At 41.0% G+C, this 72,089-nt stretch overlaps 1 protein-coding gene and 1 non-coding gene across 2 annotated transcripts; both read left to right on the top strand.

Annotated features, from left to right (window-relative positions):
- Positions 1-6,803: 6,803 nt before the first annotated feature.
- Positions 6,804-6,908, top strand: LOC127800863 (small nucleolar RNA R71). The gene has a single exon (XR_008022885.1). It is a non-coding gene; the product is annotated as a small nucleolar RNA R71 (small nucleolar RNA).
- A 19,171-nt stretch (positions 6,909-26,079) lies between these two features.
- LOC127800077 (aspartic proteinase nepenthesin-1-like) lies at positions 26,080-27,795 on the top strand. The gene has a single exon (XM_052334493.1). It carries the CDS (start codon positions 26,269-26,271, stop codon positions 27,652-27,654), a length of 1,386 nt encoding a protein of 461 aa, XP_052190453.1. The 5' UTR covers positions 26,080-26,268; the 3' UTR covers positions 27,655-27,795.
- Positions 27,796-72,089: the final 44,294 nt, after the last annotated feature.

Genomic DNA, 72,089 nt, shown 5'->3' on the forward strand with positions numbered 1-72,089 from the left:
TCTTGTAGCTCATCCGGGACTCAAATTCCACATGGATTCAAGACACACAACCGGTTACAAATGCTCTAGCCTATCATTACAGCAAGGAAAACAAAATGGAACAAAAGATGTAGAAAACAGAAAATGCTACAACAACAAAAACGGGCAGAATCCTCTCTATTTTCTCCTCTCTTTCTATCTCATGATCTCTGGAAATTCATGTTAAGAGGCCTTAAATACATGGCTAAGAAAGGAAAGGCTAGGGAGGCTAGGGTTGGGCCTAGCCCAACAGAAAACAAGTGAGCCCAAAAAATGAGTAGCCCAAGTCTGCTCCTTGAAAGTAGGCCCAAGCTCCTTTAGTTGAGCCACTTCTCTAGCCCATCCAATATTCCCTAAAGCCTGGATCCATAGAGTAGAGGTAAGATAGAAAATAGTGCAAGGACAATTTGAAGCATAATAAAATAGAAACAATGAAATATCAGCAAAAATTGCTTCAAATGGCCTAATAAGAATGAGGTGAAATGCCAAAATATGGTATAAATATGCATGCTATCAATTCCCCCATACTTAGACTTTTGCACTCCTGGGCAAAACACTAGACTCTATGACTCAAGAATAGAAATGTGGAAAAACACAAATTAGATGCAAGGTAGGTAAGTCTTCAAGAATTCATCATTCAAAGATCATCTTTCCTCTACTTCCAAGAAAACAAGCGACATGGCAATTCATCCAATAAGACAAATCAAAAGTAGAAGCCTCTCACAGGACAAGTGTATGCTCAAAAATCTCTCAAGAGGTGGTGGTGACTGTTTCGCTCAAATTCACCCAATCACAATTCCACTACCATAAGCCTGTTTATCTTCTCAATCTCCACTATCCATGTCAAATGAATGCTACAAATCAAAAGGACTTATTCAGGGTTGTAATGTGGGGAAGAAAGAAATGGAAAGACAACAATGAAGGAAAACATGCCTTAGGTCGAGAAAACATTTCATGCAACTCTAAGATCAAGAGATAGAATTTCCAAGCTTTATGAAGAACATTGCATCTTTATTCGATTGAGTGCGTTTTACGCTCCTGTCTCAACTTTGCTTTCTTATTTTTCTCATCAATTTTCAAGTTTTTTTTTTTTTTTTTTTCGAAAGAGGTGAGTGTGTTTTACGCTCCTTCTCACCCTTCTATCCTTTTCTTGCTTTTCTTTTTCTTTTTCATGGATGCAAATGGCCTTTGGCCTTATGACTTGCTCGATGAATTCAATCTCTCTCACTAGAATGCACTTACTATTCCTCTTCCTAAGGTTGGAAGGTCCAAAAAGCATGTATGAGAATGAAGGGTAAAACTGATGGCTCTAAGTGGCAAGCGAAAAGGATTGATTGAATTTTTTTGTTTGTTTGTTTTTTTTTTTTTTTTCGTATAACAAAATGGCTAAATGGGGACAAGAAAGAATGCCTTAATCATGTTTGAGTCATGCATGAACAAATATAGCCTCAACCAAGAATCAAAACAAGTTCTAGAGTGGAGATCATGATAGGTGAATGCACACACAAGAAAGACAATAGGCTCAAAATCCTCACGGCTGTAGACTACCCAATCAATCTATCAAATCAAACTCATTGCCAAGTCACTCGAAATTAAGGAAGATAAGATCGAAGTTCTAATCATGATGGGTTCTTTTAGACTTAATTGCTTAACTTGCATTTCCACGCAAAACAAACTCAACTAAACCCAAGGAAAAAGAAATATGAAAAGATAAAGAAAATGTTGCTAAAATAAGAATGCTGCCTCCCCCCACACTTAGACTTTACATTGCCCTCAATGTAAACATGCAATTCCAATCAAGAATAAGACAAGTAAATGTAAAATACTAGGGAGAGAGAAACAGCCTGATGTATCAAATGTAGGTGGCGTTGAGGAGATGCAGCTCCTCCATAATATGCTCCTGAAAGCTCTCGTAGAATGGCTTAAGCCGCTGCCCGTTCACTGTGAATTGCTTTGCATTGGACTCGTCCTTGATTGCAACTGCACCAAAGGGAAAAACATGAATAACTATGAAAGGACCAGTCCAACGAGAACGTAACTTACCGGGCATCAACTTGAGACGGGAATTGTATAGCAGAACTTTCTGGCCAACTTCGAATGTCTTCTTCACAATAAGCTTGTCATGCACAGCCTTGGTCTTCTCCTTGTAGATGCGTGAGTTCTCATATGCGTCCATCCTAATCTCCTCAAGCTCTTGAAGTTGGAGCTTTCTTTGGGACCCCGATTGATTGATGTCCATATTGCATTGCTTCACCGCCCAATATGCCTTATGCTCCACCTCCACCGGCAAGTGACACGCTTTTCCAAAAACCAACCTATAAGGGGACATGCCGATGGGGGTTTTGTAGGCCGTGCGGTAGGCCCAAAGTGCATCTTCTAATCTCGTGCTCCAGTCTTTCCTGTTGGGCTGGACAGTCTTCTCCAAAATCTGCTTGATTTCCCTATTTGAGACTTCAGCTTGCCCATTAGTCTGTGGATGATAAGGAGTCGCCACTTTGTGTATTACCCCATACTTACGAAGTAGGGTGTCCATCTTTCTATTGCAAAAGTGGGATCCTTGGTCGCTGATGATGGCCCTAGGCATGCCAAACCTGCAAAAGATGTGAGAACGAACAAAATCTGCAACCACAGAAGCATCATCAGTCCTGGTGGCTTTAGCTTCCACCCACTTAGAAACATAATCCACAGCTAACAGAATGTACAAATAACCAAATGACACAGGAAATGGACCCATGAAGTCAATGCCCCAAACATCAAAGATTTCACAAAATAATAAGGGTTGTTGAGGCATTTCATTCCTACGTGATATAGTGCCTGTGTGTTGGCAACGTGTGCAATTCTTACAGAACTCATATGAATCCTTAAAGAGTGAAGGCCAATATAATCCAGAATCTAGGACTTTCCTAGCTGTACGTTGGGGACCAAAGTGACCACCACATGCAAGTGTGTGACAAAAATTTAAGACAGATGCAAACTCATGGTTAGGCACACATCTCCTAATGACCTGGTCACTACACATGCGCCACAGATAGGGATCATCCCACACATAATACCGAGCCTGACTCTTAAATTTATTTAGCTGTTCCTTCTTAAAATATGTAGGTAATTCAGAAGCAACTAAATAATTTACCAAATCAGCATACCAGGGCTCAACACCGTGAATGTGGTATAATAACTCATCTGGGAAATCATCCCTGATAGGCTGGGAGTCCATGACTGTGGAATCTGAAGAAGGAGGGACCCTACTCAAATGATCAGCTACAAGGTTCTCGGCCCCACTCTTATCTTTTATCTCCACATTGAACTCCTGAAGTAGGAGCATCCACCGTATCAACCGGGGCTTAGCATCGGGCTTCTTCAATAAGTATTTTAGGGCTGCATGGTCAGAAAACACGACAACATTAGAACCCAGAAGATAGGAGCGAAATTTATCTAAAGCAAACACAATAGCTAAAAGCTCCTTCTCAGTCGTGGTGTAGTTTGCTTGAGCAACATCCAAGGTGCGCGAGGCATAGGCAATGACATGTGACTTCTTCTCCACACGTTGTGAAAGGACGGCGCCCACTGCAAAGTTGGAGGCGTCGCACATCAGCTCGAAGGGCAACTCCCAGTCGGGTGGCTGTATGATGGGTGGAGAAATCAATCGACTCTTCAGTTCCTCGAATGCTCGCTTGCACTGCTCATCAAAGTGGAAGGTCACTTCTTTCTGGAGAAGGTGGGAAAGTGGAAGTGCAATCTTGCTGAAATCCTTGATGAACCTCCTGTAAAATCCTGCATGGCCAAGGAAAGAACGCACCTCCTTCACAGAGGTGGGGTAAGGCAATGAAGCAATAACATCAACCTTAGACCGATCCACTTCTATACCCTTCTTAGATAGAACATGCCCTAAAACAATTCCTTGTTCTACCATGAAATGACATTTTTCGAAATTTAAAACAAGGTTCTTTTCAATGCATCTCTCTAGGACTCTACCCAAGCTAACCAAGCAATCATCAAAAGAAGTGCCATAAACTGAAAAATCATCCATGAACACTTCCATGCAATGCTCTATAAAATCTGAAAATATACTTACCATGCATCGCTGAAAGGTACCTGGAGCATTACATAGACCGAAAGGCATTCTTCTATAAGCGAATGTGCCAAAGGGGCAGGTGAAGGTGGTCTTCTCTTGATCCTCTGGGGCTATGCAAATCTGAAAGTACCCGGAAAAACCGTCAAGGAAACAATAGTGTGACTTACCAGCCAACCTCTCCAACATCTGATCAATGAATGGGAGGGGGAAATGATCTTTTCTGGTTGCTTGGTTCAGCTTTCTATAATCAATGCAGACTCTCCAACTGTTCTGCACTCTCATGGGGATGAGCTCATTGTGCTCATTTGGGACCACCGTGATGCTCGTCTTTTTTGGAACAACCTGCACGGGACTCACCCACTTGCTGTCAGACATAGGGTAAATAATGCCGGCTGCAAGTAATTTACTTACCTCCTGTTTGACCACATCAAGGATGGTTGGGTTAAGTCTTCTTTGAGGCTGCCTTGCTGGTTTTGCTCCTTCCTCCAATAAGATACGATGCATGCAAACAGATGGGCTGATTCCAGTTATGTCCGCTAAAGTCCACCCAATTGCTTTCTTATTAATTTTCAGCACATCCAGCAACTTTCTCTCTTGGTCAGGCTGCAAGTTGTTTGCAATGATGACTGGCAGCTTCTCATCTTTCTCCAAGAATGCATACTTGAGGTGCTGAGGCAAAGGCTTGCACTGAATGGTGGGTGGCTGCTGCAAAGAGGGGGGTGACCTATTTGACTGGAACTCTAACTCCAAGGCACTATCAACCTGCTCAACAAGGTTAGCAGCACTATCTTCCACTTGGGAAATGTTAGCATCAAAATCAGACTCATGTCTATGCAAAAATTCAGCAATCTCTAAGCATGCAGCACATTGACTCTCTCCATCACTACAATTAGTGCAAATAATCGTATCTGGGAACTCATGCACAGTGGGGATTTTATCAATTAAATCAGAAGACTCAGAACATGCTTCATTCACTAACAGGTCAACTCTATTTACTTGAAAAGTGGAATGATCCTCGGCAGGGAATTTCATGGCATCAAGTATCTTGAAGTTAATTGTGTTACCAGCAAATTCCATGGAAAGTGTACCCTCATGCACATTGATAATAGTTCTAGCAGTTTTTAAGAATGGTCTCCCTAGGATCAAGGGTGCATGCTCAAGTGTGCTGTTATCTTCCATATTCAAAACATAAAAATCTGCTGGAAAGATTAAATCCTTAACCTTAACCAGCACATCTTCTAGGACTCCAGTGGGGTGTGCAGTACTTCTATTGGCTAGTTGGACAACCACTCCTGTTGGCTTCAAAGGACCACACTGCAATGAAGCATAAATAGAGTTAGGCATGACATTAATGGATGCACCTAAATCTAGTAAAGCATTGCTAAATTGCATGTCTCCTATAGTACAAGGAATGGAAAACATCCCTGGATCTTTACACTTTGCTGGCATGGCAGGTTGGATAAGGGCAGAGACATTTCTCCCAAGGTTGATCTTCTCATTCCCCATAAGCTTCCTCTTGTGAGTACACAAATCCTTGAGAAATTTTGCATACTTGGGGATCTGTCTAATGGCTTCAAGGAGGGGGATGTTGACTTCAACTTTCTGGAATGTTTCCAGAATCTCTTTATCCACTTCGGCCTCTGCTCTTTTCTTGTTTTGTGTTGCTCGATGTGGGAATGGTAGGGGTTGGATGTTGGAAGACTCTCCTTATTCTTGATAGCTAGAGTTTGGTTGCTTGGCTTCTTGGACTGAGGAGGGTTGCTGCTCTTTGCTACCCTCTACATTCTGCTTCTCTACATGCTGCTCCATGTTTGATGATGGTGGAGGGGTTGGGATGATCACTTCTTTCCCACTTCGAAGCATGATGGCACTAACATTACCCCTTGGATTGGCAACTGGTTGTGAAGGAAGCTGCCCCGAACCTTGACTCCTTAACTCATTGATGTTTGTGGCTAGCTGGCCTATTTGGGTCTCCAAATTTTGAATTGTGGTTTCTGTTTTCTGTTGGAATTGGAGTGTGTTGGCTGCTAGTTGCTTAACAAGATCATCTAAGGTAGGTTCTGACTTGGGTAATGGTGGTGCTTGTTGCATGGCTTGATTCTGCCTTGGTGGTGGAGCATGGTTGCTTGAAGGATGGAACCTCTGCTGAAATGGTTGATTCTGGTGGTATGGTTGCTGCTGGTGCACATGTTGACTGGAAGGGCTGCCATATCTGAGGTTTGGATGGTCTCTCCAACCTGGATTGTAGGTGGCTGAGTATGGATCATACTTGTGTTGTGGCTGCTGCTGGAAAGGTGGATTGTTCTGCTGGAAAGGTCTACCAGGGAAGATGCCAGCAACAGATTCATTATTTTCTTGCAACTGTGGGCATTGATCTGTTGTATGGGATGGCAAGGAGCAAATGCCACAAAGCTGCTGCTGGGGTTGCTTTCTCTCTAATGCCAACTGCCTGACCATGGAAGCCAATTCCTCAAGCTTGTTTTCCATCCTTTGCTGGTCCATAGTGGCAGCCACATTGACTTCATTGATGGCTTTTGTAGGAGTGTTAATTCTGGTGCCAAATTGCTGGGCATTTTGTGCCATCTTTGATATCAGCTCTTGTGCAGCTGCTGGGGTCTTCTCTGCCAAAGCTCCTCCACTTGCAGCATCTACCAAGTACCTGTCCATGGGGATTAGACCTTCATAGAGATACTGAATTAGGAGTTGGTCACTTATCTGATGGTGAGGACAGCTGGAACACAACTTCTTGAACCTCTCCCAATACTCATGTAGATTTTCACCACTCATCTGCCTTATACCACAAATTTCCTTCCTTATTGATGCTGTTCTGGAGGCTGGAAAGAATTTTCCAGGAAGATCCTTTTCAATCCATCCCAGCTGGTAATGGCAGCTGGTGGCAGGTAGTAGAGCCAATCCTTGGCTGATCCATCAAGTGAGAATGGGAAGGCTCTCAGCTTGATCTGTTCTTCATCTACTCCTTGTGGCCGCATGGTTGAGCAAACAACATGAAATTCTTTTAGATGCTTGTGCGGATCCTCTCCTGCAAGACCATGAAACTTGGGCAACAGATGGATCAGTCCAGATTTGAGTTCAAAGTTAGCATCCAACTGTGGGTATTGAATACATAGGGGCTGATAATGCACATCAGGTGCAGCCAGCTCTCTAATGGTTCTACCATCCAAATGACCATGATTTGCATTATTTCCATTACCATTATTTTCATTATTTCCATGATTTCCATTATTTCCATTACCATTATCTGCCATATTGATGAATTCTGGAATAGGTTCGGATGAAGTATTAGAAGCACTATTAGGGTCAATCCTATCCCGAGACTTAAGCTCTCTAGCTTGCCTTCTAAGAGTGTTCTCTAATTCAAGATCCAAGTCAAGTAATGTTTTCTTAGATGACCTGGTCATGCACTAGAGATCAGCACAAAAACAACACACAAAATGGCTTATGCATACCAAGAACACACAAACAAAAACAAAAACACACAAACAAAAACACAAAAACAGGTCAAACAAGAAGCCCTTAGATGATTTTTTTATGCAATTTTTCACAAAATTTCAACACAAAAACACTGAGGGACCTAAAAACACTAAAAACCACACCAAATTAGCCACTGAGAAACACAAAATGGCCCAAAAAGTGGTCTAAACGTTGGAATTTGGCCAAAACAGGCTCTTTTCACAGCAAATCTGTGACTATTGATCCCCACACCCCCATTTCTTTGGACACCAAAAATCAGCTCAATCGGAGCAAGTGAAAAGCTATGAACAGTAACCGGGAAACTGATTTTTTTCCCTCAAAACCTACTCCTATTTTTCCTTAGAAACCACTCTATATGCAAGAAAACATCAAGGAAAGCATATGGACTTGAAAGAATATCAAGTAGGGATGAGAAAGGAAGAGGATAGCACCGGTATCTCGAGCTCAATCCTTAAATAATGCTATCTGTCATGAAGGTTGTCAAAACCGCTGCTGAATGGAAGGCTACTGCTGGTTGCTTTCTTTTGGTTGCAGCTGCTGGGTTATCTATCTGCCAAACGAAAAAAGGGTTAGTGGGAACGTTAAAAGGAATGCTAGAAGAGAAAATAAAAGAAAAATGTGAGAAAGAAAAATGGAATATCCTCTTGGTCAGGTGATCTGCTGTCAGAGGCAGAAAAGTAGGATTCAGAGCATTCTAAAAATGGTTATGCTCTCCTGATCTGCTGTAGGCTTGTCTACTTGCTGTGTGAGCTTGCTTTTCAGAGCCTATCAGAGCACATGAAGATCAGAGAAGGACACAAGGTGTGCTACTAAAAATCAAAGAAGGACTGCAGGTATTTTTTGCTTTTTCAGTTGCTGCAGGGCTGCAGGGTTGCTTTTCCAGAAGATCAGGTCGTGCAGCCCTCTCCAACAGCCACTTCTTGGTTCAAAAATGATTCCAGAAATGAGAAAACATAAAAGGAAAATACACACAAACAAAAAAAAAGAAGATCGAAAAGGCAAATGAGGCTTCTCTGTTGCTGCTTGCTATCAGTTTATCCCAAGAACAGAATAGCTTTTCACCAAGAACACAAAACTGATAACCTTATCAACAACTGATACCCTTTTCACCAAGAACACAAAACTGATAAAACACTCAAACGAGAAAACAAAACAAACAGAAAATAGGGTCGATCCTCTATGTTTTTAGAAGAAAAACTTGGCTCCCCGGCAACGGCGCCAAAATTCTGACCGGCTATCGAACCACTCCAGAATTAGAGATCTATGTTTGCATCTCTTCTCTAGTTTGCAGCAAAGTGCACCCTAGGTCATCTCTCACAAGGAGCCTCACTTTCTTCTACCAACAAAGGAGAACCAACATAACCAACAGTTTGTTTAGGGGGGGGGTTTGACAGAAAATTAATTGGCAAAACAGAAAGATAAAGATGGATGAAAAATCAGTAAAAGATATGCAACCGGCTGTGTATTTGTCTCCTATGTGAAATCTTCCTCGTCCAACCTATATACCTTGGCTTGCTAGATGTTTTGATGTCCGGATAACAAACTCAAAGCATCCCCAACAACCGTCCAAGGATTAGACTGATTGGAACAACAAAATGAATACAGAAATCTCTTGTAAACAAAATGCAGCCATTCACTCTCTATTCAACCTATCCGGACCTATGCAAGAACAACCGTTCAAGCACATAATATTCATCTCCTAGATGTTATACCAACCGGCTATAACATTCTGCTCTCTTAAGCATTTAACAGAAAATGAAACCATGCAAATTCACACAAACCTGCCATGAACTCCATGCATTCACAAATCTGCCCAAACTAAACCAAATAGAAATGAATAAGAAACAAACAACAAACCAGATTCTTGTAGCTCATCCGGGACTCAAATTCCACATGGATTCAAGACACACAACCGGTTACAAATGCTCTAGCCTATCATTACAGCAAGGAAAACAAAATGGAACAAAAGATGTAGAAAACAGAAAATGCTACAACAACAAAAACGGGCAGAATCCTCTCTATTTTCTCCTCTCTTTCTATCTCATGATCTCTGGAAATTCATGTTAAGAGGCCTTAAATACATGGCTAAGAAAGGAAAGGCTAGGGAGGCTAGGGTTGGGCCTAGCCCAACAGAAAACAAGTGAGCCCAAAAAATGAGTAGCCCAAGTCTGCTCCTTGAAAGTAGGCCCAAGCTCCTTTAGTTGAGTCACTTCTCTAGCCCATCCAATATTCCCTAAAGCCTGGATCCATAGAGTAGAGGTAAGATAGAAAATAGTGCAAGGACAATTTGAAGCATAATAAAATAGAAACAATGAAATATCAGCAAAAATTGCTTCAAATGGCCTAATAAGAATGAGGTGAAATGCCAAAATATGGTATAAATATGCATGCTATCAATAAGACCTTGTAGAAAGGAAGGCCTTTTTCTGCCAAACGAGAAAGGAATCTGCCAAGGGCTGTCATCCTACCCGTAAGGCTCTGTACCTCTTTCACATTTCTCGGGGCCGGCATATCCATGATAGCTTTGACCTTCGCAGGGTTTACCTCGATCCCTCGGTGGTGTACTATGTAGCCTAGGAACTTTCCTGCAGAAACGCCGAAAGCACATTTGACAGGATTAAGTTTCATATGGAACTTATGAAGGGTTTTGAAGCATTCCTCCAGATCCTCCGGATGACATTCGGCTACCATACTTTTTACCAGCATGTCGTCGACGTAAGCCTCCATATTTCTCCCGAGTTGTTGGTGAAAAAGCTTATTTACTAGGCGCTGGTAAGTGGCTCCTGCGTTCTTTAATCCGAAAGGCATTACGGTGTAGCAGTAGGTTGCCTTGTTGGTGATGAATGCCGTTTTCTCCTGGTCCTCCGGGTGCAATGGAATCTGGTGATATCCTTGAAAAGCATCTAGGAAACTCATGAGCGAACATCCAGCAGTTCCATCAATTAGGGCGTCAATCCTCAGGAGTGGGTAGCTATCCTTTGGGCAGGCTTTGTTAAGATCGGTGAAATCGATGCAAAGTCTCCACTTGCTCTGCCCTTTGGGCACCAGCACGACATTCGCTAACCAATCTGGATAATCCACCTCCCGAATGTGGCACGCAGCTGCTAACTTTGCGATCTCCTCCTCGATTGCCCGTGCCCTATCAGGGGCGAAGCTTCGTTTTTTCTGCCTGACAGGCTGAAAACCTGATCGGACCCCCAGCCTGTGTGTCATTACTTCTGGATTTACTCCTGGCATATCCCGGGCTGTCCACGCGAAGATATCTGCATACTGTCTAAGGAGTGATATTATTCGACTCCTTAGCGGATCTTTTAACTCCATACTCACTCTTACACATCGACTTGGGCAATTTTCTTCCAGAGGTATTTCTTCCAATTCATCCACCGGCTCCGCTGTTTTGGGATCTTCAGGTCCTTCTAGTAGAAAACTGACCTCCTTCGGGGGGTCAGCATCCTTCTGCAACCCTGCTTCTTTACTCTTCGCCATGCCTATAGAGGCCATGTAACATTCACGGGCCAAGCGCAAATCTCCCCGCACTTCGCCCGTCCCCCCATCCGTGGGAAACTTCATCATCATATGATATGTGCTTGGGATGGCTCGAAGGGCATTGAGACCCGATCTTCCCAAAATCATGTTGTAAGCCGAAGGCACGTCTACTACCAGGATATCTAGCATAACACGAGAAGTTCGGGAACCTCTCCCTACCGTCAACGGGAGTTGAATAATCCCTTCTGAATATACGGCTTCACCATCAAATCCCACCAAAGGGACCATCGCTGCCCTTAACTGTGTCATTTCATACCCCATGCCTAAGAAGGCTTGCCGATACAAGATTTCTGAAGAGCTTCCTGGATCCACAAGGATCCGCCGAAGTTCCCACTTCCCGAGTTCAGCTGTTATCACCAGTGGGTCATTTCGAGTCGGGTACCCCGGGAGGTCGCTATCTGAAAAAGAGATTGGATCCACGTTCCTCGATCTTTTCAGCCGGGTCGCATTACTTTTTTCGTCCTTCATGACTGGGACCTCCCCAGCCGCGAGTGTGTGGAATATCGGAGGCTGAGGATGATCATCTTCTCTTCGATGTGATCTCTCCCGCTGGGCCCGATTTTGATCCTCCGTGCGGTCTCTCTTGGGGGGGCTTCTTGATCGCGACCGTCGATCCTTTCTCCCCTGAGAATCACCTGTTTTTGCCACGTAGCTCCTCAGGAAACCCCGATTGATAAGTTCCTGAATCTCCTCCTTTAATTGGTGACACTCCTCCGTGTCATGACCATGATCTCGGTGGAATCGGCAATATTTACTTCTGTTCCTTTTGTCAGATGGTGCCTTCATCGGTCGAGGCTTTTTCAAATAATCTTTTCCCTCAATAGTAGCCAGGATTTCTACCCTCGGGGCGTTCAGAGGAGTGAAACCCGCCGAATCCCACCGAGGGCGATGTTTTTCCCTTCGGTCGTCACTTCTCCTTTCCTCGGGATGCTTCTTTTTATCTTTCTTCTCCACATGCTCCGCCCTCTTAGCCTGCATGACCTCTTCGGCATTTATGTACTTCGTGGCCCGGCCCAATATGTCCGTGAACGCGCTCGGAGGCGTTTTGGCTAATGATTGGGCGAAAGGGCCGGGCCTCAGGGCGTTCTGGAATGCCACCATAGCAACATTGTGGTCAAAGTTCTCGATGCTCAGGGCTTCCATATTAAATCGTGAAACGAAATCCTTTAAGGGCTCTCCTTGGTTTTGCTTCATACTCACCAAGGCCATGGTGGACCTTCGGTGTCTTCGGAGAGGTGCAAAGTGCGCCAGAAAGCTGCTCCGGAGTTGCGCAAAACTTACGATGGAATGATGAGCCAGGTTTGAGTACCACGCCTGTGCGTGCCCCTCCAGAGTGGCCAAGAAAACTCTACACCACATCGCGTCTGAGGCGTCCTGTACCATCATATGCGAGGTAAAGAGATCCAGGTGATCCATCGGGTCGGTGGTCCCTGCGTAGGGCTTAATGGCCGGGATACGGAGACATTCTGGTGGTATGGCCGCCATGATCTCTGGGCCAAGGGGCTGATTTATCCTTGGTCCCTGAGCCTCTCCGGTCCTTGGCTTTAGGGCGGCCATCTCCTCCTCCAACTGCCGCAATCTTCTTTCCTGCCGCTGCTGCACAAACGACAAGTCAAGAGACTCGGCCGCCTCGCCGTCATCTGGCCCTGGCCTCTGCGGATTCTCGTCCCGTCGATAGGATTCCTCTTCTCTTGGGGGCTCGCGCCTTTCTTTCGCCCGAGAGTGCTGGGCTTGCTGATGCTGGCCATCTAGAAAACCCATGAGTAACTCCGTCAATCGTTGTACTTGACCCTCCAGAAGTGCTATCCGATCAGGAGGAGGCGGAGGGCCTTCCGGACTCCGAGCCCTCCCCGGCGGGCTTCGGGGAGGGTTCTGCTGACTCGGTTCTGGAACGGGGTTGCTCCCCACGGCCCTAGACGGCTGTCTTCTGGTCGCCATTCACGGTTGAGAAGATTGTCCGCTGCACTGGAAAGACAGAAGAGAAGAATGTCGGCCCCACGGTGGGCGCCAATTGATGAAGGATTTTCGGAAGTGGTAGCCGCACGTTCCCTTCTTGCCTCTCTGAATGTACCTGCAATGGAGACGGGGCTTGCTCCCCCGGTCGATCTCCGATGATCAAGTTAGTTTTTTGATCTAGGGTTCCTTGTCCCTTTTAAACTATGTTAATTGATGATAATAAGAAGAATCCCCCACCTTCTTCTCTTACCTTTTTTCGGGATAGGGATCATGAGGGATCTTCGGGATCTTCCTTCCGCCTTCTTCGGGACTTTCCCGATAAGGGTTTCGCGATAGCCTCCGTCTCCGAGGAGTTCGGGATAACTGTTGCCTCCGTGATCTTCGGTGGGTTAGCCTGTTCCTGAGGTCTCGGGGGTTTCTCTATTGAGTGCTTATCTGATTGACGTGGCGATGCTTGTCTGCTGTGTATCTTTTGACCGCCGTTAGATATTCGTCTTGGCGTAATTATGGGACCGAGGGCGTTCTCCTCATCATTTATACATAATAATATATTTTCCATAAATATACGTTGACGTGGGAAAGACTAGTAAAGTTGTGGCAAACATCAGTTATCTTAGTAGGGAACACTTTTAACATTTAACTATTTTTGCTAACTCAAAGACAAATGGCCGTCCAAAATTGAAACATGCTTAAAAGTTGTTTTTATTTTATTTTTAATAATTTGCCCTCTGTTCAAAGCATGAATCTTAATGGCCGGTTCACATTGTCTTGGGTGAGAATCATGTACAAAAATTTCTGTTGTATAATATTAGCAATATGACCGCGCGCAAAGTACAGGTTTAAATGTATAAATTGTTTTTATACAGAAATTAGATTAAATTTATTGTCAATATAATTTAAATTATTAAATATTGTCATTAAATTATTAGAAATTAGTTTAAATGTATAAATTATTAGCAAAGTACAGGTTTAAATTTATTTAAAATATAATTTAAATAATTTATTGTCAATAAATTAATTTTTTAAAACTATAAATGAATTTTAAATTAATAATAGGTATTGAGTGTAATATTCTATACTTTTGGAAATCTCTTAAAGAAAGAAATAATTATGTGGTCTGAAGTGTCATTAAATAATAATAGTAAATACTTTTTCATTTAAATAAATTTATTTATATTCACATAACTTTAAATTCTTTTGAGTCTATTTTAACACAGAAAATTCATATAAATAATAAAAATGAGAAAATAGAAAAGGAGTTCATTTTAACAATGTTAATGTAATTTATTGGAGCTAATAATGTGAATTAATTTGAGTTTAAACTCATTCCAAAAGTATTAAAATCTGTATACACATTATATAAAATTTTCAAATTCAACTTTGTTTATTCATTTAAAGTCCTTTAAATAATTTTTAAATTTGTAAAACTTTACAAATTCCTTTAAATTTATTCAAGCCATTACAAATTTCTTTATATCATTTAATAGTTTTAATGTACATTAAGAAAAATATCTTTCAATAACAGAAATAAAAAATAAAGTAGCATAAATTTAAATAATTTTCATGTAATGTAATGTCACTACAAGAAAAAGGGATATTGTCGGCGAACTTTTCCTGGCGGTTTTAACAACTGTCGGGAAAATAGCATAATCCCCGGCGATTTTCAAAATCGCCGGGGAAGTTGAACCATCCCCGGTGAGTTTTAAATCGCTGGTAATGTTGGCCCATCCCCAGCAGTTTTTAAAACCGCCGGGGATATATAATTTATATACCCCGCCTGCCCCCGCCCCTGCCCAAATTAATCTTCCCCTCATCCTCTTCTTTTCCAAAATCCCCCCCGCAAACCCTAACCCTCTCTCGCTCGCTCTCGCTGCTGCCTTCCTCGCCATCGCTCACTCTCAGTCGCTCTCCTCATCTCGCCATCGCTCACGCTCAGTCACTCTCGGCCTCGCTCGCTCGCTCTCAGTCGCTCTCGCCCTCGCTTGCTCGCTCTCAGTCGCAGTCGGCGTCGTTGCCTGTATACTGCCTCTCTTAGTCTGTGTCTCTCTCGCCCTCGCCCTCTTTGAATCATCAGGTAAGTCTCTATCTCTCTCGCCCTCTTTGAATCAAAATTTTAAATTTTCAATTCAATTAAATTTTATTTTATGCATACAAAGTCAATTACATCATCAAATTACCTTATAATCAAACAAATAATTAATTAAACTGTTGATGGGCCGTTGAACCAGTGGAAATCTATCTTAATTTATGAGAAGTTTTTAAGGGAAATTTGTAAGAATCAGATGTAACATTTGCAACTCACAAGTGAATGTAAATAAAAAATACATAAGAGAAGTTTTGAAAAGACATAATATATGTTAAAGTGTTTAGTTTATTAAGTAGTTTGTTTTATTCTATTTGTGATCCCTATTGTTAAGGGATATGCTGTCATTTGACCTGTTCTTTAGTTGTTTGCCACATCTTTAGGATTGTTAGACATAGGTTGCAATTGTGGGTAAAAACGTGGGTTGCAGTTTAATTGTTTTACTTCTTTTGTATGGCTACTTATAAGCCATAATATTTTATTCAATAGATTGTTCTCTCAGATTCCTTGCTTTTGCACAAAATATACTTAACATTTGGTATCAAAGCCATCACTAGTTCTTCGAGAGATACTGTCAGTCTCAAGTACAATCAATGAGAACACAATTAACTGTCTATTGATTCAAAGAAGAGAATACCCTCACAATAAGTGTGTTAAACAACTCTAGGAAAGTTGGATATACAAATGAATCTCCACAAGATTGTGTTGGGAAAATAACTAAGGCTTGAACTTGAGGTCTTTATGTTGGAAGCTATTCTAACGAGCAAGGATTGTGACTTATTTTATAGCCTTGAAACTCAATATAGCTATTGCATGTCTACGCTTTCTGTTTGAAGGAATTGATTCTTTTAACTTGAGCATTGTCAAAATGTATTCTAGTAGATCTAAACTTTAGGTTTTAAGGCTTGGTTTTATTATTGTTGTTGTTGTACTTGGAGATGTACTTGATATCTACTGCATTCTGCAAAGGAAAATCTGTTTCATGTGTAAATAGCCAAATTAATTAGTTGAGGTGGCTTTCTTGTTTCTAACTCGAGAATGCATCTGTTCCAGGTTCCATGCCCTTACATTTTTTATCCAACAGAGAAGTACATATCTCTGATAATTCCTGCTTTCAATGAAGAGCATAGGCTTCCTGGGGCTCTTGATGAAACTTTGAAGTAAGTATACATTATAATTTTACCATACCCAGATGTCAACTTTAGCAGTATTATTATTGTTGATAGCACCAGCACCTGTGTGCATAGTTTGGTATTGACCAGTAATGTTAAGGTGGCCTTTCTTTCTTTCTTTCGCTTTTTCATTTGGCTTCATAAGAGACTTGACACGTCCTTATATTCCAGAAGAAGAAAAAGGGAAAAAAAAAAGATCTAATGTGTCTTCAGCAACTCTTGTTGTTGCTGCCATATTTATCCCCACCCTTGTTAGTAAATATGCGAATTATTCATGTATTATATGTGAATTATTCTATTTTTTTATTAAAAATATTATACTTACGTATTTTTGAAATATTCGGAATAATTCGCGTATTTTAAATCTAAAACGTGTATTAGCCTAATTTTTTAAAAATTCGGTAGAAAAATTCGTTGTATGCTCCCAATCCCAAATCATGTGCAGAACAAATTATGATGTTTGATAAGAAATATTTTTTAATTATTACTATAGCTAATGATGCTCATGAGTCATGATGACCCATTATCCTTCCCACTTTCCACTCAACTCTCCTTTTGTGTTTATTAAATTATCTTATAGAAACTAGTCATCTACTCTCCTCTCTCTATCATCTATCTAATAAACTACTCCCACATTTTTCTTCAACGAATTTGTTCTTCACTTCAGTCCTCAACATCTCATCAGGTGATTCAGGTTCAATAACTTCAACTCTTCTTTATCTCTCTATAAGTTGCTTCATTTTATTCCTTGTTTGGTGATTTTTCATCTTTATCTTCATTTTTATATGCATGGAAGATTATTTAGGGCATATTTTATTACATTATTTAAATTAATTTTTAGTTTCAAAATCAAACAATGTAAGATTGATAGATTTGAAGAACTGATTTTTGAAATTGTTTCAAAAATAAAAATTTAAAAATAATGAGTTTTAACAAATAATAGAAAATTTAGGGAAAAAAAAAAACAAGCAACAGAAAAGACTTTAGGTATATAATCTGCACCAGACTTCACATGGCATGGCAGCTCACAGATTGTGCCATCAGTAGCCATCTCTTATGGGATTTCTTAAAAAAGTTTCTTTACTCTCTCTCTCTAATTTTTTTGAGCTTTTTATCAAATTAATTATAATCTTTTTAACTTTGATAAACATGCTAGCAGTATTAAACCAGATTCCAGAACACACTGAGAATAAATATGAGCTTCACAATTAACAGGAAGAAAACATGAGTACGTACAAGTAACAGATAGATCGTTTGGGGGATACATAGAATCTTTTTAACTTTGCAACATTACCTTTTCTTTGAAAGTTGACATTTCCATAACTTGAATAAAACAAAATAATCAGAGACTTTTGCTTCAAATTGTTACGTATAAATAGAATCACTCATATTCAACCCAAGCCTTTCATTCATCATGATCATTATGAAAATCCATCCATGATCATATATTCACCCATAATTAACCATGATCAATACTCATATCTACTTAGTTTATTTATTTTGTTTGGTTGAATCTGTTGTTTTTTTTAATTATATAAATTTTAATAAATTTATTTCTACTTATACATGTTAAACTTTGTTAATTAATTGTTATGCATATTAGTAAATAAAATTAAACTATATGTAGAAAATGCGACAAAGAGACAAATTTTGGGAGTATGCTGATATCTGGATCGACGATTCAAATGTAAATTTTGTCAAAAAGAGTATCCTGGTTGTATATCTAGAGTAAAATCGCATTTATCTGGTCAAACAGGGTGTGATGTTATGGTTTGTCCAAGTGTGCCAGATGAGGTACAAGCTTTAGCTGTTATTGCTATTGGAGGTGATAGTAAAAAGGCAAAATTATCTACTGAAAATGTCGGAACTAGTCAAGAAACTTTGTCAAGTTTACAACAAACTTCAATACCTACCATATATAACAAAAAGGATAAGGATATGGTGGATATGAAAATAGCTCAACATTTTTTTTTGAATAATATTCCTTTCAATGTTATTCAAACACCTACTTTTATTGAGATGGTTAAGGCAGTTTCTGACTTTGGTATTGGATATTCATTACCAAGTTATTCTACTCTAAGAACTAAATTAGTGATGAATAACAAAACAATGGTTGAAGATTATGTAGCTAAAGTGAAGGAATCATGGAGTTTATCAGGATGCACATTAATGTCTGATATATGGACAAACATGAAAGGTCGTTCATTTATCAATGTGGTTGCTTATTCTCCGAAAGGGCCTATTTTTTTAAAGTCTTTTGAAAGGTCAAGTCATAGAAAGAGTGGTTCTTTTCTTAGAGATCTACTTGTATCTGTCATTGAGGAGATTGGACCTAAGAATGTAGTTCAAATTATCACAGACAATGCTTCAAATTATGGACTTGCTGGTGATATGATAATGGGAAGTTATCCTCACATATACAAAACAAAGTGTCCAGCCCATGGAGTTCAATTCCTTTTCAAAGATATTTATAATCAAGTTCAATGGATAAGTAAGGTATTTGATGAGGCAAAGGGGATTGTGGATTATATGTACAGACATACTATTGTTTTAAGTTTAATGAGGGAACGTACACACAAGGATTTGAAAAGATATTCCAAAACTAGGTTTGCTTCTCATTTTCTAATGTTTCAATATGTTTTAGAAGTTGAAGATAGCTTGAGAAACTTAATTGCATCAGCTACTTGGAGAAACTTGTCATATAGCAAAGGATCAATGGCACAAAATGTGAAGGACATAATTCAAGGTACTAAATTCTGGAAAGAAGGAAAAGAGGTTATATCTGCCTTAGAGTCTCTTGTTAAAATATTGCGATTAGTTGATGGTGATGGATCAATTGCTGGCTACATTTATGATGCAATAGAGAGAGCAAGAACTGCCATCACGAAGCAATGTGAAACTAATCCTATCAAATACATGTAGCTACAAGACTTATTTGAGACAAGACGAGAGGAGAATATACTTCATGAGATACATGCAGTTGCAGCTTACCTTAACCCATCTTTAATGTATGACATTAAAATAAGATATGATCAATCTGAAGTAAGAGATGGTTTATTATTTGAGGGAGAAAAATTGGTTGACATTATAGAGAGAAATGAGTTTGCTGACCAATTATTGATTTATGATGGGAGACATCCAAATATGTTTAATTTTCTTTCAATGGCACAAATGAGATCTGCTCATCCTCGTAAGTAATGTTACTTTTATTTAACTTATTTTAATATCTATTTTTATTAAGTTATTTATCTTATAGAAAGTTAACTTGTTGATCATTATGTGTAGGAGTGTGGTGGGAAGCAAACAGAGGCTTAGTTCCTATTCTAAAAAGGGTTGCTATTCATATATTGAGTCAACCATGTAGTGCTTCTGCATGTGAACGTAATTGGAGTGCATTTGATGCTGCACAAACAAAAAAGAGAAATAGATTATCACCAGATATGTTAAAGGACCTTGTCTATATAAGGGTGAATTCATTAATGTTAAAGAATTCTACTAATTTTGAGATGCATGACAGGAAAGTAATTGATCTTGAAAATATTGCGGAGCTTGATGAAAATGTTAATGAAAGACTTGAGGAGGCTCAGATGAAGGTCTTGAGGAGAATGCAACAGATAATATTGATGTTGGTGATACTTCGTGGCTTGATAGAAGACTTGGCATTGGATCATCTATGTCTCAATCATTTAATTATGATTTTTTTTTAATTCAATTAAGGAACTGACTTGAGTATTTGGATTTTGGATTGTATAAAAATTTTCATTTTGTGATATTGGGTAGCTTAGAATTTTAAACTGTGTAAATTTCATTTCTATTCTTAAAAAATTAAATAAATAAAATTTAAAAGGCCGACCCAGATCCACAGATCCTCTCTGTCAGCCTTCCTTTTTCAAAACCCTCTTTGTTTTCTCTAGTATCAGCCCGCCGTCGTCGCCGTTCTCTCAATCTCCTCTCACACGATTTTCTCCAACCCCCCTCTCTCTCACTCTCATCTCACACGATTTTCTCCAACCCCTCTCTCTCAATCTCCTTCATCTATGTCGGCATCTCCTTCATCTTCGCTGCCTCTCCATCATCTTATCTCTTTGCCGGCCCATCGATCAAATCCACGTTGGCATCTCCTCCATCTCCGCCACCTCTTTGCCGATCTACATCCCTAATACTCCCTCAGTCGATTTCAAGGTAAGCCCCAATTTTTTTACATCTTTATTATTATTATTATTATTATTTTATTTTTATGTATTTATTTATTTATTTTTCTATCACGAATCTCACCACTCTCCCGCATCTTCTGCCTCATCCAGTCCTTGAAAAAAAAAAACTCCAAAGCAACTAGAAAAACCATGCCAGGATCGGGTTTACCATGTGGTGCCTGCAAGTTCTTGAGGAAAAAATGTATCCAAGGGTGAATTTTTGCCCTTTACTTCTGCCCTGATCAAGGATCTGATCATTTTGTAGCCATTCATAAGGTGTTTGGTGCCAGTAACGCTTCAAAGCTACTGGCTCAACTTCCAGAAAATGACCGTTATTGGGATGTATTTACACTCTGGTATGAAGCCCAAGCCAGGCTTCACGACCCCATATATGGTTGTGTTTCACACATGTTTGCCCTTGAACAACAGGTTATCTGTCTGCAAATTCAGATCGCGTTATTTCAGGAATTTTTGTTTACAACCCCGTGTCCGATCTCGCAAGGTGTTCTAAATTGGGTTCTCCCAGAACCCAGTTTTGGACATATTCCATATGGTGAAAATGGATAATTCTTCGTGGATGATCCAAACCCTATCGACGCTAGCAGTAGCCAGTGACCATATGGAGAACTTGAATCTGTTGATGAGCTTGGAGGTGTTGTGTTTGGCCGAAATCATCAATGAGCATATGGAGAATTAGATTACTACGTTGTGGATTTCATGTGTGTATTTTGTGATTGTCTTTTTCAATGTTGTATAACCCGGGATATTTGATTATTATGACTTTACGTATTTCCAATTTATGCTTTCTTTTAATTCAATTTGCAAAATCTTAACAATTCTTATTTTATAATATTGGTAAAAATATAGAATTATATTTTTATGTTTAATGAGTTATTTTTTTATTTATTAGAAATATGTTTGTGTGTATATATATATATATATATAATATGCCGAATTTTTATTATCGAATTTATTCAGTTAAAATGTATTATTCGTGAATTAAGTTTTTACCGAATATTTTCTGAATGACGAATATTTGATCGAATTTTAGACTGTATTTAAAATACATCAAACCGAATAATACTCGTATTTTTACCGTTCCGAATTTTTCTCGTTTCCCAAATTGCTAACAAGGATCCCCACTCACCACCAATACGTATTGTTTCTTAGATTCATCTGATTTTGTATGTAAGCAGAACATAGATGTATTGTTGTTTAAATCCATTGTACACGTTGAAGATATTGTATAGATTATAAGGTGTTGATCTTTTTCTCTCTTGAATGGAGAAAAGCATTATAACAATGACACTTTTCCAAAGAGGGTCATTGTCTAAGTTAAATGACAATAGATATATCAGGTTGTTATTCAGCTTAGTTAAGTGATTTAGGACAGAGAAGTAGAATAGGAATTGGTATTATTATTATTATTATTATATTTATATTTCTTTTGTTTCCTAATTTGTGAATCCTTTAGTTATTAGGTTATGTTAGAAACCTAATTGGATTGGGATTATGCTTAGAGTAGAATTATATCTAGTTGCCTGTACCTTGTTTAGGACATATTAGAAAGTAGCCTTGATTGTTGATACTGATGTGAGAATTGAAATGAGTTTATTGAAGTTTTTTGTTTGTTTCTGCGTTCTTGTTATTGAAATCAATCTCCTGATAATACATTATTTTCCCGACGATTTTAAAACCGCCGGTAAAGGAAGAATTTCGCCGACGATTTTGAAACCACCGGCAAAATACATTATTTTCCCGACGGTTTCAAAACTGCCGGCAAAGGAAGAATTTTGCCAGCGATTTTCAAACCGCCGGTAAAATACATTATTTTCCGCGCAATTTTAAAACTGCCGGCAAAGGAAGAATTTTACCGGCAGTTTTTGGAAATCGCCGGGAATAATTACTTTTACCGGCGGTTTTCAACCGCCGAAAACTTCCCCGACGGAGGTATTTCCGACGGTTAAAATTACCGCCGGTAAAACTTTTACTGGCGATTTTTTCACCACCGAGAAAAGTTGAAACTCTTGTAGTGTGTTAAAACAAAGATGAATACTAATTTATCTTCTTTTTTTTTTTTTTTTGAGTTTCATAAGTTTACTACATTAACTTATCATTTGATAATGCGGTGGTCGATCACCCTCTTCCCCCCTACTAGAACACCTGCAATGGAGGTGGGGACTCGTTCCCCTGGTTCACCTTCGACGATCAACTCAGATTACTAGATCAAAAATTTCAAAATTATTCTCGATGCTTCAGAATCAAAAAGTCTGATCCCCTTACCTCCTTTCGCTCCTTTTCTTTTATCCTTGTGCTGAGATAAAGATTCTGGAGAGATCCTTGGGATTTCTATCTCGCTCTTCTCGAAATCTTCTTGATAAGGATTCCACAATTGTAACCGCCCCCGAAGAGTTCGGGATTGCTCTTGTCTCCATGATCCTCGGTGGGATGGTTGATCTTGAAGAACTTGGAGAATCCTTGCCAAGCAACAGGCCAACTGGCATGGTGATACATATCTGCCACGTGTCCCCCCTAGACCCAAGCAAAATAATGTTGGTGAAGTACCTCTTTAGCGGACACGTGGCACTACCGTCAATGGTTGCATGCCCGGGGCATTGGAGTAATTATGGACCCGAGGGTATTCCTCTCATCATTTTCCCCCTCACTCCTTGAGCGCTTTGGTTCGAATGGCTCTATGAGTGCTGAAATCTCCAAAGCTCAGCTCATCTTCCTCCCGAGGGTCGATGTCTACAGGGCTCGAAGAGCTGAGGTGCCTTTTTCTCTCGCGCGTGCCTGGAGGGCACAGGTATCGATTTGCTCTGATATCAATACCCCTTCCCAAGGCGTTGTCCAAACCTTTTCGTCTTTCGAGTCACACCAAATTTGGGTAGTTAATGCTCATCATTACTTGCCCTTTGGCTTTCTACCTCTATGGTTTAAATAGGGATTTCTTACTTTTCCGTTCGTTCCTTCTTCTGACTCCCCTCAGCTTTAGTCTATTGTTGCACTATCGAGCATTCCCTTTCTCTTCGTATCTTCTTCATTTTTCCTCTCCCATCCTTTTGTGATGGTGATTACCGGGTTGGGGAAACTTAACTCAACCGGGGTGGAGCTTGCTAAGTGGGAGAACCACTCGTCCGCCTCCATTCCCTGCCAATGGATGAACGAGTCGGAGTGTCAACAGTTCCGGGAGAGAGACAGCATCCCTATAGAATGGGAGGTGGAGTTCAACAGCCATTTACGAGCATGCCACCCCGTCACCGATCGCCTCTGCATTTATAAGTGCGCCTTCAATAGGGGCTTTCGCCTACCTCCCTGAGGGAGGGTGATGTCCTTACTCGAACATCTTACCATTGTTCTAGCCCAGCTGTCTCCCTTTGGATGGCGGTATTTGATGGGCTTCATCATTATCTGCCATTTCGGTAATATAGAGCCCTCAGGAGTTCTTTTCGACTACTTTTTCACTACCAACCGCGACCCGGGGGGCTGGATCTCTATCTCACCTAGAATTATAAAGGAGGGTTGTCTCATTACCACTAAAGAGCGCCTTCAACTTGAAACTTGAAATTAAAGCCTTGAAACTCATGCAATCCAGAGGATCAAAAGACTTAGACGACTTGAAAGAGCGCTTCGTCTTCGTCCGTCCTAGATCGTTCGGCTCCCCTCAAGAGATTTGGTCCGTGTGCAATGGGTGGACCTTAGACACTAAGCATAAACGTTCGAACCTTGAGGACATTAAAGAACCAGCCGGCCGGCTCATGAAGATCAGCCGGAACTGGGAAGAGGGATGGCTTTCTAACCCAACCCTTACCGAGGCGGGCCTAGACGGTGAAACCTGTAAGCATTAACCACCCCCCTCTTCTCCTCGTTTTCTCCCTTTCATCTGATATTTAATTTCCTTCATCTCCCTCTCACAGTTGAAAATCTTTGGGAGATAACTTATTCTCCTGTCGCGAAGGGGATGGTCTTAGACTTCCCGGGGAGCAAGGGTCCCTCCGGCCCCTCCGAAGGTAAGAAAACATCTGAGAAAGCTCCCAAACCTTCTCCAGGCTAAGGGCTCTCCGCCCCACCTGAGTAGGCTCTGAAAGGTACTAAGGGTAAAAAGTCCTCAGCCTCTTTGCGATCAAGAAAAGCGGCAGAAGGAGACCCCCAGAGCTTCCAAGAGGCTCCGAATAGCAGCGCTAAGGCGAGCTTGGAGGGCCCTTCCCCGGGATCCCAAACCTCTAAGAGCAAGAACCTCTTTTCTTCGCAACCACTGGCCACAAAAGTTTCTTCCCCTACGCTAGACCCCTCCGAAGGCGATACGGAGACCATCTCCCAAGCGCTTGAAGTAGCTCGCATGGAGGCACTGGGAGACCTACCTCTAGCAGGTACGGAGCCCATTATAACGCCTCCCAGTATTTCCATCCCTTCTGTCTTTAAGCGGATATTAACGTCTCTGGCACCAGAGAAGCGTCCAGGAATGGTTGGGGAGGCTTCTTTGGAGAAGGCTTCCGCAATGTCTGCGAAGGAAATATTAGCAAGACGGACAAAGCGCCGAAGGGTGGATGCTTCCCCTTTTGCCTTTACGATCCCCGCAACTCCGGCCCCCGAGGCAATTGAGGTCCCTGCTAAGACCTTGGCCCTTTCCAGCATTCCACCAACCGCGAGCAAGCCCAACTACGTACTACGCCGAGATTCTAAGGGTATGATCATACTGTCTTTTCACTTTGAATTCTTTTTATGCCAATAGGCCTCGATCCTCACTCTGCTTTTGTTCCTCAAAACCTTAAGGGCTTCCAAGATTCAGTCTCCCAACAAGAATCTAACTTCCTCGCCCGTATCGCTTCTCTGGAGTCCGAAGTCGAGAAGCTTCGAGGTCTTGAATCTCTTTCTTCGAAACTGGCAAATCTTGAGCATAGCGTGCATATTCTCACCAAGTCGGTCGAGCTGGCGCAAGATGTAACACCTCGCCTCGCCAGGCATGTCACTATAAAGGTATTTTCGGGGATTTTTTTTTTTTTTTTCAAGTTCATCACGCGCGGTGATTTCAAGAACAATCTTCACATACAGATAACGAATCCCGAGAACCCTAGAGATTACCCTTACCAAAGCAATAATAACCAAATAGCCTTCATTGATTTGTCATTAGATAGTTTAAATTTTTATGTATTTGTTTAGTGTACATAATTTGTGTGTAGAATCTAGGGGCGACCCACGCTTAAATTTTGTGGGTTTGCCCTAATGCATTAGTTTGTTTATACTATGTGCAATCAATGAATTTATCTATTTTATCCCGATAAGATATTTGGTTATGTGTTGTCGTGATAAAAAAAAAAAAAAAAAAGAAAGAAGAAAAATAAAAAACAAAAACAAAAAATAATGAGTAAGATTACTACAGTGCTATACCCTTCTGGATTATGATTGTTTAAAAGGTCATTTCACCTTGAAAGTTTCCACGATGTAGGTTAGTTGGACGAACTAACAATTAAAACCAGGCATGCACGAACAGTCTATATATAACAGTTAAGGTTTGGATTTGGGGAGCCACCTAAATGAAGAAAAAGATGTATCTGCAGAGAGGAACTCCCTAGCTATCTGAGTACTGGAACAGTCCCTTATGGTTTCTCAATTCATATTCTATCTTCTTGTATCATCAGCAGAAGAGTTAGTACACCAACCTATCCAATTGAAATGCTCGTCAACTGATAAAGCCTGCCTCGATAAATCATCTAGTCTAGTCATATATATATAAAGATGATCGACCATTTTAGGTGTCCTTCTTACTGTGCATCCATGGCTTCTTTGCCATCTTCGGCATTACCAATGCTATTTGCAGCACTAGCTGTGATTCTCCAATTAGCTTCGCCATCATCTTCAATCTCAATACGAGCTCTTGCTCGCCAGAATGTGCCAACCGGGTTCAGAGTCGCTCTTGAACACATTGACTCAGGAGGAAATTTCACCAAATTCGAACGTATAAGCCGGGCCATGAAGCGTGGAAAGCACAGGCTTCAGAAGCTCAATTCCATGGCATTGGCTGCCACAGATTCACAAGTCAAGTCGGCTGTTCATCCTGGAAGTGGAGAGTTTCTAATGAAGCTATCAATAGGCACTCCGCCAGAGCCCTTCTACGCTATAATGGACACTGGTAGCGATCTGATATGGACTCAGTGCAAGCCCTGCCAGCAGTGCTTCGATCAGCCCTCGCCAATCTTTGATCCCAAGAAGTCTTCTTCTTTCTCGAAGCTCTCATGCTCTAGCCCTCTTTGTGAGGCTTTACCACATTCGAGCTGTGGTGATGGATGTGAATATCTCTACACATATGGAGATTATTCCTCAACTCAAGGCGTTTTAGTCTCCGAAACCTTCACATTCGACAAGGTTTCAGTGCCCAAAATAGGGTTTGGTTGTGGAGAAGACAATGAGGGAGATGGGTTCAGCCAAGGATCGGGCCTCGTGGGACTTGGGCGCGGGCCATTGTCGTTGGTTTCGCAGCTCAGGGAGCCTAAGTTCTCGTACTGTCTAACTTCCATTGGTGATGAATCCAAAGCAAGTGTAAGTACTCTTTTGATGGGATCTCTAGCAAGTGTAAACACCACAAGTTACCCTGCAATCAAAACCACCCCTTTAATTAAAAATCGATCACAGCCCTCTTTCTATTACCTGTCTCTTGAGGGAATCACAGTTGGTGAAACCCTATTACCCATCAAGAGATCCACTTTTGCACTTAAAGAAGATGGAAGTGGTGGCATGATCATTGACTCGGGCACCACCATTTCATACTTGGAAGAGAAGGCTTTTGAGATGGTCAAGAAAGAGTTCATTTCACAAATAAAGCTCTCGGTGCACAGATCAAGGGCGTCTGATCTAGACCTTTGTTTCAGCTTGCCGTCATCTAACGATGCGACGACGGAAGTGGAGGTGCCTAAGTTGGTGTTCCATTTTGAAGGGGCGGATTTGGAGTTGCCAGGGGAAAACTACATGATTGCAGATTCAAGTGTGGGGTTAATGTGTTTGGCCATAGGAAGTTCAAGTGGGATGTCCATCTTTGGCAATGTTCAACAGCAGAACATGTTGGTGGTTCATGACCTTGCCAGGGAAACCATATCATTCATGCCCACAAAATGTGATCAACTGTGACATATATATTTTGATTTTCCATGCTCTGATTTGTCTATCCTCCCAAATCTCAAATACGTTTGCATGTCTTTATTAATTAATCAAATGAGATGTTAAGGAACTCACACACAATTTATCATATGAATCAAGGACCTGCACACAAGAATATAATGACTTTTCATGGAAAATCCCTCGGTGTTATATGGGAAACGCTGCGGGATAGCAATCCAAAGTAAAAATGCCGCCATTAATTATAGTATTAACAAGTCTATAATACAATTCATCAGACATTGAAAATATCAATATATGATTTACCAAAAAGAAAAGGAAAATATCAATGTGTGACATAATATTTTTGGCTAGCAGAATCAAGAATATTACATATGGAAAGAATACAATAAATTAGTCCAACTATATATGACTTTCTCTTCCTAGAAGACAAACACTAAGGTCGAGGCCAACCAAAGAGCGAACAATAACAAAAGGGCTGGCAAGAAAAGCTAGGAGACCAACAACGCCAAAGGGTAATACACTATAAGGCCTCCAAACAACTATGGAAAAGCCTAACACAGAAGGGTGCAAGTAACACACCCGAGAGCCTCTGGAATTGATAATTAAGCAGGAGCACATGACCATTAATGTATGGCCAAGGGGCTAACTTAATTAGCTTAAGACTCCTCATGACGGATGGGAAAGTGATTTGAAAAGGGTCATGCAGGCAAGTATGAAACCTACCAAGACTAGTGAGCCCAGGGTGCAAGCAACATGAGACAACTAGAGGAAATAAAGCTAGCGATCAAAAGATACATTGGTTAAAACCAAATATATACAACTAAAAGAAGCATCAATGAAGCATCACTTTGCTAGAAAATAATTGTAGAAATACTTGGGAATATGGATCTGAGCAACTTCAACAATTTGAATCATGAACAATAATAGTGAAACCTGAACAACCAAACCAAGAATTGAGAAAGAATTAAGATTGAGGCATGCCAAAAGGTTAATTAGATCGAGCTTTTTGCTAGCATATTAAACCCAGCCCAATGACACTTGGTTTCCAATGGTGCTATATAAATAGGACCATAAATCTTGAATCAAAAGTAAGTGAATCGAGATTCAGTCAAAAAATTTTCAGAAAAATTCTAGTTCTTCTATCAAGACTCTTGGATCAAAGTGGCTTTGGATGGACCAACTCAACATCCTACATTTGGAGGATTTTACGGTGGGTTACCAAATGGTGAAATCAGATTTTGTCAACATGTATTCCTCTGTCTAATATTTGATTTAGTAAATCATATTTTTTGAAAAGCGTGATACACTATAAAATCAATTTTATTCCACTATGTATGATCAAATCATCGTAATCTAACATGAACATCCTATGTGATTTACTGTAAGTGTGACAAGACACTCCCTAGGTATGGAAGATTGTTAGTTACTGATTTTATGAGTTTATCACTCCATGGCTCTTGCTCAGTTGGGATGTTAGGTGATAGAAGAATTATAGCACATGGTAATTGTAATGCCCCATAAATTTCAGGATCGATTTTAACGCATTAGTTTTAAAATTTAAATATATTAGGCATTAATTAACTCGTTAAAGTTTTTCCCACTTCCTTATGGTATTTAAATATTTTTAAATTTCTAGTCTGGAGAAGCGTGTTAAGAAGATATTAGATAAATATGAGATATAAACTTGTAACCTTCAAGAAGAAAATATTGCAGTATGAGCCTTGGTCTTTCTTGTGATTCCATGTTTTACGTATTCAGGTAGTTAGAATGACACCATGAAGAAGCGGTTTACTTTTTGAGAACACATGTTTATTTATTTGGTTGTTTAGAGTATAAGGGTCCCACGTATAACATTATGAACCATGCATCTTTTATAGGTGGTGATTTCGATTGTATTCTTTTTAGGGGTTTGAATAGAAAATAAAAGTACATCGATAATATAACTTGGTAATTACCATATCCAACCCTTTATCTTTTCCTTACTCCCAAACATTCCAAATAGTGAATAGTAATAAGTAAGAGTTGTCTTAAGTATTATAATTACAACAACTTGGCTTATCACAAGGTAAGTAAAATGCATTGTTTTAAAAATCAGACCGGATGGGCCGGTTGGACCGGTTTAACCGGGAACCGGTGGCCTATCCAATTCGATTTGACATAAAAAATTAAATCTCCTTCAACTCGACCAAAACCAGTTAAAATCCAGTCGGACCGGTGAACCGGGAATCGGGTTGACCCCAGTTTTTTCATCCTCTCACTTATTTTTAAATTTTTAATTCTTAATTAATTCTTTAATAATATATATAACAATTATATATAAAATATTAGTTGCATATTAGTTACTAATAACATTTCTCATAATAATATATGGAATATTAGTATTTCAAATATATATTAAAATATATATTTAATATATATTATTTAATTATAAAATATATATATGACATCATCAGATCGGACCACTCTGGTCTAACTAGTCGGACCAACTGACCGATTCCTCCGGTTCGATTTTTAAAACATTGGTAAAATGAGGATAATATTGAGTAGTTGCTTCCTTTTGCCTTTACTTGCTTCTAGGGCACTTGAAACACTTGTCATACTTAGAACGTGGAATGTTCCAGGGGTATGAAACATCCAAATTAGATAGTGATATCTAAGTGGATAACTCAGTATTGGTGGTGCGTGCAAATGCATTATGCAGTATGTCGTGAAGTAACCTGATAGTAGTGACGTCAGGGCGTTGCAATCACCCCCGCTAGCCATCATGTAATCATAAAGCCATAGTCATTCCCTTACTTGGGATGGTGTGGTCCAAAACCATGTACATGATGCAACCATTTCAATGCCACTAGCTGTAACGGCCCGCCTCCCGGAGCCCCCGCTAGCATAGAGGATCCGTGAGAGGGTCATTACTAAACGATATTGAACAATAATACAACTACACCTCTCACATAACCCTTACTAAATCATAATCTTTCTTTATTATAACATCTCATAATCATCTTTACAAAACCATTCATCACTTGGGCCCACCTAGGCTTACATAACATACGACAATCTAAAAAACGTAAGCATTAACCTTAACAAAGGCACAATGACACCTAGGACCTAGTCTCGGGAGAACCCTGCACTTACTATTCTGACTCGACGATCTGGACCCAAATCCGCGCGTACATGACCGGCTGTCGAACCACTCCAGAATTAGAGATCTATGTTTTGCATCTCTTCTCTAGTTTGCAGCAAAGTGCACCCTAGGTCATCTCTCACAAGGAGCCTCGCTTTCTTCTACGAACAAGAAGAACCAACATAACCAATAGTTTGTTTGGGGGGGGGGGGGGGTTTGACAGAAAACTAATTATCAAAACAGAAAGACAATGATGGATGAAAATCAATAAAAGGAATGCAACCGGCTGTGTATTTGTCCCCTATATGAAATCTTCCTCGTCCAACCTATATATCTTGGCTTGCTAGATGTTTTGATCTCCGGAAAACAAACTCAAAGCATCCCCAACAACCGTCCAAGGATTAGAATGATTGGAACAACAAAATGAATACAGAAATCTCTTGTAAACAAAATGCAACCATTCACTCTCTATTCAACCTATCCGGACCTATGCAAGAACAACCGTTCAAGCACTTAAGGTTCATTTCCGAGATGTTATACCAACCGGCTATAACATTCTGTTCTCTTAAGCATTTAACAGAAAATGAAACCATGCAAATTCACACAAACCTGCCATGAACTCCATGCATTCACAAATCTGCTCAAACTAAACCAAATGGAAATGAAAAAGATTAAAACAAACAAACCATGCTTTTGTAGCTCATCCGGGACTCAGATTCCATATGGATTCAAGATACACAACCGGTTACAAATGCTCTAGCCTATCATCACAGCAAGGAAAAACAAAATGGAACAAAAGATGATGAAAACAGAAAAATGCTAACAACCACAAACGGCCAGAATCTTCCCTTTTTTTTCTCCTCCCTCTCTATCTCCTCATATCTGGAAATTAATGCTAAGAGGCCTTAAATACATGGCTAAGAAAGGAAAGGCTAGGGAGCTAGGGTTGGGCCTAGCCCAACAGAAAATAAGTGAGCCCAAGAACAGCAAAATTGAGCAGCCCAAGATTGAGCCCAAACTCCTTTAGTTGAGCCACTTCTCTAGCCCATCCAATGTTCCCTAAAGCCTGGATCCATAGAAGTAAGATAGAAAATAGTGTAAGGATGATTTGAAGCATAATAAAATAGAAACAATGAAATATCAGCAAAAATTACTTCAAATGGCCTAATAGACTGAGGTGAAATGCCAAAATATGGTATAAATATGCATGCTATCAGTACACACCTGCGATTTCAGGATATTCTTACCTGGAATGATGGAAAGCAACGTGAGTCACAAGACTCAGCAAGCTCATAAAAGAAAGGCTGAAGGGTACAAACAAGACTCTTCCCATAACACCCCATGCAATTCATGCCAATGCAACATCATGTCATGCCATGTCCAATACCTGCCTTATTTTCAAATCCATGAACATATAAAACACACATTAAACACACATTGGCACCCAAGTCCCACATTGGTTACCATTCCATTTCCCTTACACGTCCATTTCCCTGTTATTATCGTCTTATCCTGCCGTTGCCGTGGGACTCTAACTCCCGGTCTTATTGTTGCCATGGGACTTTAACCCCGATCTTGTTGTTGCCGTGGGACTCTAACCCCCGGTCTTTCCGTGGACCACGCCGCCGTGGGTCTCACCCCAAGGTCTTACCGTGGCCACGTCCACCACCCATACTCAACACTTAAAACCGCACATTCTCACCATGCAGTGCAACAAATAGAAAATGCAACGACTTTTGTAGCATAAACGTGATGACAAGGCCCCCATAAACCAAGTATCAGGCCATGCTACGCCCATACATAAGAATTCACACATGCGAAATACCTCTAAATGCACCGGCTCACCTAGAGAACCCAGGTTAGCTCTTAGACCAACTGGGTCATGTAGATGCTCACACATCCCATCACACACAAAGCATGTCCCCAAGTGAATGCAACCCAAGCCCTATGCAGCACACACATCATGATATGCACAAGCCAAGGCTGGAATCTGGTAATACCAGCTCTTCTGGCCTGTCTAGCGCTTATCGTAACAGTCGATGACTAGCGCCCATACATCCAACCATCCACTGCCATGACCAACGATCGAAAATTAGTGGCTTTGTACCCCATACCATTAAAACACACATAGACAACATTAAACTTAGTCACTTAAACTCATCATTTCGCTCACTTTATCCATAACAACATAGACACCATTATGTCATTCATGTTCTCGTCTCTTCTCATACACAAAAAACCATCTCCACATTCATAACAAATTATTAACATAACCCCATTAAACCATAATCAACTCTTCTAAGAACCTATCCCCAATGGGTTCGGCATCATTCCCAAGGGAAGCGGAGTGATACGAGGCTCCGTGATGGTCGAAATGAACGACACCATGACATTTGTAACGCCCCACTTTTCCCAAGCGTGCGTTAACTTTAGATTTAGGGAATATTTTTTTTTTTTCAACATCATACACACAACATAAGTCTCTCGATATACATACCCTCATCATAATCATTTCCCGACAATCCCAATTATACCTTCTCAACATATCAAAATTTAAAAATTAATAGACTAAGATAGGTATTATCAATCACATCAGCGAAAGCAAGATCGAAACCTCAATGATATATAACCGACAAATTCCTTTTACAATTAAATAACCAAATCGATGTTTCACATGAAAATATCAAAATATTACATAACCTCTGAACATCGCTACGATAACTAAACATAGCAGCTACATTTCGATGACATTCTTTCTCTTGGCGCCATTGCTTTCACCTGGAACGTTTGAATATTCCAGGGACATAGTCCAAATTAGATGTTGAATCATCTAAGTGAGAGTTCAAAAACATTTTCATGAATATATGCAAAATCATATATAAATTCGACAAATCATGACATGCCCCAGCCTAAGAGAATCCCACACAAAATTTAGCCCTAACCGGGGAAAATGCAATCTCTCTAAAGGCGACACGACCACATCGACCCATTGGTAAACACAATCCTGCTTAAGAGGGACAACCTTGGCATATGAACCCGGGAATCACCCCATTGTCATTGTTAGGCATTACACTCCTACTCAAAAGCATTCCTAAAACCTAATGCAACCCTAGCCCCAAGAGTATCACATCAGCACTATCCTCGGAATCAATGATACCTCGGTATTAATGCTATTGCTCAAAGGAACCTGGGGTGGTGTTCACTCTCAGCCCCACCACTTGAGCCAACAATCGAGGTGGTGTCTACTCTCATCCCCGCCACTTAAGTACCGTAGGGTGAAGTCCGTCTCAGCCCCGTCCCAAATGGGTCACCTAGCATTAATCCTTAGTACGCATCCCGAGTGCTGTCACTCAGGGTTACATCACAGGTTAACAACCCACATCCCACACGGACAACACATAACATACCAATGCCGAAAATCATAACATGCATATAAAATCAACATTTCAATGTATACAATTTACTGTACGAAATCTAATACATGTATAAATGATCATTTGGACAAACCATCACAATAAACCATTCACATGCCACAAACAAGTTTTTTTTTTTTTTTGGTAAAACCACTCACCTTTAGACGTTACTCGATTTCCTCGAAAAGCGTGACATGCCTCGATTTGAGTGCCCACCTTGAACTTCGCACTAGTCACTTCACCTTAAGCCGCAAGGCACCCTATTTATCATATTTATCCATCAATTATCAAAATATAATTTTCTTCTTAATTTTCTCATATTTTCCTATTTTTCTCCTATTTTTTATCACTAATAATACAAAATAATTATCTACAAAACTATTTTCTCAAATATTTTTACATAATAAATCCTCAAATAATTAAATAAAAATTCTGGAATCGAAATTACCAAAAAGCCCCTTGCTACGCTCCTTCACGCGCTCAGTGCGTGGGTGCGGGTGAAAGCTGGCGTGTGGCTGCACGCGCCACCGTCTTTTTCGTTGAACCGACTGCCGGCGGTTACTCCGATGGCCACAAAAGTGGTATCCTCTTGAAGCCCACGAAGAATTGATCACGATGCCACCGGTTTCAGGTCGAAAGGCCACCGGAAAGCCCATCGGAAGTCGAGTTGCAGGTCGCGGTAGGCGGACCGCCTCCCTTTTCCGGCTACCCTCGAAATGCCCTCAAATCACCTCGAAAACTCACCAAAATCTCTAGAAACTCTCCTCTTGCCTCAAGGATCAAAAGCCCTTTATTGGCTTCCCTCGATTCGCCCTCAAAATTGAGTAATTTGATGCTTCAAAATCGGCCAAAACCTTTTGCTATTTATAGGCCAAAATCGACCCCCACGTGGCCAATTTTCGGCCATGTCTTCTCCCACACGCCTCCTAGACTACCCTTGGCCATGCCCTGACGAGATTTGCTGCCCAAATCTCTGGATTTTCCGGCCAAATTCGCGGCCAGATCGACCATGCATGAGCTGATTTTTGAAAATTGTATTTTGGCCCTTATCCTCAAGCCCTTGGTCTTCCCAACAACATCACTAAGACCCTCAAGATTAGTACTTCTCATTTCTCCCTTGAAACTTCCAAAAAATTACCGTTTTAACCTCCCTCGGGCAAATTCAAAAAATTGCACTTAGACCCGACTGATCGTTCTGACCCTAAATCCACTCGATTCAAACCAAAATCACTTAAGGGTTGTTGTATGTAGAAAATACTAGTCATTGACATGCTCTGTTGACGTTTTGGACGTCTCTTACGTCGATTCGATTTTCTCAGCCCGGTCAACAACTATACTGAAAACTATTCCTGATCCAATTTCTTTCATCACCAAAAATCATAATTTATTTTACTCGATGATACTATACCATTTTTCTTAATCATCTAGGGTCCGAGTCACTCCCTTCGGTCGATCCCGTGATCTATTTTACTATCAAACCCACTTTTCGATATTTTAAATTTATCTAAATTACACGGTGACCTCCCACAGATATGGGGTATTACAACATCACTGTTTAACTCAATCCATTAACAATAAACCCATTAATTAAATAAAAGTCATAGGGTGGTTACCACGTGAATTATTATTATTAAAGCGTGGAACCGAGTCACGGTGAGGGATGGTTTAGAATATCAAAAATAATGAAGACTCTCGCAAGAAATAAGAACATGAGAAGAGGGTTAGGAGCTTGCCTGTAGATAGTCGATCCTAGTTTCTCTCATACTCTCGCTGCGAAGTAAAATATTTAACATAAAATAATAAATTTATAGTATATATTAATCAAATCTAACCGTATAAAATCCGTGATTTAAACGTATAATACTTCTGATAATTTTACCCACTTACCTAACTAATTTAATCGCGAAATAATCTCAAGATTCATGAATTTCTTCCTCAATTTTTCCTTTTTCCTCCATTTCCTCACACTGCCCGAGCTCTCTCTTCTCTTCCTTATTTTGCAGCATGCTTCAATTGAAGCCTTTAATGGCTTCCAACCCAAGATTGCATTATATATATACCAACTCAAGTGGCTTTTAAGCCACAGAAAGGTAATGGCCAAGACAAGGCCACACACACTCACATACAAATATATATATATATATATATATATGTTAGTTAATTAATTTAATTTATTTTAATTTGATTAACTCTTTTATTATTATTATTATTATTATTATTATTATTATTTTTTTTTTTTTTTTTATTACTATTGTTATTATTTTTACTATATTTTATTTTATTATTTTCATAAATACTTCTAATTAATTTAATTAATCACCTTAATTTTCTATTTCTTCAAAATATCATAGATAAGTATTTTCTCAAAAATCTCCAAATATTCTAAAATATTCTCAAACACCCAAATTAATTATTTTTACTTGTCTCCAAATTTTTGGGATGCTACACTAACCATGAATGTAGTGATGCATGTTCAAGTGTATAAAAATGCAAACCAACGGTATTAAATGATATGCAAACCACTCGAATGAAAGTATAACATGTAAGAGATGCAAGAGTTCAAAGATGAGGAGTCACCCACCAAAGTTACTTGACCCGATACTGTTCTGCATAAAACACAAGATTTTGTAAAACCAAAATGAAATATTTTTACATAGACTTGTAGGAAACAATTAGAGGAATAATTGGTCAAAATTTCAGGTCAAGAGGGGCCTTTACGTGCCCCTAGAAGGGACCCCATGCGCCTCTAGAAGGTAGTCGCGCTGTATTACACGTGCCGTGTCGATGATTTCGCAACAACTCGATTTTTCGAGTTTTTTTTCCTTCATTTTAACTCCGATTTAACCCTTGTTTGTTCCTACACCTCCCTATTTCTTCCCTCTATAGGATTATAAAATAAAATGGAACTTACCTCGCTGTTTTCCAGTGACTCGATCCCAGATTCTGACGACGCGCAGATTTCCTGACAAAACTCGTATCTCCTTTATTTTCTGGCAGAGTTTTCCTCCTTCTTTGGCAAAGTTTTCCTCTCTCAAAATCTCCTCATTTTTCTCTTATTTGGTGCCTCAAAATCATCCCCCCAAAGCCTTGTATTAATAGGCAATTTTGACGAATCCAATCGCACCACGTGTCGCATTGGGATAAGAACTCATCATGAGATTTTCCATATTAAGCCACGTATTCATGGAGATTTGTGCTCCATCATTACACCCTTTATCATTAAGCCACGTATGCATAAAGATTTGTATATTCACATGAGATTTGTCCTCATCATTACACCCATAAACATTACACCCCTAATCATTACACCTCTAATCATTATAAGATTTCAACCAATCCAATTGTGACACCTAGGAGGGACACTTGGCCATTCATGATTAGCCTATGGCTGATATTTTGGGCTGATATTTTGTTACTTTTGTGATTATTACAGTTTGGTCCCTCAAAGTTTCCATAAATTACACTTTTACCCTTTATAACTTTTGGAAATCTCATTTTGGCCCTTGAAATGCTATTCCTCCATTTCTAAGAATTCTTACAATCCTCATTCACTTTTAGGTACCATTCTTGACTCCGAAATGGCCTCCAATTATTTTTGAGAAATTACGTTTTTGCCGAAATCTCAAAAACATACTATATTTTGCCTGAAAACTACTTGTTCCTTCTTGAATCCTGAACCCATCTTATCTTCTTTAAAGAGATCACTCCTATAAAAATCCTAGGTGTTACAGTAATCGTCAGCCGTAGTAAGTTCACTTGAAGTGAGATTTCACTGCCACATATATTGTCCTAAACTGCATTTAAAGGGTATTTAGGAATTCTCAGATTGTCATCGGGATATGGAGTGATTCCGGTGATAGGTCAAAGGGTTGGATAGTATCGAAAGGGGTTTCGATGCTATCTGATTGCTAGTAGGTAGTGAACCTAGAAAGTCACACACCCTATAGTATTGCATTTGGTATCGACATCTTGTGTTCAAATTGTCTCAAGGATTGATGGGTCAAACGTTGACTGGCTAGCCTAAAGAGTCGACTTTCCAGTAGCGGAAGTCGACTTCTAGGGAGGCAACTTTTGCCTCTTGGAAAGTCAACTTTCGGTAACACTCAGCCATCCTAAATAAGTGCCATGTGGTGCAAAATTAGGAGCGATTGGGGGCTTGGTAGTGGCTGATTGCAGACATATTAAATTGAAAAGCGATGTATACTACTTCACATTGCGTCTTCTTCTACTTCTACTTCCATTACAGTGGAGCGGTCTTAGTACATAAATAGTTTTTGTACCAACCTTATATCGGGTTGTAAGTATGTGTGTATGTAACGATCTATTAGTGGATTTAAATCGTTTAGTCATTATTAGAGTGTGTATTACATTTTGTTATTTATTGATTAATGCTTTTAAGGATTTATTGATTAGCGGTTAATTTTGTAAATTTTGTTATAATTATACTCCTATTTTAATTTTAAAATTAGGTTTAATTAAATATTTTGTAATCATATGCAAGTTTATATGAAAAATGAAGGTTAAATCAACATCGGGGGCATATTCAAAGATTTAAAATAATAATAATAATAATAATAAAGAAAGAAATAAATATAATATGATATATTATAATACATATATATTCAATATATATATTCATGCATGACACACATATATATAATACATTATAATATATATTCATTTGGAATATACATGCGTAATACATATATACATATAATATATAATATATTAATAACTTAATTGGAGTTAATTACACCAATAATAACTCAACTTTGGATTCTATTACTGTTTAGTCACTGAATTTTGAAATGTTATCTGTTAGTCACTGATATTTCAAAACGGTTACTACTTAGTCACTGAACTTTTAAATGTTACCTGTTAGTCACTGATATTTCAAGTTTGTTACTACTTAGTTATTAAACTTTAAAATATTAAATATTATTCATTGATATTACAAAACTGTTACACTGAACTTTAAAATATTACCTGCTAGTCATTGATATTTCAAAATCATTTTTCACCCGTCACTCGATAATCACTGAACTTTAAGTTCACGAGTGACGAATGAGGAATAGTTTTGAAATATTAGTGACTAACAGATAATATTTTAAAGTTCAGTGTAACAGTTTTGAAATATCAATGATTAATAGGTAATATTTTAAAGTTCAGTAACTGAGTAGTAACAGTTTTGAAATATTAGTGACTAACAGATAACATTTCAAAGTTCAGTGACTAAGCAGTAACCATTTTGAAATATCAGTGACTAACAGGTAACACTTCAAAGTTTAGTGATCAAATAATAATAGAATGCAAAGTTGGGTTATTATTGGTATAATTAACCCACTTAATTGCATACATGGTGAAGCAGGGGCTTGGAAGCTCAAAATTGGATTGCAATTGAAGGCCCACTAAAGTGGAATAAAAGGCCCAGTGCGTGCCCCATTTTAAGACCCAAATCAAGCCCAATTTAAAGCCCAAACAGCAGCCCAGCTCATGGAAGACTCCTGCAGCATCAGAATGCGGTCCTTAAAGTGTAAATTCACTCAATTTCAAGGGTAATTGTGGTGTGAAGTGATATATATATATGGGAAATTCTATTTGCAACCATACGTTTTGCTTTTCACAACCCACTTTTAATATTCCTAAAATACCCTGAAATGAAAACTCATATTTGCCCTTTATTTAAATCTTTGACACTCAACCACCCATCATTACTCTTTAAGCGCGTTCACTCACTTTCTCGATCACGATCACCATAGCCACTTTACTCACCCACTGAACATCGCACAACCACTATTATTCAATACTAAATATTGCTCAGGCCAATTCTCCTCGCCATAACCAATTACCAGTACTATCAGCAGTTACTACTAGCGATGGAAGATTATTATCCATTATTATTTACGTAGAGTTTGACGAAGAAGATAATGAGTATTCCTATTCCTGTTTTGTCGAGAAACACCACAATTTACAACATCTATCACTATTTATCACTAGTTCAATAACATAATTTACATACATAGAAGATGGATGAATTAAAAAAATAAGATTAATTAAAAAAATAAATAATACGCCTTGAAACCCACCCGAACTTCGGGGTTCGGGGTTCGGGGTTCGGGGTTGGGGAATGCCCTCGAACCTCGGGATTCGGGGGCTAGGGGATGCCCCGAACCTCGGTGTTCGGGGTGTTCGGGAAATCCAGAATTTCAAGATTCGGTAAGCACCCCGAATTCAGGAAAAATTGATTCTCCCGAATCCATAAATTCGAAAAAAATCATTTTTCCCGAAATTATGAATTCGGGAGAGTTGCATTCTCCCGAACCTCAAGGTTCGGGAGAATGCAATTCGGGAGGTTCGGGAGAATGCAACTCTCCCGAATTGCATTATATAACATATTATATATGTTATATAATAATATATAATATACATACTATCCATTCTCCCGAACTTTAGGGTTCGGGAGAATGCAAATGTATATAATATATTATATATTATAATATTATTATATATATTATATAATATATGTATATTATACTATTATATATTATAATTATATACATATATATAATGATTTTATATAAATTATTTCAAAAGTATATAAATTATTCTGAATGATCTGCCCCAAATATTTGGATTAATATTATATTTATTTTTTTTTGAATTAATGTTGCTTTAATTTTAATTTTTTTGAGTTAAATACAAATCGTAATAAAATTATATTTATTTTTATTTATATTAAATTTATGAAATTTTATTATAAATTAAATAAAGTTAATTTAAATAAAATCTAACAGCAAATATTAAAATAAAATATTATTATAATGGGATAATATTATTAAATAAAGTTAATAAAATATTATTACAATGAGGTGCGGGGATGCCCCAACCCCCCGAACAACGAGTTTCGGGGGGCTGGGACTCCCCCGAACCCCGCTGTTCGGGGGAGCCCCAGCCCCCCAAAACTCGTTGTTCGGGGGGTTGGGGGTTCCCCTGAACACTGAGATTCGGGGGTGCGTGTTCCCTCGAACGCCTAGGTTCGGGCGGTAACCAAGCATCGACCAGCTTCTAGGAACTCCGACGAGTCCCAACACTATCGCATCTATATGAAATCAAACTAGAAGGCAAAATTTTTATCTGGTTATGCGATTTGGGGGATTCCAACAGGCTATACGAGACAAGCAAAGTGGGCGAGGCAAGCAAAGTCGGCGGCGCTATCACAGAAGAAGAAGAAGAAGAAGAAGAAGAAGAAGAAGAAGAAGGAGAAGGAGAAGAAGAATAATAGGATTTGATGCGCGTGGGCATAATTTTTAAGGGTTGAGTGTGTGAAGGGTATATTTGACATGTAAATGGTTGTAAAAAATAATAAGTGTGGCTGCAAATAGTAAAATTTAATATTTTAATTATACTGGTTACGAATAGCAAATTCTATGGTTGCAAATAGAATTTCCCTATATATATATATATATATCTATCTATATAAACGAGCAAGGAGAGCAGTCTCCCAACGGCATTTTCAGACAACAATAAGGGAGCACAGTGGCTGGAATGGAACGGACAGAGAGCGCACAGTGCGCTGGGAAGAAGGAATACATGGACAGAGATGCGTTTTTGTTCTTTAATTTCTGTTAATTTCTATGTTGTTCATTTAAATTCCGCTCCGTTTACATTCCAACAACATTTAGTTTCTATTCACATTTCAGTTCTTATCATTTAAATTTCAGAATGTTTAATTTTCAGCATTTAAATTCAGCAGTTTATCTTCTGTAATTTAATTTCTATTTAGATCTATACTGCAAATTTATATTCCGTATTTTAATTTTAGTACTTTAAATGTTAGCATTTAATTTTTGTATTTTAAATACTGTCATTTAACTTTTAGCACTTAAATACTTAAAATTTTAATTTCTGTCAATTAAATTCTGTCATTTACATACTGCGTATTTACTTTTCTGTATTTTATTTTCTCGCACTTTAATTTTTTGTATTAAATAATGAAGATATGTGTCTAATAATTCTCGGGGCAAAGTAAGGACAGTGTTTGATACCAAAATTTTTCAAGTTAGCCGAACTTTATTGTAAATTAAAGTGTTAAAATTAATTTTTTGATTTTTGTCAAACACTTGACTTTGGATTGAGGCATATCCCTAATTCGAAACCCTTATGCCATGTATGTGGGTTGCCCAACTTGAAAATATCTTCCTCCCCAAACTTAAATGTACCTTATATACATTTCGATTTATAGTGGTTGCTTAAATTAGAATTAGCATGCCACATATGTCGGTTACTAGGATTAGAACTATCATCGTCCTGAAACGTAATCAATAACAAATATCTTAAATTTAATTTAATCCGATGATACCATCTTTTGTGAGTGTTGGGAAACATTTGGATTGGCATTGAAATTGTCTTGATATGAGACATTTTGTTTTCAATACCACTTTAGTAATTTTCAAATATTAATTAACCTGATCTGATCCACACACTCACCATTTTAATTTTTCATACTTTCATTTCTCGTACATAAATAAAAGAATTGGTCTGACAAATTATTTCGTATCGCGACTTGTATTTCTGTTTTAATAAAAATCTCTCAGTGAATCAACCTGGACTTCCATCTAGTAAATAAACTTGTGCTGCAACGCACACTCGTACATTAGCGAGTATAAACGCTCTATGCTTGCATGTTTGATTTTTTTTCTTTATTTGTTTATGTATTATTTAATTAATTGCATAAAGTTAAGCACAGTCATTTATGTGTGATGTTTGAAAAGTTAAAAAAATAATAAATAAATATAAATAAAGTTATAATGATATGAAAAGTCAAAGTAAGATGGGATTATAATTTATTTTGAAATGTCAAAATTGAATTGTGATTTGAAGGAAAATGGGCTATCATGTATGTATATGTATATATATATGATATATGATATATTATATTAATAAAAAGGGATTATTTCATGATATATATATATGTGTGTGTGTGCGCGCGCGCAAAGATATAAATAAAAAAGGAGAAGTAGACTAGGAGTCTTGATGTGAAAAATGAGTCATCTTCTTATATTCTCCTTTTCCTTTCTTGCCCTGATTTCCGAAGGTTATAAGAAGGGCGAGGGTATAAGCCATAGGGGATTGGCATTTTCTCTCGTTTTCTCTAGTTTTTGAAGCCTTTGGAGGTGGTGCAAATTCTAGCATTTCTACCTCTTTTTCTAGCAACTCGGTTCGATCATCTTCTTCCTGCATTAGCTCTATTCTTGGATAGGTTTGTGGTATTTATATTCATCAAAGGTAAGTTCTTATTTCTCTTTTTCCTTTCATATGCAAATTCTTTTATCTTTTTCTTTTTTATGCAAGTTCCTAAACCCCTTTTCCATGTCAGAAATTCATTCCTTTTATTTCGAAATGTTTGTATTTGGGAACTCTTATTTTTGGACAGATTGACCATGTTGACTCTTTGGGGTATAACTTCTTGTGATTATATTTGATTTGAAATATGCTTTTTGTTATGAAAACTAGACATCATAACCTTTATTTTGAACATATTACTTGAATTATTTGGCTACGTTTTGATCCCGTAATAACCCTGTGAATCATTGCCTAAATCTGGAATTTTATTGTTTCTAGGTAAACTAACCTTGTTTGGTTTTCGGGATATAACTTTTTGTGGTTATATCAGAATTTCAATCCACTTGTTTTTTTAGAAACTAGAGATCCTGAACTTCAATTTAGCCATATTATTCATAGTATTTGGTCGAGTTATGAGCCCAGAACAAGTCCTTGAACTCACCATCTATAATATAAATTTATGAAATTTAGCTTATTCGATTCTTTTTTGTGTTGGTTGCACTTCCTATGTTTGATATTATGGTTCTTGCCTACGCTATCATGTTTAATCTTGTTGTTCTTCCTAGATTCTTGATGAAACTCATTAAAGTCTTCAATAGGGTTTTGGCTCACTCTATATGTCCTAAGGAATAGTATTTTCTTGATTAGTTCCATGTAAGACTTTGGTTATCTTGTATGTATTTTATATCGTGTGGGTATTATTTGTGTTGCAAGTTCATGGTGGTGTTAAAGTGATCATTCATTATTTGTATGTTATGGTTATTATTATTGGGGGTAAAAGTACATTCATAAGCATGATGATGAGTCTATTTCATAGCCATGTATGAACATGTGTGTGGGAATATTTTTAGGAGTATGGTCGTGTATGCATACAATCATGAATATGCTTTGAGATGCTTATGTATGCACAATAATTATTTTGTGCAATTATTATTTTGCGCGATGAACTATATCTGGGAGGTACCCTAAAGCTTGGTAGACATTTTCTTGACGCGAGGGAGCTTCAGCTTAGATGTTACAGCTTTTATGTCAGAAGCTCGATAGATGCAAGTCTAACGTGAGGAAGGATTTCGGTCCACATATTGATGGTTACATTGGCATATACGTATGTGGGCCTATGGGTCATACGTGGGCATATATGCATACATATCTTTATATGATGTGGTGAAGCATAGCATGGGTGCATGTGATGTAATGAGTAATTTTATATTGTGTTGATTCCTATTGCTTTACATTTCCTTGATTCTTATTGCTTCACGTTCTTTTCAAATTATACTTGCTGAGCCTTGTGGCTCATACTTGCTTTTGCATCATTCCAAGTAAGGAGAAAGTTATAAATGAGGGTAAGCCTTGTGGAGCTTGATCCTTGATGTGGTAGATTTGTGTACAGAACCTTCTTGACTGAGATATCTTTAGGGGATATTTTTTTTCTTTTTACTTAGAGTGCAGAAGGAAACAATTTTGTTTCATTATGCCAAATTTTGTGGCATCTTCTGAGGATGATGGGTGGTTAAACCCGAATATGAATGATTAGAAGAGTTGTGATTTAATCATTATTTATTTTGCTTCCTCTATTGAATCAAAAAAGTTTTGGGAATATTTTATTTAAGTTTATATTTGTATCAACCTTTTTAGTGCTTCCTCTCGGATTCCTAGTGGAGGGATTTCTGGGAGCCATCACAGTGTATTTATATTTATATGATGAATATGCGTGTTGCATAAATACTCAAACTGTATGTATGGTGTGTGTAATTGATTCCACTGCGCATATCTGATGTGTATAGAATTTTTTATTTAACCTACACGACCATACACAGGTTTTCCATTAGTCACTTTTGTCGATTGACAAATGACTAGCCCCAAACACACACGAATGATTAAAGAAGACCTCAAAGATGTTTTGTGGTCACTAGCATCGACGAACCAAGGACTCGCCCCAATCACATGCAAATGATTAAAGAAGACCATTAAGATGTTTAAGGGTCACTTGTGTCGACGAACGAATGACTCGCCCCAAACATACACAAATAATTAAAGAAGACTTCTAAGACATTTAGTCACTTGCATCGACAGACGAATGACTCACCCCACACACACTTGAAAAATTAAAAATTCATTAAGGTGCCCACAGACCCTTGTGGCACTCGAACACAGAAGATTACCCCTTAAAAGAAGACTCACTATGAACACACGAGTGCAACAACATCAATTATATGACAAAACCATTCTACTCGAAGGATTGGGAAGCGACGAAGTAATCTTTCTAAATGCATGAACAACATTAATAATGTCTCATGACAAAACTAGTCCACCAGAAGGACTGGGGAGCGACGAAGGAATCTTCCTAATACCATGAACATCAACCAAGTCTCATAACAAAACTAGCCCATTTGAAGGAATGGGGAGCGACGAAGGAATCTTCTTAAATGGATGAACAACATCAATAAAGTCTCATGACAAAACTAGTCCACCTGAAGGACTAGGAAGCGATAAAGAAATCCTCCTAAATGCATGAACAACATCGATAAAGTCCTTTGACAAAACCAGTTCTCCCAAAGAATTGGGGAGCAATCTACATAGACGTACATACAACGTCAACGTCACAAGAAAATGAAGTGAGCAAACCAAAAATGTAGCAATGTCATCAAACAAGGAACAAAAGAAAGTTTACAAAGAAGAGATCAATACACCAAAAGAAAAGGTTTTCGTACTACACAATACAAAAGCAAAAAGGAATAAGGATTGGACTGCATCGGCCCAATCTCGACCCTCGGCCCACGGCCCAATATCAACCCAACCTTGATCTGATCTTGGCCCTGCATCAGTCTACAACAACATCATTGCTGCCTCACACTAGGTACTCTCGTGCCCACTTCAGATCTCATCCTCATTAATGGAAGATCCCATCCAAATTTAATGAAGGTTCCGTCAGCACCAGATATCCAGTCCCATCACCATGCAATGCTCGATGCAAGCATATATGCATGAGGCCCTCTCTTCCTTCTATATAAACCAACTCTATCAAGAGCCAAGGTATGTTCTTTTCTAGCCTACCAATACTTTGTCACTTTCATCTCTTACTTACTTGAGTGTTAAAGTGCTTGCAGGTGCCGGCCACCCCTCGAAGTCCATTCCTTGTCGTTGCAAGCTTGCGTTCAACGACCTCTCTTTTGGGTAGGAAGGAACATCTGGTGCCCATAGTGGAGCACGATAAAGCATACCTACTCCACACACCCGCCTGAATCTCTCGATTCACCCTTCAACCAGCCATAACTAGAACTAGAGGCCAAAACAACTTCACTCCCATCCCAAAAAACCCAAATGCCAACAACCACCAGCCAAAAAATCCAACCACCATGGAGGTCCTCCTCTGAACCGTTCAACAACTCCAAAGCCAGGTTGCTAAACTAACCCGAAATCTGTAGTATGACCAACGCAACGAGCAAGTTGACGATGACATAGAGGGTAGCCGTCATCAACAACACTAGGCTACCCACACTCCCATCCTTCCACCCTCCGCATCCTTATATGCTCCAAGTCACTCTTTCTCAGAGTTTGTAATGTTTGTGCCTTTGCCAGATGGCTTCGCCTTCCCAACACTTTGGAACCATATGACGACACCTCTGACCCCTAAGAGCACCTGACCATGTTCAACGCCACAATGCTATTAAGAGGGAGCACAGACTCGATCATGTGTCTAGCATTTCCCAGCACGCTCAAGAAGTCAGCCATGTTGTGGTTCTCGTCCTTGGAACCAAACTCCATTCACGATTTCTCCGAGCTAACCACACGATTCCTCACTCATTTCTCCACCAGCCGGGGGCATAGTAAGACATCAGATAGCCTCATCAACCTGAGGCAAGGAGAAAATGAGTCGCTTCGAGCCTTCCTGCACAGGTTCAATCAAGAGGTCATTCAGATCAGGGACTTAAACCCAACCATTTCCCTACATGCCATTATGATTGGGCTTAAACTAGGGCCCTTCGCCAACTCCCTAGCTCAAAAACTTCCAGTTAACCTGGATGACCTCAGAGTACGAGTTGTGGGATATATAAATGTGGAGGATGTTGCAGCCATTAGGCACCACAACCCCCCATAGGCTAGGTCACAGAAGGCCCAACGGTCGGGACCCTCAACTGACGATCCTATGGTAGTCTCGGTTGTCACCTCCAATTTTTTGGTCAAGAAGGTCCTTGGGAGCTTAGCAGATCTACTTTATTTGTCGACCTTCAAGAGATTACAGATTCTCGAGGAGAACCTTAAGCCTTTCCATGGTAACCTGGTCGGTTTCTCTGGAGAATAAGTGAGCATCAAGGGCTACATTAAGCTACTTACCACATTCAGCACGGTGCCCCTCCAAAATACCATCAATGTCAGATACCTGGTAATTGACTGCCCCAACCCATACAATGTGTTCCCCGGTCGCCCCTCTCTCAATGCCCTAGGCGCGATAGTCTCCACCCCGCACTTGCCAATGAAGTTCTCGGTGTCAACCACCAAAGTTGGGGTGGTCCATGCTGATCATAAAGAAGCCCGGCAATGCTACAACGACATCCTGAATCCTCGAAACGCTGAGCCTCACAGAGAAGCCAGTAGTGGCCAAGACCTTGGTACCGACGTTCCTAGCACCAACTCCCAACCTCCCCAGAGTGAGCTCAATCCTCAGAGTAAGCTTCCTGTCAGTCACCCCCAACCCGCAAAAGAGCTAGTTACAAAAGGTTTGGGACCTCGCCTAGAGAAAATAACCAAGATTAGTGCTACACTCTTCGCCGACCTTAAAGAACAGCTGGTCGAGCTCTTGTAGCAAAATGCTGATCTTTTCACCCGGACACCTTCAGACATGCTCGGGATCGACCCCAACTTTGTATGCCACAAGCTGGCATTGGACCTACGTGCAAGGCCAATCGTGCAAAAGAAAAGGAAGCTAGGGGAAGGAAGATAGAAGATGGTGGCTGAGGAAACATCCAAGCTACTAAAGGCTGGATTCATCAAGGAAGTGCCATACACCACATGGTTGTCCAATGTGGTGATGGTCAAGAAGGCTTCCGGTAAATGGAAGATGTGCGTCTACTTCACAGACCTAAACAAGGTGTGCCCGAAGGATTCGTAACCCCTACAAAACATTAACAGACTCTTTGTGGAGCTTCAGGGTCCAAATATCTCAACTTTATGGATGCATACTCGGGCTATAATCAAATCAGGATGCACTCGGATGATGAAGAGAAAATGGTCTTTATCACGGAGAATGCCAACTTTTGCTACAAGCTTATGCCATTTGGATTGAAAAATGCCAGGGCAACCTACTAGTGGCTAATGAAAAAGATATTTTTCGAATAGATAGGCCAAAATATTGAGGTGTATGTCAACGACATGGTTGCAAAAACCCCAAAAGGAAGAAATCACTACTCGGACTTGGTTAAGATCTTCCAGCAACTTCAGAAGCACAATATGAGGCTCAACCCAGAGAAATGTGTTTTAAGGGTACAAGCAGGAAAGTTTCTCGGATTCATGCTCACCAATCGAAGCATAAAAGCCAACCCGAACCAGTGTCAAGCTATCTAGGAGATGTGTAACCCGAACATGATAAAAGAAGTACAGTGCCTAACCGGTAGAATTACTGCCCTCTCCCAGTTCTTGCCTAAATCAATGGATCTAGCCTAGCCGTTCTTTTAGTGCCTCAAGAAGCTAACATAATTCTGTTGGACGGAGCAGTGTGAAGCCACCTTCTAGGAGTTGAAGCACTTTATGGCTACCTCCTGATCTTGATAAAATTGAAGCTGGGCGAAGAAATCCAACTCTACCTCTCGATAATTGAGAACGCACTCAGCTCCGTCTTGGTTAAGAAAGATGGCAAGACACAATGACCAATCTACTTCGTCAGCCGAGTCCTACACAAGCTCGAGATCCTGTACCAAAAAATAGAGAAGCTGGCCCTTGCACTAGTGATAACAGCCTAAAAACTAAGACCTTATTTCCATAGTCACTGTAATACCCCGAGAGTCCAAGGTCAGGTTTAAGAAAGGACTCTAGAAAAGCTAGTATATATATCGAGGATAGTGAGGAAGGAAATAACACCAGCTGGATACCTCTTAAATTGAATGTGGATAAAGAACTCTCTAGTTAAGTGTGCTTGAACTAGGGTAGCTCAAGGATGGGTGACCCCTGGGAAGTTCGCGTAGGCCCATCAGAGTAAGTTGGTTTGGTCCTTCCTATTACCAGTGAACAAAAAAGCGGCCTAGGCAGCCACTGGCTGCTGCGATTATGGCCAAATTGGCCACCTTAGGCGCCGGCCCGGCTAGTTGATACCGGGCGGTGCCTAGGCGGCCAAGGCAGACGCCTAGCCGCGTGAATCGCCTGGCCAAGGCTGCCAAATCGGCCGCTTGGGCCGCGTGAAGCATTTAGTATAAATTGATTAGAGTTTTGTTTCCTTACCCGTTACCCCTTTCTCTTGTCGATTTCCCCTTCTCTCTCGCGCGCACCGCCACCGACAGTCTATTGCTGAATCGCCGTCGTCGTCGCCTCTCTCATGCTCGCACGCCGCCATCGTCTCTTGTAGTTGCAGAGTCGCCGTCGGCTCGTCGCCACCGTCTCGTGCTCGCACACCGCCACCCCACACTCTGGTTGTCTCTTCTCTTGCAGCTTCACCTTCTTCACTCGCCATCGCCATCGTCTCGTGCTCGCTGCTCGCACACCGCCACCCCTTGGTTGACGGTTGTCTCTTGCTCTTGCACAACAACTTCAGCCTTCATCTTCTTCAATCTTCACTCACCCTCCGGGCCTCTGCCTTCTTCAATAAGTAGTAGCCAGCAATAAGCAAGCAGCAGCACTGCTGTTGCTTGCTATTGCCTCTCCCCGTTTTGTTTTTTTTTTATTTTTATGTTATTTAATTTAGTATTTATATAATTATATTACTATCTAATTATTTTTTATTCAACTATTTATTAATTATTATTATTAATGTATTTAAAAAATTAACATTTGCAACTTGCAAGCAAGCAACAAATGTAGCAAGTTGCCTTTGTTGCTGCTTGCTGTTGCTGGTGCTGCTTGGACTATATATTGTTAGTTTTTGGCTTTGTTTGTTAGTTAGTTAGCCTAATTATCTATTTTAATTCAATCATTCAATGTCAATTTACTCAAGAAAAAAAAGAAAAAAAAGGAAGTCATGTCGGATGGAATTGGGAGTACGGAAGCATCGTCTGATGCCGCCTCAGTTCTTAAAAGGAAATCAAATGATGTCGGATGAGAGTATGGAATGTTAATTAATCCAAAGAACATGGATAAAGTTAAATGCAAGTTGTGTGGTAAAGTTATGTCGGGAGGAGTTTACAGAGTCAAAGAACACATCGGCCACATTTCCGAAAATGTTTCTGCATGTCCAAAATCTTCTCCGGATGATAAAGCTAAATGCAAGAATGCTATTGCTGAGGTAAAGAGTAAGAAGAAGAATAAGAATGAGGAGGAAGATATGATGAGATCCTCGGTTAATATTTCTGACAGGGAAAATGGGTGGATGATGAAGATGAATTGGAAGAGTTAGGGAGTAAAAAAATGCCTCGTACTCTTGGCCCTATAGATAAGTTTGCAAGCTCCATTAGTCCTGAAATTTATTTGAGTTTGAGAATGATGCAAAGGTAGCAAAATATTAGTGAAGCATTGTTTAAAGAGAGAACACAGACTGTACAATGATATTGTGCTAGATGGGTGTACGAAGCTAGTATACCTTTCAATGCTATTGATCATGATAGCTTTAAATTGTTTGTTGAGGCGGTTAGTCAATTTAGGCCGAGGTTCAAACCTCCTAGTCAATACTAGTTGAGGGAACCGTTATTAAAGGAAGAGGTTGACAGAATGAAAGACTTACTGAAGAAGCATGAAGAAGAATGGGCACAAAATGGGTGCTCTATTATGACAGACGCTTGGACAGACAGAAAAAGAAGGAGCATCATGAACCTATGTGTTAATTCTAGCATGGGTACTGCTTTTCTTTCTTCAAAAGAAGCATCAGACGAAGCGTATACAAGTGAACTCATATTTGAGTATGTGGACAAGTGCATTGAGTAAGTTGGGCCACAAAATGTCGTCCAAGTAGTAACCAACAATGCTGCCAACAATATGGGAGCGGCAAAATTATTAAAGTTGAATAGGCCAAATATCTTTTGGACATCATGTGCTACTCACACCATCAATTTGATGCTTGAAAGTATTGGAAAAATGCCAAGATATAAGAAAGTCATTGATCAAGCAAAGAGTTTGACAATCTTCATTTATGCACACCATAAGACCTTGTCCTTAATGAGATCATTTATGAAGAAGAGGGATATAGTGAGACCGGGAGTCACTAGATTTGCTTCTTCTTTTCTTACTTTGCAGAGTTTGATGGAGAAAAAGGCCGAATTGAGGTCCATGTTTACCAGCTCTGAATGGGAGGAGTGTAAATGGTCAAAGAATGTTAAAGGGAAAGTAGCATATGCTACTATGATGAGCATTGCTTTCTGGAATGGTGTAACTTTATGTCTTAAGGTTTTTGCACCTTTGGTGAAGGTGCTTCGAATTGTTGATGCAGATAGAAAGCCTTCTATGGGTTTTTTATATAGAGAGATTAAGCAAGCAAATGAAGATATTAAAGAGGCCCTAAATAATCTTGAGAAAAACTATCAGCCTGTTATAGAGATTATTGAAGCAAGGGTGAAAGATAGGCTAGATAGTCCATTGCATTTGGCGGCTTACCTTTGAATCCCTACTACCTTTTCAAGAATAAGACTATATATCTTGATAATGAAGTGATGGATGGGTTTTTTAATTGTGTGGAGATGTTTTATCATGGTGATGATCATTTTGAATTGCAAGGTCATGTCATAAATGTTGAGTTGCCAAAGTATACTCGTAAAGAGGGAGCTTTTGGAAAAGTGTGGGTAGCTCAAGGCTGTGCAAAAAATGATGACAATTATAATCCAGGTATAAAATTTCTTTAATCCTTTTCTTAGTTCCTAATGTGTATTAGTGTATAAATTTGTTTACTTTATACTTGTTAACTTATGTAGTCACATGGTGGATGACTTATGGAAATCAAACTCCAAACTTGCAACGAATGGCAACAAGAATGCTCTCGTTAACCAGTAGTTCATCCGGTTGTGAAAGAAATTGGAGCACTTTTGAAGGGGTTAGTGCATACGAAAATATGAACTATATTTCTTTAATATCAATAACTTATCTATCATTTAAATTGATATTACTTTTATTTTATTTATGTAGATACATACGAAGAAAAGAAATAGACTGGATGTGCATCGATTGAACAATCTTGTCTATGTCCAATTTAATGCAAAACTGATGAACAAGCAAAAGAAGGAGAAGGAAAGGAATGTTGATGTGCTACTTGCTAGTGATGCCAGCAATGCACAAGGATGGATTGTTGAAGGAGGAGATGATGAAGAAATTGAGCCTGGTACGGGGCTTACTTGGGAAGTGATTAGTGAAACATCCAGAGCAGACAAGATGCTTTAACCTCGAAGAAGTTCTAGGATGAGAGAGCTTCATGAAGATGATTTTCAATCAGAAGAAGAAGAAGAAGATGAGCAAGAGCTCAATGAATTTGATTTTGAGTCTGATGAAGATCATGTATTGGAAGAATATGGAGAGGAAGAATTCCAATTAGATAGTTAGATACTTAGATTCTTCAAATATGGTTTATGTTGCATTATTGTTGCTTTTGTCTTATTGAAGTTTGAACCTAGAACTGATCTACAACAATTGTTTTCTCATGCTTAATTCTATATTTCACTTGTCATTCCATTATTGTTGTATTATTGATTTATGTTGCATTATTTGATGTTTTTCAACTTTGATTTAATTGAAAATAACATCAAATTGCATCACAAAGTTAAAAAAAAAAAAAAAAAAACAACAGTTTTCCTAAGCCCCGCCTAGGCCCCCTAGGCGCTAGACCCCAGCCTGGCGCCCGACCAGCGCTTAACGCCTTTTAGAACACTGCCTATTACTCAATGTAGGATGTTACAGGTGGTATCAGAGCTAACCCTTGGAGAAGGCAATCCAATGAGGGCAGGGAGTAACGCCGGGGCACGAGGGCCTAAAAAAAGAGTGGCTACTAGCAGGTTTCTAGGATGGCATCCCCTAAAGGGGAGAAGATCTAGGACCAATTGTAAGGTCACATGACGATGCCATTATATGCTCAAGGGAGGGAGAATGTAATACCCTAATAGCCCAAGGTCAAGTCTAAGAAGGAACTCTAGAGAAACTAGCATATATATCGAGGATAGTAATGAAGAAAATAACACCAAATGGATACCTTTTGGGTTGAATGTGGATAAAGAACTTTCGGGTTAAGCGTGCTTGACCAAGGGTAGCTCAAGGATGGGTGACCCTTGAGAAGTTTGTATAGACCCATCAGGGTAAGTTGATCTAGTCCTTCCTATCGCTCGATGTGAGATGTTACAGTTACCAGATTATTGTCCAAACTAACCAGCCAGTCTGACAAATCCTCCTTCCGAATTCGGCATTCAATACCAACCTCGGAAGCACATTAAATCTCAAGTATTGTCCAACTTCTGTTTGAGTTAACCTTTCCTACCCAAATCTCGGATAGCAACCCCTGGGTTTTCTGTGTCGACGGAGCATCCAATATGAAGGGCAGTAGTGCCGACATCATTCCAGAAGGATCTGAGGGGGTACTAATCGAGCAGTCACTTCGATTCGACTTCAAGGCAAGCAACAATCAGGAGAAATACGAAGCCCTCATAGACGAACTCATCTTAGCCTTCGATGTAATACTCGAGAATTTTTAAAGGATTCAAGTGTAATTTATCTTGAGCCATAAGTGAAATTTTCATGAAGTTTAGGGATTTTAAAGTAATTTTTTCAACTATGAGTGACCGAATTGACTACAAGGAGTGCCCTAAAACCTAGATGTCTAAGGAAAATGATATGATATTGACGAGCATTTCGAAACATGATTTATGGTATCGAAAGAAATCGAATTAAAAATAGTTTTTCAGTATAACTAAAATTCAGCTTAGAAAACTGAATGATTGTAAAGGACCTTTGGGAAGTCAATGGAACCCTGAAAGGGCTCCGATTTTATGTAAGGGTAAACCCTGAAGTGGTTTTGGGATGAAACAAAGGTCTTCTGAGGACACTATGATGAAATCGTCCTTATCGAGTAAGCCTTGACTTATTAATTTTGCATTTTAAGTATCATGATGCAAATTAATTTGATGTTTGAAGATGTAATTGCAATCAGAGAATTACCCAAGCAAAATAAAGATGAAATATGAGGTTTAAATTTGTAATTTCCTATATATATTGGTGTAATATATAGTTATATATATATTTGTGCGCGCGTGTGTGTGGAGCTTCTAGAAAGACTTAATAGCTAAGTCTTGCAGCAAGAAGCTTCGCAGCTAAGTTTTGATAAAAGAAGTGATGGCCAAGGCAAGATTGAGTCGATGGGTTTCCAATAAGTAGAGAGAAGGAAAGAATAGTGAAATGGTAGTGAAGATGGAGAGGAAGAAAGCATTCGCTGTGAAAATCAGAAGAAGCAGAGACCTTGGCTGAGATAGGGAAGAGAGATGAAAGGAGATCGAGAGAGAGAGAGAGATGGCAGTTGAAATGGCGGCCAGAATAGGCCTTAACAGCAAGTTGGGCGCAACCATGGCAGTAACGAAACTGACGTTGCATTAGTTGGCCAGCAGCAGGGGGCGCACGGAGGTGGCCGATGAGCAGCGCCTTTGGCCTCGAAATAGCAAAAAAGGTGGCTTGTGACCATGGCTGCAACGAAGCTGTCGTTATAGCAGTTGGACGATGCGACGAGAAAGCAACCAGCAGTGACCGTGATAATGGTCGCAGGTGCGGCGACGGCCCGTGGAAACCTAAGTGGCGGCCAGAGGTGGTTACGAGGCTGTTCATGCGCATGCCCTGTTTGCATGCAAGAGAGAAGAAGAAAAAAGAAAAAAAAAAGGAAAAGAAAATAAGGAAAATGAGGAAAAAAGTGGAGAAAAATAGGAAAAAGTTTTCAAAAAATTCCAATAAAATCTAGGACTTAATTCAGAGGTAGAGAAGTATGCTTGAAGCCAGGAAATTATTTAGGCACCCGTTTCGAGGTCATGGCATGCATACCGAGGAAGCCCAAGAGACTAAGTCAAGGTGAGTAGTTTTACTCCAAAAACTTATATGTGTTATATTTTGCCTATGCTAAGCATGATATTCACAAAGGTTACTAAAGCTTATGTAATTTATGCACATATTGTCATATCTATACAAGTTCTATCGCATCGATAGTCATGATTATTTCACATGGCATGATATTATTGGCATATTGATATCTATGCATGGGATACGATGTCGCCCTGATAGTGTAGTCATAATTCCTCAAGGGTATTGTAGGAATAACGTATAGGAGTGTCCCGTTGTCTTATGTGCATGCCGGGATGATTGCCTAGGATTTTTGTGCCAGGCTGGATGGCCAGGGAAGTTACACTAAGGTATTTATTTGTTCATGTTTTTGCATCATGCATTCATGTAACTAGTTTTAAACCCTCACTAGAAGGTTAATCTTCTAATTGGATTATGCCCCTGGAACATTCAAACATTCCAGTTGTGACTTGTAGTATAGGAAGGCAAGTAGTTGAGATGTGACTGCGTGTGATGACGTGTCCAATGGATTTGACAAGTTGTTTCGGTATTTTGCTTCTTCATGAAGATTTGAATTTGTTTGTCATGTTGAGAAACTTATGTCCCATTAAGGATCATCCTTGTTAAATGTAAGAATGTTATGTATTGCGAATGATGTTTGAGAAAGTGATCATGTAATATTATGATTCGATATTATTTGAGGTATCATTTGATTATGTTGAGGCAATTCATTGTTGTCTTTGAGAAATGAGTTTCCACATATTTAGTATAGAATATGGTGATGTATAAACTATGGTAAGATTTCCATGTTATGAATAAAGTGAATTCAATTATGTACCATATCAGGTTTCGATTTTAGCTTCCACATTTGTAATGATTTGCTAGGGGATTTTCTTTGGAATACGGTACTTAAGGAGTTAAGAAATGTGTCGTATGAAGAGAATGTATATTTTTATGTTGAGCCCCAGCAAAGAGTGACTCCTAGCTTGTGACAAATCAAGTCAAAGGCGAATTCCAAGCAAAAGACCCTTAGCTCGGATGATACCTCAACAAGGTCAAAGCTTTAGCCAAATCTTTTGAATTATTTGATATTGAGTACATCCCTAGGGAGTAAAACTCGAGGGCATACCTACTCTCGAAACTTGCCAACACCAAGAAGCTTGGAAACAACCAGTCGGTTATACAAGAAGTCTTGGAGTCACCCACTGTCGACCTAGCCGATGTTCAAGCCGTCGAAGCAGGGCCAAAATTCTGGGGACTCCCTATCATCCAATTCCTACGAGATGAAACGCTTCTCATTGATGTCAGGGAAGAGAAGAAACTTTAAAAGTCAGCCTGCTTCTTTTCCTTACTTGGGGATCAAGTGTACAAAAGAGGCTTTTTCACATTACTCCCCGAATGTGTTGACACCGACCAATTCACACACATCATAGCCGAGGTGCACGAATGAGTGTGCGGAAGTTATCTCAAAGGTCGGTCCCCTTGTAGCAAATGTATTGAGAGTCGGATACTATTGGCCAAGGATGAAAAATGATTGTCTAGCCTACGTAAAGCACTGCGATAAATGCTAGAGGTTTGCGAGCTCACATCATTCCCCACCAGAAGAGCTCCACAATCTCAACAACTCCTGGCCATTTTACAAATAGGGGAAAGACATACTCGAGCCTTTCTCGATTGCCTCGGGACAACTTAAGTTCATAGTGGTGGTAGTTGATTATTTCACCGAATGGATCGAAATCGAACCCTTGGTTACTATCACTGCTAAAAAGATCAAGAAATTCATTTGGAAAAACATCATCTGCCAATACGACTTACCCAAAGTGCTCACCTCAAACAATGGTTCCCAATTCACCAACAACAAACTCTAAGAATTTTGCAAAGAACTCGGCATCCACCAAGTCTTCACCTTAGCCGAGCACCTGCATACTAACTGTCGAGCTGAGGCTACCAACAAAATCATCTTGTTTGGGCTAAAGAAATGTCTCGACCATGCCAAGGGCGCATGGCTGGAAGAACTCCCCATGGTGCTATGGTCATACCACACCACAACGTAAACTTCAAACATGGAGACCCCTTTCAGCTCACTTATGGGTCCAAAGCCATGATCCTAGTGGAAGTGGGGGAGCCTAGTCCCAGGCGATAGCATTTCCAGAATGACATCAACAATGGGAACAAAGAGTTAACCTCGATCTCATCCAAGAGATCCAAAACCGAGCTCATATCCTTAAGCAAGCTACCAAGCAAATGGAAGATTGAAAATTTAATAGAAAGGTCAGGCCTCAAAGATTTTAGGAAGGGGATCTAGTCCTAAGAAAGATAGAAGGCGCAAGATAACAACCCGAAGAAGGGAAGCTCGGTGCAAACTAGGAAGGCCCTTACTAAGTCACTAACAACATTAGCAACGAAGCCTACCACCTTGTCGATCTCTTAGGGCAGCCCCTGCTAAGATCATGGAATTCGACCAACCTGCAAAGATACTACAGTTAAGCCACCATTTGAATTTCCTTTGTTATAAGCCAATTTCATTTGATACGCTATTCATTTGCCCAAGGTTTTATTATTTTTTATAACAATTCAGGTCCAAGCCCAAATTTTGTCTTATTTTCTTCCAGCATTTGGTATTCTCACATCAAGTTCCCACCTATGTATTACTTGATTATCTGTCATCGATAAATTGGAGGTCATTCAGTCAAAACATCTATTATCTTGAAAACTATCTTTTATCTTGAAAATTATTCATCTTGAAGACTTATTTTGGAAATTATTCAACTCGGACTATCTTTCATCAAGTCATGCCTTCTAACAGGCACCAACAAACCTCGAGTAAACACTCGATCTCTTTTAAGTCATGTCTTATCAAGTACCAACAGACCTTGAGTAAACACTCAGTCTCTTTCAAGTCATGCCTTATCAGGCACCAACAGACCTCGAGTAAACACTCAATCTCTTTTATGTCATGTCTTCTAACAGGAACCAACAAACCTCAAGTAAACACTCGGTCTCTTTCAAGTCATGCCTTATCAGGCACCAACAGACCTCAAGTAAACACTCGGTCTCTTTTATGTCGTACCTTCTAACAGGCACCAATAGACCTCAAGTAAACACTTTTATGTCATGCCTTCTAACAGGCACCAATAGACCCTGAGTAAACACTCGGTCTCTTTCAAGTCATGCCTTATCAAGCACTAACAGACCTCGAGTAAACACTCGGTCTATTTCAAGTCATGCCTTCAAATAGGCACCAACAAACATTGAGTAAACACTCAATCTCATTCAAGTCATGCCTTATCATGCACTAACAGATCTCGAGTAAACACTCGGTCTCTTTCATGTTGTGCCTTATCAGGCACTAACAAACCTCGAGTAAACACTCGGTCTATTTCAAGTCATGCCTTCAAATAGGCACCAACAAACATTGAGTAAACACTCAATCTCATTCAAGTCATGCCTTATCAGGCACTAACAGATCTCGAGTAAACACTCGATCTCTTTCATGTTGTGCTTTATCAGGCACTAACAAACCTCGAGTAAACACTCGATCTTTTCCAAGTCATGCCTTATCAAGCACTAACAAGCCTTTAGTAAATTCTCAGTCTCTTTTATGTCATGCCTTATAATAGGTACCAATAGACCTTGAGTAAACACTCGGTCTCTTTCACGTCATGCCTTCTAATAGTTACCAACAAACCTCAAGTAAACACTCTATCTCCTTCAAGTCATGCCTTATCAGGCACTAATAGACCTCGAGTAAACACTCGATCTCATTCAATTCATGCCTTATCAAGCACTAACAAACCTCAAGTAAATAGTCGGTCTCATTTAAGTCATGCCTTATCAGACACCAACAAACCTCGAGTAAACACTCGATCTCATTCAAACAGGTTCAAACAAACCTTGAGTAAACACTCAGTCTCATTCAAATAGGCACGATCGGACCTCGAGTAAACTCGGTCCTATTCTAACCGTGTCTTGTATCAAACAAGCATCGGCAAACCTCGAGTAACCTCGACTCACCCGGCACCTCATACCTACCAAGGTATTCGAACGAATACTACAACAAAGCAAGAAAAAAGAAAGCCAAAAGCTACGAGGTATTCAAAAATTCTTCATTTTATTACAAGGTTTACATTTGTGATAATCAACCTACAACACTACAAATATACAACCAAATAAAACAACCATCATGGTGAAACTAACCCTCTATCTTATGATAATCAACCTATAACACTGCGAAGACGCAGTTGTTGAACATGCTTCGTCCATTCCTTCGATTCTGGCTCTCGCAAAACCACACGGCAAAGCCACCTGCATCTAGCAGGAAACCCTGCCATGTATAAATATTGGGAATGCTGGGATGACCCAACATGGTGATCGAAGATCTACAAGCAGGTAGAGCCCCTCGCAACACCCCACATTTTATATCTTAGTAGGGGATGTTGAGATGGCTCAAATCAGTCGAAAGTCTTCTTGGCTATGCTCCAGTTGAGGGACCTACCAGAAGAGTACATGGTGATCGTAGATCTATAGGAAGGCAAGAGTGGCAGAAGTGAACCCCTGAAGGAGCAAGGTCACCAATCCTAGCATCGCCCTAGCCCAAATTCACCAATTCTAACATCGCCCTCACCCAAACATGCTTAACTTCGGTAATGGATACCTCTACTGCCCCCGCGACATCATCGACGGAGGTGCTGCCATTGGCTGACAGGGTCGCGAGTCAAGTCAATAGCCTCATCCCTCAAACCCTAGAGCTTCCCAAAAACAGAAAGTGTCCACGGATAATTGTAGGACGTGCGGGAACAAGGTGGAATTCTCCCATTTTATAAGCATAATGAGAAAGATCCAACGGCCCAGGGTTGTCCATCATCACCACTGATGCGATCCCGCCACATATCTCGACATTATTACCTTACATCCTGCAGACGAGGAAACTGTCATTATGATATAACCATTTGCTCGGATAGTTAATATCCTAACACCACCTCATAGGGAAATAGTGCACTCCGCCTTGGCAAACGTCACCTCGTCTTCATAAGCGCATGCTTCAGGACCCGTGCCCCGCGTGCGTCCCAGCCATAATATCCAAAAGGCCACCCTCGAAATCAATCTTAGGGAACTATCATCAAAAGCTCTAGTACAAGATAAAGGTTCCAAACATGAGACAAGGACATCTTAGTCCATACCCAGGTTCGGTCCATCCGCACTAATGTGCCTACGTCAACCTTAGCATACGGAATCGCCTCAGACAACCCGAACTATCTACCCAAAAACAACCAACTCAAGATATGCATGATACCTTAATCCTGAGTCTACCCCTTGTACACCGCGATAATATATCAAACACGCCCTAACCCAACCTAAGGAATACACAAGGCCAACCTAGTACTCGAAAGAAAAACAAACAAAAAACTGCTCAAAAAGCAAAGCATAATTACCTGGCATTCACAAAATCCGCGCAGGACCAAAGGCACAAATGCGAGAACATTAGAAATAGCCTTTTAATATGTCGAAGTGCAAATTACAAATTGCAAAGGAGAAACGAGACCTATACTATCAAAAAAAAAAAAAGAAAAGGCTACAGACGGTGTCCCGCAACAAGTTCGACGACGGTAGGAACAATAGTCACAAGAAACGCCCGTATCAGGTAATGGGCTAATTATCCCTTGAGCATGCGCTACTTTTTTGAATTCTGAGATACGGGCAACCAATCATGAACAAGGCTGCCCTCAAACCCTAGTAGAGACACTATCCACAGCTTAGCTCCATTACTGCTTCAACTGGGCATGACGAGTTTCGAAGCACACAAGTAATTGAGTCATAACAATGCCCCAAGTATATCCATGCATCATCTCAGTAAAAACATTTCAGCCTAGGGGATTATATCTCGACCTTACTCCCGCAATAAGTGGTTGAAACACACATTACCTAGCTACATATCCTTAAGCTCGGATGCTCGCTTCGCAACCAACTGACCTGGGGGGCTATGGCCCATACCTGCCCAATCTTGGCCCTACGTCAGTCTACAACAACATCATTGTCGCCTCACACTGGGTACTTTCGCGCCCGCTCCAGATCCCATCCTCATTAATGGCAAAGTCCATCTACATTTAATGAAGGTCGCATCAGCACCATGCCACTTTCAAGGAGCCCCGTTGGCACCGGATATCAAGTCCCATCACCATGTAACGCCCAATGCAAGCATGCATGCAAGAGGCACTCTCATCCTTTTATATAAATCAGCTCTATCAAGAGCCAATGTATGTTCTTTTCTAACCTACCAATAGTCTGTCACTTTCATCTCTTTCTTACTTGAGCGTCGAAGTGCTTATAGGTGTCAGCCACCCCCCGGAGTCCATTCCTTACCATTGCAAGCTCGCATCCAACTGCCCCTCTTTTGGACAGGAAGGAACAAGTATGGCTCAAGGGTCAGTTATAGAGATAAAAAAAAATCTACAATCGAGAAAGGAGAAAGAGTTAGAGTTGAGGAAAAAAAAGTCGAATCATTAGTCACATTAATATCTAAACCCGAAAGGGCACTAATCTATTCCAGAGCTCCTAGCCTGCCCTCATACAGCTTCCAAGGACCTATCAGATTCTTTAGATTGTCTACTAAAGAAGAAAGGCTACTTGAAGAAAACTTGAGAAAAATACATTTCAAAAACACAAATTACAAAGAACCTTTTGACAAAAGCAAGACATCCCAAAATAATTGATGAGCAAACCTCTATTCTTCCAGAGAAACTCAAATGAAAAAGTGAGAAGCAATTAATGTGTCATGAGAAAAATACTAAACAAGAATTAGTAAATTTGAAAATAAAAAACTAGGTTGGCCCGAAAATTAGCCAACCCTAGACCAGTCGTGGGAGACCTCAAGGGTCTCCAGCAAAAGTGGGCTACGGGAGTGTAATACCCGGTATTATATGGTATTGAAAAATAAATAAATTTGGATTATTTTGTCAAGACCTCAGGTGGTCCGGAAAGCCCAAGGGTCAATCTCGATAAATTAATTAATAAAATTGCTGAATTAGCGGCTGGGAGTGCCTTGGGACTTGGATGTCCAGGGAAGAGGGCAAAGGATTGGTGAGCGTCTCGAGATGAGAATACTGACGCTGAAGCAATCATATCGGGAATAATTTTTGGAATAAATTTTGTATAAACCCGAATGGATGTCGATACCGAATGGTTGCAGGGGACCTCCGGAAGCTGAAGGGACCCTAGGGGTGGTTTGATTTTGTGAATAAAGCAACCCTTAAGTGTTTTTGGGTGAAATAAAGGTCCCGTGCAGGCGCAGGGATGAAATCGATATTCCTGAGTAAATGTCGACAATTAATTTTTGAGAAATGAAGCTATTGTGTGGCTTTGATGATGATTAATTAAAACTTGGAGGGTCCAAGTGTAATTATAAAATCTCCCAAGTGCAATTATTAATTTTTAAAGTGATATTATTGAGAAATTGGGGGGATTAAGTGTGTAATTAATTTATATATATATATAGGCGCTGGTATATTTAGGCAGAGCCGCGAGCTTGCTGCCATTTCAAATTTGAAATCTGAGAAACAGGGAGGAAAAGTGATAAGCTTGGCCGAGGCATCGCGTGAAGAAGAGAGTTCATGAGCAAGAGAGAATGAGAGTAGTGCGAGAACGAGAGAGGAAGGAGATAGCCAGTGGCTGGAAGGAGAAGTCGCTGTGATGGCGGCCATGGCTAACGCGAGGCAGAGCAGAGGTGGACCAGCGAGGGGCGCGGTGGAGCTCATGGAGGCCGGAGGCGATGCTAGCTCGCGATGGCGCACGATAGCTGCTTGGGTGCGTCGATGGCCGGCCAAGCAGCCAGCGATGATGGCAGCGGCTGAAGCTTCTACAATGGCGACTTGAAGCTACAGGGGTCGACCATGGCAAGTGGCTGGTGCGAGCGGAGAGTCGCGGGAGGCCGCTGGGGTGCTGCTCGCTGCGGCTAAAGGTCGAAGGCGGTGTCGATCTGAGTCGGTGGTGGCCGGAGGTGCGATTGCAGCTGGAAGCAGCAGCAATGGCGGCTGGACACACTGGTGTTGCAATGCGCTGGTGCGCTCACGAGGAAGTCCGGCCAGTGACGGTGGTCTCGGTGCTGTCAGCAATGGCGGACATTGATAGTGCCAGCAGCGGGGGTGGCCGGCAAGGGCCATCCGTTGGTGTAGTGCGAGCGAGAGAAGGAGGAGGCGCGGCCGAAGGAAGAAGAAAGAGGAATAGTGCCGCAAGGGAGAAGAATCAGGGAGGAAGAAAGAAAATAAAGAGAAAAGAGAAAGAAAAATAGAAAAGAAATAAAAAAGAAAATAAAAGGAAAATGGAGGAAATAAAGGAAAAAAATCCAAAAATTCCAGAAAATTATGGAATAATCCTGAGAATTATTTTGGGGCTTGACGAGCGTGCTGGAAGCTCAAAATTTGGATTTTTGCGTGCAAATGGCTTCTCGAGAGGCAAGACCGATGTGGGCGTTTAGCTGCTTTTCTCTCCAGATTAATCGAGGTAATTAATTTATTTCTTTTCAACATAATTTCATTATGAGAGATAATGAATTGTGTCGTATCGATTGGATTGAACCCTCGATGGGGTTGATAGGAAGTTGTTGTCGAGTGAGTTTTTGCGATGTGTGGCGAAGTTGAGGGCATTGGTTTAATGCCAGATGTTAATGAAGTTGAGTTTGTGTGTGTTTACATCTAGGTTCGTCTGAGGAGGCGGTGATCCTTGAAGAGCTCGGAGTCTGGGCTGGCATTCTCGCTCGAGGTAGGGATGAAGCTTCAATGCAGGTAAGGGATGGCCCCATGTGGAGGTAGCCTTACAAGTTGGTAAATATGTTTGATAATGTTTTTATGTTACATTGGCATGTAGTGGTTATATCTTGTGTGATGCAAGACCTAGTGGACCTATGGCCATATGGAGGACTAGTGTGGTGGGGGCTGATAGGTTGATGCCTCAAACTTTAGTGGGTTGTGAGGATGAGTGGGCCTAGCCTCATTTGCATGCATTTGTCTTACATAAACATGATTATATTCATATTTACATGCATTGCACCCTTACTGAGTCTTTGTGACTCATGAGGTTTTACCTCATGTGTAGATGTTGCAAGCCCAGATGCAAGTAGGGATGGCGCTGGGAGGCTGTTGTGGCAACTAGCTGTGTTGCCCGAGTTGTGTATTTTATTATCTCTTGTACGTAGTCATGTGGTGTTATGTATGTATACCTTTGTGAGTAAACGTATGTGTTGTTGAGCATTAAATGTATTTAATTTTTGAAATCATCATAGTGTGATAAATGCTTGTGAGATTGTTCGTTGTATATGGCTTAGTTGGAGAAGCCGAGTTTTGGACCGAGTAAAGATCAGCGAGGTATGTTCTCATAAATCCCCAATACTCAGCGATGTGTTTGTTATGCTAGCTTTGTGCCTGGGTCACCTCTGGCTTGCTATGAGGCGAGCTGAAGAGAGGTGAAACTCACTCGGGTTTCAGGTCTTGATCCGCTGAGTTTTTCTTGTTTGAGTTGAGACCGATTCCTGAGTGGAGCGAAGGGAAGACAAAGCCTAGTTCCCACCTAAGGCGTTTCCTGTTGAAACATAGTCCAACCCTTCAGTTGTGGTTCGTCGGGTGAGTAATCCGGTCGATTATTTACCGGTGGTGCCCGTAAGTGGGAGCGGGTCGTTACAGGGAGACCCTAACAAGAGACAGTCTCTCGTAGAAGCTCATGCAGCACAGCAGGCATGCGACAAATATGGCCCTAGCGTGCGGTAGACGTGGCCCTAGAGTGAGGCAACACTTAGCGCAATAGGCTTAGCAGAAGCTTAATCCAACATACGGCAGATGTGGCCCATGTGCGGTAACACTTGGCATAATAGGCTTGGCAGAAGCTACGCCACCATCGTGCGGCAAGCGTGGCCCCCACAGGCTTATCACATCCCTATAGCCTCCAATACCCACCGCTAGGATCTCTCGCACCCAAGACCATCTTGATCTCTTACGCCAGAGACTACTAATTAGAAACTACACCAGAGATCTTCCACATAGGAGTAGAATGCCTATGGTTATCTATATTACCTGTCCTGGCTATGGTCATTGATATGGTCACACGCCTTTGCAGAAATTTTCTTTAGAATGGTAAGTAGCCACTGGTTGCTTGGAATGAGGTATGTTTTCCCAAAGTGGAGGGTGGCTTGGGGCTTAAAGACATTAAATGGTGGAACTTTGGTCTCCTATCCAAAGCTCCATGGAACATTCATGCGAAGAAGGATACGCTATGGATTCGTTGGATTCATCAATCCTTCTTACAGTAGAATTTTGTTTGGGAATGGTCCCTAAAAATGATGCCTCTCCTTTGCTTAAAAGAATTGCGGTAATTAGAGACGTTTTGTGCTAGAAAGAAGGCAATGTGGAAGCTGCAATCCGAAAATTATCCAGCTAGGTGACAGGCTATTTTATGGATACTGCGTTGGCATATGACTATTTTCGCATTAGAGGGAGCAAAAAAGCTTGGGCTAAAGACGTCTAGGTAGCATGTATCATGCCTAAACACTCATTCATTGTTTGGCTTGCTGCTAAAAGTAAATTGTTGATCAAAGACAAGCTGTTATATATGGACATTGATTGTGCTTGCATCTTTTGTAACGCGGTGGAGGAGACTAATGAACATTTGTTCTTTAATTGCCAGTTTTGCTCATCGATTTGGGGCCATATTAAGTTGTGGCTGGGCATCCGAAGAGCTATGTCCACTGTTCATAATTGTTGTGCCAAGAAAAATTGGTAGAAAAAAAATGAGAGATTTCTTCAAATAAAAAGTTTTAGCCGCGAGGGCTAGCCCCACAGCAGGAAGGGGCGCGAGAGCAAGCTGGCCGTAAGGCAGGCTCGCGGCAGCCTACCACGAGCCAAGGCGGCCTGGCCTTGCGGCCAGGCTAGCCGCAAGGCAGGCTCGAGGCAGCCTGTCGCGAGCCAAGGCAGCATGGCCTTGCGGTAACTTGCTGCGAGCCAAGGCTGGGTAGGCTCGTGGCAGCCCTGCCGCGAGGGCTAGCTCGCGGCGGTTTTGGTGGCAACCTCCCCCTTCTTTTATTTTTGACCCATTCAGCAACCGCCACGTGTCAACACCAGACACCCTTGAGAATCGTGCCCTATAAATACCCAGCTACAAGACATTAATGGGGACTTCCAACTTTGGTAAAATCTGGACACCTCAAATATACTTTTACTATTTTTTCGTGAATATTCATTGGGATTCGGGACTGACTTTGGCATCAGAAGGTCTTCAAGGGGAAGATTCCCGCGAGCCTTCTAACCTATTTTCTCAGCATTAACAGGGTCGAATCCTTGCGGCGAAGGAAAAGTCTTACGACGAACCTAGCGGCGAGGGTAAGGTCTTGCGACGAAGGCCAAGCCTTGTGGCGTAGCTTGCGGTAAAGCTAGTGGCGAGACCTCATAGCGAGAGCTAGCGGCGAGAGCTAGTGGCGAGATCTTATGGCGAGAGCTTGTGGCAAGAGCTAGCGGCGAAAGCTAGTGGTGAGAGCTAGCGGCGAGAGCTTATGGCGAGAGCTTGTGGCAAGAGCTAGCGGCGAGAGCTAGGGGCGACACCTTGTGGCGAGAGCTTGTGGCAAGAGCTAGCGGCGAGAGCTAGTGGCGAGACCTTGTGGCAAGAGCTTGTGGTGAGACCTCGTGGCAAGATCTTGTGGCGAGAGCTTATGGCAAGAGCTAGTGGCTAGAGCTAGTGGCGAGACCTTGTGGCGAGAGCTGGTGGCGAGACCTCGTGGCGAGAGCTAGTGGCGAAAGCTTGTTGCAAGAGCTTGTGGCAAGAGCTAGCAGTGAGAGCTAGCGGCGAAAGCTAGTGGCAAGAGCTTGTGGCGACAGCTAGTGGCGAAAGCTAGTGGCGAGAACTAGCGGCCAATCCTTGTGGCGAACATCCTGACGGCAATCTCCCTTAAAGCAACATCTCTTACGCCAACCCAACTTCACCCGACACCGAGCTCGAGTGGACCCCACATCATAAATTTTAATTGTTGTATTTTGGCAACAACAATTTGGCGCCGTCTATGGGAAACGCAACAAATAGCCAAGTTCAGCTCAAAATGCCGAGAGGAACAAGATCAGCCAGTTGGACGAGCCCGCCTGACCCCACCCGAAGAAGCGCTCATACCAGGACGGGAGCCACGAAAAGCTCCCACCAGGTGCACTCTATAGTACCAGAATTTTCAGTAGATCACCCTAACAACGAAGTGCGTTCCGGGAACTTTCCTGTGCTCGAATGCAACCATACCACCGGACTAGGGGGCATGGAACATTCAGAGCAAGGAGATGCACACATAGCTGGATTGAGGAGATACGCGATAGGGCGAGAGGAACAAGTCCCCCATGCAGTGCCCGCCAGTCAGGAATCACGCTCATTTGGACAATCTTCAATTCCAAATGGAAACCTTGTGGGAACTTCAAGAATAGCTCTACCCATGGTCTTACTCTCAGATTATGAACTATTGCGGAAGAATTTTGAGGAGCTGAAGAAACAGAATGACAAACTCAAAATGTCCAATGAGGAGAATATGAGAAGACTACAGGAAGTCATTGCTTTGTTACGTGAATTAAGGCCGGACATTCACATTCCCCACATGGGACAAATCGATACAAGGGTAGAATATCAGAGATCCCAAGGCAACCCTTCAAGAGCCCCTCAATAGGGGATAAGAATCAGAACTCCGGGGCTGAATAGTCAAGTCCTGGAAGTAACGGACTCGAGAAGAAAAAATAGCAGGAGGGCAAGAAAAGCTACCACGTATAGAGAGACAACAGAAAATACCTACTCGGGAGCGCCTTATGACCCATCTCTCTGCCAAAATGAAGGGAAGCAAGAAACACTTAGCGTGTCCAACATTAAATACCTCATAGAGGAGGTGCTAGAACAGAAACAGGTAATGATGATACCAAAGGTAACTCCCTCGAAAGGGTTCCCTCTATCTGAGGAACTCTAGAGGTGACCAGTGCAACCAGGGTTTGAACTACCACAACTCTCGGTATACTTAGGAATGGAGGACCCCGAGAAACACTTACAGCATTTTGTCGCAGTGGCCATGTTACATGGATGAAACGAGGTCACTAGGTGCAGGGCTTTCCCACTCTCCCTGGCAAGACAAGCTCAGTAGTGGTTCACTGAATTACCGGCAGGACATATACGATCATTCGAACAGTTGAAGAAAGAATTTCTAGATGCATTCTCCGTCTATCTTCCAAAGAAGAAGAGTGTAATATATCTAATGAGTTTACAGCAGAAGTCAAATGAATCTCTAAAGAAATACATCGAGCGGTTTAGAGTTGCGACGCAGGAAGTAAGGGATCTCCCAATCGGATTGGCAGCGTCAGCCCTAGCTAAACGGAACTACCTACGCCCCGCTTAGAAGATCCTTAGCCTTCTCCGAGCCAAATTCAACGACTGAGTTGTTCGACCGAGCAAAACAGTTTGTCACCCAAATAGAAATTTTGAACGTAGGGGAAGGTAATAGAAGAGGAAGGGAAACCCAGCCCGAAGTGCGAAGGACCTTACAAAATCCAGAGGATGGTAGACACCAACAGGTACACACTACCGACACCACAAAGCGAGGCGATAGGAAAAGCTCGGAACACCGTGCACCTCGAGAGGTACTTCCCGGCTTTAGCCCCAGGAGAAGGGACAAAGCACGAGATATAGAGTCAAGCCTATCGTCAGAAGCGTTCCTCGACCCGGTTAGAGGCCGAAATTATCTTTAAATCTTCCATTGTAATAACACCTCCCGATAAATAAAAGAATATATCCAATGTATTCCCGTGGAGTAGGCAAAACTATAAGCCTAACCACGTAAAATCCGCAAGAGCCCAGATTATTTGTACGTGTCTTGCAAGTATGGCAGCTCAAGCACAGCTCGCTTCCAATAGGTCAAGTCACCTAGCTCCAATCTGGTGCCGATGACCACGGGATGGCCCGGGATTACCAAAACATCTGACGTCTATGCCCGCAGACTCACCCGGATCCCTCGTTTGAGTTCGGTGCTATGCTTTTTTGGCTAGACCCGACTCTTTGGTTGATCTAGTGCCTAGGTCTCCCAGCAAACTCAGATGTCTGGTAGGAATCCCGTGTTGGACCACTGGCCAAACCTAGATTCCCTGAGATAGACTAGCCTTAAGAAGGCGGAAAAGAAGTGATCACCTGATAGCTCTAGCATAAGACCGCTCCCGAAGGTCAAGTCGCCTAGTGGCAATCTGGTGCCGATGACCACGAGCTGGCCCGAGATCACTAGAGGATCCGATGCCTATGCCCGCAGACTCACCCGGATCCCTCGTTTGAGTTCGGTGTTACGCCTTTTTGGCTAAACCCGACTCCTTGGTTGATCTGGCGCCTAGGTCTCCTGGCAAACTCGAATGCCTGGTAGGAATCCCGTGCCGGGCTACTAGCCAAACCCAGATCCCCTGAGGTAGACTGGCCCAAGGAAGGCATGGAAAGACAACAACCCTATGACAACTCTGCCATGACCTCGCTTATCGGAGTTCAGTCATCCAATCGCAATCTAGTGCCTATGACCACGAGTCGGCCCGGGATTACCATAACATCTGATGCCTATGCCCGCAGACTCACCCGGATCCCTCGTTTGAGTTCGGTGCTATGCCTATTTGGTTAGATCCAACTCCTGGGTTGATCTGGTGCCTAGGTCTCCCGGCAAACTAGGATGTCTGATAGAAATCTCGTGCTGGATCACCCTGAAAGACGGACATGGAGAACATAATAGTAAGAGCGCTATAATCCATCATAGGATCACCGGATGCTCCGGAGACTGTGCCCGAAGGCTCATCGGGATCCATTGACTGGGTCCGGTGCTATACTCCCGAGCTAGACCCGACTCCTTAAGTTGATCTGGCACCTAGGCCTTTCGGCAAGCTCGGACACCCAGCAAGAATCCCACAGTGAAGTCTATCTATCAGGGGTATGGTTGCCAAGAAATAATTTGGTACTTCAGTCCCTGGTCGAGGTGATCTTTTAGGCATTTTAGAGCATTTGGTTAAGGCAAGGTGCTAGACCCGACTCCTTGGCAAAATATTTTTACTCTTCAATTTTGTCTAAAGACAAAACAAAAGAGTAAGGGGCAATTGTTGTGCCAAGAAAAATTGGTAGTAAAACAAATGAGAGATTTCTTCAAATAAAAAGTTTTAGCTGCGAGGGCCAGCCCCACGACAAGAAGGGGCGCGAGAGGAAGCTGGCCGCAAGGGCTAGCTCGCGGCAGCCTGCCGCGAGCCAAGGCAGCATGGCCTTGAAGCTAAGATGGCTGCAAGGCAAGCTCACGGCAGCCCACCGCAAGCCAAGGCAGCCTGGCCGCAAGGCAGGCTTGCGGTAGCCTACAGCGAGCCAAGGCAGCATGGCCTTGCGGCCAAGGCTGGCCGCAAGACAAGCTCGCTGCAGCTTGCTACGAGCCAAGGCTCGCCGCGAGGGCTAGCTAGCGGCGGTTTTAATGGCAACCTCCCATTTCTTTTATTTTTGACCCATTCAGCAACCGCCACGTGTCGACACCAGACACCCTTGAGAATCATGCCCTATAAATACCCAGTTATAGGACATTAATGGGGACTTCCAACTTTGGTAAAATCTGGACACCTCGAATATATTTTTACTATTTTTTCGTGAATATTTATTGGGATTCGGGACTGACTTTGGCATCGGAGGGTCTTCGCGGGGAAGAGTCCCGCGAGCCTTCTAACCCATTTTCTCAGCATTAACAGGGTCGAATCCTTGCGGCGAAGGAAAAGTCTTGCGGCGAGGGTAAGGTCTTGCGGCGAAGGCCAAGCCTTGTGGCGAAGCTTGCGGCAAAACTAGTGGTGAGACCTCGTAGCGAGAGCCAGCGGCAAGAGCTAGTGGCGAGATCTTATGGCGAGAGCTTGTGGCAAGAGCTAGCGGCGAAAGCTAGTGGCGAGACCTCGTAGCGAGAGCTAGCGGCGAGAGCTTATGGCGAGAGCTTGTGGCAAGAGCTAGCGGCGAGAGCTAGTGGTGAGAGCTTATGGCGAGAGCTTGTGGCAAGAGCTAGCGATGAGAGCTAGTGGCGAGAGCTTGTGGCAAGAGCTAGCGGCGAGAGCTAGTGGCGAGACCTTGTGGCGAGAATTTGTGGCGAGAGCTAGTAACGAAAGCTTGTGGCAAGAGCTAGCGGCGAGAGCTAGCGGCGAAAGCTAGTGGCGAGAGCTTGTGGCGAGAGCTAGTGGCAAGAACTAGCGACCAATCCTTGCGACGAGCATCCTGACAGCAATCTCCCTTGAAGCAACATCTCTTACGGCAACCCAACTTCACCCGACACCGAGCTCGAGTGGACCCTACATCACAAATTTTAATTGTTGTATTTTGGCAACAACAATAGTGCTCTTAGATGGCTCAAGAAGGTAGCTCAAGGGACTTCATGGTGCAACAAAGTA

This window comes from Diospyros lotus, chromosome 4 (genome assembly GCF_014633365.1).
Source record: "Diospyros lotus cultivar Yz01 chromosome 4, ASM1463336v1, whole genome shotgun sequence".
Classification (NCBI taxonomy): Eukaryota; Viridiplantae; Streptophyta; class Magnoliopsida; order Ericales; family Ebenaceae; genus Diospyros; species Diospyros lotus.

Excerpts from the sequence above, each read along its gene's own strand:
- LOC127800077 (XM_052334493.1), top strand. The coding sequence starts at position 26,269 with ATGATCGACCATTTTAGGTGTCCTTCTTACTGTGCATCCATGGCTTCT.